Source organism: Rhipicephalus microplus, chromosome 9, assembly GCF_043290135.1.
Source record: "Rhipicephalus microplus isolate Deutch F79 chromosome 9, USDA_Rmic, whole genome shotgun sequence".
In the NCBI taxonomy this organism is placed as follows: Eukaryota; Metazoa; Arthropoda; class Arachnida; order Ixodida; family Ixodidae; genus Rhipicephalus; species Rhipicephalus microplus.
The window spans coordinates 72,529,166-72,601,254 of NC_134708.1; the positions used below are offsets into that span (position 1 = coordinate 72,529,166).

General features: G+C 44.5%; 2 protein-coding genes and 1 long non-coding RNA gene across 6 annotated transcripts; 2 read left to right on the forward strand and 1 right to left on the reverse strand.

Moving 5' to 3' along the window:
- Positions 1–5,098: 5,098 nt before the first annotated feature.
- LOC142771871 (uncharacterized) lies at positions 5,099–7,079 on the forward strand. The gene has a single exon (XM_075873821.1). It carries the CDS (start codon positions 5,400–5,402, stop codon positions 6,723–6,725), a length of 1,326 nt encoding a protein of 441 aa, XP_075729936.1. The 5' UTR covers positions 5,099–5,399; the 3' UTR covers positions 6,726–7,079.
- A 4,149-nt stretch (positions 7,080–11,228) lies between these two features.
- LOC142771872 (zinc finger Y-chromosomal protein-like) lies at positions 11,229–31,437 on the reverse strand. Of its 4 annotated transcripts, XM_075873823.1 has the most exons (5): positions 23,662–31,437; positions 22,925–23,295; positions 19,166–21,784; positions 16,869–17,054; positions 11,229–13,469 (listed from the first exon to the last, which is right to left on the reverse strand). In XM_075873823.1, exons 3-5 carry the CDS (start codon positions 19,194–19,196, stop codon positions 13,129–13,131), a joined length of 558 nt encoding a protein of 185 aa, XP_075729938.1. In that variant the 5' UTR covers positions 19,197–21,784; positions 22,925–23,295; positions 23,662–31,437; the 3' UTR covers positions 11,229–13,128. The 4 variants fall into 4 exon arrangements, 3 of the variants coding, with proteins under 3 accessions (XP_075729938.1, XP_075729939.1, XP_075729937.1); XM_075873824.1 differs by having other exon boundaries at positions 19,943–21,784; positions 22,925–31,437; XM_075873822.1 differs by having other exon boundaries at positions 22,925–31,437.
- Positions 31,438–37,473: 6,036 nt separating this feature from the next.
- LOC142771873 (uncharacterized) lies at positions 37,474–48,601 on the forward strand. The gene is made up of 2 exons (XR_012886192.1): positions 37,474–37,988; positions 39,285–48,601. It is a non-coding gene; the product is annotated as an uncharacterized LOC142771873 (long non-coding RNA).
- The last annotated feature ends 23,488 nt before the right edge of the window (positions 48,602–72,089 follow it).

Genomic DNA, 72,089 nt, shown 5'->3' on the forward strand with positions numbered 1-72,089 from the left:
AACCCACAGCAAAACCCGCTCATATCATCGCTTGCCGAAGTCGCGAATATTCGCACTATACGCGGTGTTTCACTGTAACCAGATAATTTTGTAGGGCTCTACGTTTGCAAAACATGACCAACAGGCAGTCGCTCGATTCCGACGATCTAGGCATAAAACTCACGTTTAAAGGGCGTTCGTGAACCTACGGTGTCGACATAACGAATTAACGCGAGAAGAAACGAACACCAAGAGAAAGGCCGTAGCGGAACGCCACCAACTAACTTTGAGAACGCTTACGTGGACTTCGCCGCGGTACCACACTGCGCGGAAATTACAACGCACGACGGCTATCACAGCTCCACGCGCCTAATTCCGCCTATTTTAATCTTCCACGGGCACGCTCGCGACGTCGAAAACGGTAGCAACCATGATGCATGTGCACTGTAGCGATGCAACGACGCCCGCGTTTTTCTCGGAGGATCGAAGTCAACCCTTCTAAATGCAACAACTGCAAAATGTGTCGCAATTCACTCGGCACTTACCCGTAACGATCGTCCGTCGCTGCAACCGACGAGGGCAGCTGGCGCCTATGTCACGTGCACATTGCTTACCTGGCTACCACGTTTCGTCGGGTGCACGCCGTCAGCATGCGCGCCAAAACTCGCGTGTGCGGTCCGTAGCCGGCACAGCGCCCGCAAGATGGCATTCGTCTCCCCGGCGTGCGCGTTGCACGCCTCTGATTCTCGGACAGCGCCCGCGGGAACTTGCTCAATCTCGCCTGCAGTGTCTCGCAGAATTTTAGACACTACCACACGGATCGACATTAAGAATTCTGCAGGAGATCAGTGATCGGAACCTTGCAATCAGCATGCCATTGTTACGCCAACGTGAAAAACGACCACGTGCACGTCTGCCAGACAATGAGCAATCAAAGAGAATAAATTCTTGATACGCACACGGTACACCGCTGAATGAGCGAACCTCGACATGTGCCCTTAATTGAACTCAATGTGAAAGACCCTGCGATCGAGATCCTTCAACATCGGCAACGAGTGCACGGGTCATGTTGAGGTTGGCTTTTCGGCAGCCGCACACTTCAAGCACGCTTGGGAAAAAAAATCAAATCTAACAAACTACAGTGCGAAAAGTGCAGCAGAATTGACAGGCCACAACTATAGGATCGCATGCAAACTCCACCACGATATCGTAGCAGAATCCGCCGGCTGTCAACGGTTGGAATCGTCCGCACAGCACCACTGACCACCACCAAACAAAGGGGCCACCAGCCACACTGCTAGTCAGCAATTCGAAATTTTGCCGTTATGCTTTCTGCGCACGCGCCAAAGGCGGGCGCAAGGCAGTATGGGAAGCCGAAGTGCAAGCCGCTGCGGCCGCCGAAGTTTCGTCTGCTCGACTTGTGCCCTCGCTTGCAGCACGTGGGAGAGTAACGCGCTCTTGCAGCACGAGGATTTCAAGCCCCCGCGATCTCCGACGACAGCGTAGCTTATATAGCACACTGTAGCGTAGCTCCCGCCGACTGGTTCGCCCTCTACGGTCTCCTGCCGTCGTGAAGCTCTCGCCGAGTGGCGCCCCGTCCTTGGGCTTTTTCGACCAGCTCCCCACTCTCCCGTCTTTTTCTTTTTTTCCGTCGCTTGCCTTCTCTATCTCTTCACCTGATTTCTCCTATTCTCGATTCCATTGATCACAGGATGCAGAATATTTGGTTGCTTTGGTTCCTAACTGAGTGTTCAAAAACTCTTTAAACGGGAATAGATCTGCAGTTGGGCTGGGTCGTCCGGTGCTTCCTTGGTAATTTTTCATGGCTCGTTTCGCAGAACTTGCGGTATCGGTGCGGTGTCGGCATGAAAGAAAAAGCAGCGTTGGCTGTCAGTGAAAATTCGAAGTAATTGATTCGAATAACGTTGATTTGAAGTGGGTGCCGGACAGGCAGATGTGGTCGAGTGCCACTTTTTGCTCTGTAAACAGTAGCGACAAAGATTTTTTTTTTTTTTTTTTCGGGGGCGGCGGTAAGAACGGCAGATGCTCGTTGTGCCACTCCCTGACCGCGCCACTGATTCATTGTAGGCACAGAATTATATATCATACATTTGTTAGACGAGGCCCTTATTCATCACTAAGTAGCCTTCATTTGGCCCTCATCTAGCTGCTTTAGCTAAAACCCGCGTATTTGGAAACGAATTTCCCGCTGTTTCACTTGCAGAAGTAGCAGACGACGCTCCTTCACCAATCCCAAATAATGTCCCTGACGCCACCCCTCACCACTGGTACCACGCGCGCTCACCCAACTGACAGTATTTAATAACGTTTCTCTAACCAAGGAAAACGAGAATAAAATTGATGGAATTAGGAGGGGTAAATTGTAACATTGTAAGGAAGGAAATGAGGAAGACTAGTGAGGACGAGAACAAAAGGCGGGAAATTTAAGAAAAGTTTGGGTGAGGAGTAGCGATGATTGATAGATACGTGGGGTTTGATTGATTGATATGTGAGGTTTAACATCCCAAAACCACCATATATCTATGAGAGACGCCGTAGTGGAGGGCTCCGGAGATTTCGTTCACCTGGGGTTCTTTGACGTGCACCCAAATCTGAACACACGGGCCTACAAAATTTTCTCCTCCATCGAAAATGCAGCCGCCAAAGCCGAAATTCGATCCCGCGACCTGGGGGTCAGCAGCCGAGTACCTTAGCCACTAGACCACCGCGGCGGGGCGTGAGGAGTAGTGATGTGAAGGAGATGAGAAAAGGAGGAGAGGAGCACAAGCATATAGCGCAGCCATTTATAATGTATTAAGGAAGTTGGCAAAATAAATGAGGGCGAGGAGAGAGGGTAATGCATAACAGATCCCCATGCAGTACAGTATGGCAAGAAAAAAGGGGATAAGGAAAATCAGCTCACGGACATGCATAGTGGAGAAGCGAGGAGAAAAGAAGGTTGTGTCAGGACGGGATAGCCAAAGCACACCCGCGGCATGCAGTGTAGAGCATATATAGTAAAAGGTGGGAAAGTCAAGTGACAGTCGGGAGGAAAGGAAGGCAAGAGACGCAATTGAATGGGCGCTCGCATGTATGTATCATTTGGTGTCTCAGCGGGACAGACTTGTTTCTTGCAATAAAGCCTCACACACGGCACTTGAGCGCGCGCACTTTCGTGGGAAAACCCAGATGAGGTAGCCAGCCAGGGCAGTGACGTACAGCTGCCCGCGGTCTGCATGATGTAAATTGATGAGTTTTTAGCAAAACGACAAAAACGTTATTAAATATTAGCTAGTACTACTACTCTACACTAGTTTTACAGGACAGTGAAAAGCTAGGAAAGATAGAATAAGTATGACAAGAATCTTCACATAGATGTCTGAAAAAGAAAATGCACTACTCTTCTAAACTGCACTGCAGTCCAGGTGTGAGAAAGAGAAGTAGGGATGTACCTGAATTTCTTTATACAAGGTGTGTTCAAATGTAAAGGTACGAAACACCATAACATTACTGTTAACAACGATACCTATGCCGCTATAGGAGAACGTAGCGAGACATCTAGGAATGCGATTGGAGTTTCTGCCATAGATTGGAGCACGTGGGGGAACCTGCGTGCACATGAGAGGGCAGAGGCTCTGATAGAAAGCGTCATCCAATGTCAATGGCAGTGCATGTCAGGACAGGATGGTGTTCAGAATGTAAAATTTCACAATTGGGGAGCAGCGAGCCGTTTTCTTATTTACGACAGCGGAAAGTGTCAAACCGACCACCACTCATCTTCTGTGATTTTCACGTGTTTGGTCTCCTGAAACAACATCTGGAAGGGAGGCACCTCGATTCTGAAAATGAATCAACGACAAACTAGGTCTGGTTACGACCACGAATATTCCGGTAGCAAGGAATCCTTCGAATTGTTCATAAATGAGATCATTGTGATCAGGCATATAGGGTATACTTTCAGTAAGGTCTTCATTTGTTCCACGGCAACATAAATTCTGGTAACAAGAAATCCTTCGGATTGTTCATCAATGGAATCATTGGGTACACTTTCAATAAGGTCTCCAATTGTTCCTGCAGCGTGATTTCCTACCATTTCATTTGAACACTCCTTGTATGTACCTACGCAAGTGTATCGCAATCATCTCTATTGATGGAGGCAATTATGAGGTATTCAGTATGGTTACCACTGTATCTTTGCCCACTATTTTTAAGGCAGCTATACAGGATGTTCACAGACCGTCTCATTTATGCCAGGTTTCTTAATAGCCGCTCACACAGAGCACACACCAGCAAATGAAGGTTGGCACAACAACCCAAGGGGTTAGGCTAAGAGGTATGGGATGAAGTGCTTATCTGCAACTGATATGTAACTGTTCTGTGGCCTTTAGGGAAGCGAAATACAAAGTAAAAATGTAGTTGGTGTTTATATTGAACAATTCTTCGAACAAGCTAGCACTTATTTCCACAATTTGCAGTGACACATGAGGCACAGTGATTCAAACACAATACGATCCAAAGAAGGGCAAGCTCACATCTCCCACTTGATCCCAACAATGTGTCTTGTTGAGGCTTGGTCTGCTTTGAGCATTCTCCACAATTCACAGCCCATTATGCTTTACGAAGGCATTCAAGACACATGCCTTGGAGAAAACGAAAAATAAAGCACAGTTAGAACCTGTTAATGATTAAACCAATCGGTCAGACAAAGAAAGCCAGCCTAGTATTTTTTTGTTTGTATATTTGCCTACCTGGTTGAATAGTAAGGTAAGCTGTAAAAAAAAGTGATTCCCATTTGCTGGGGAAAACATGTCACAGCTTATGAGAAGACCACCATAGAAGGAGGTTGCTACACCAAACACACGAGTAATAAAAACCACCGATTCACTCTCTAATACTGTTTGCACCAATGTTTAATTCAGAATTGCCAAGCACTCAAAATTTCTAAAGTTGCTCACGTCAATTTCTAATTAACAGTGACATAAATAAGCCAACAACCAAAACAAAATGAAGCACCATGTCTGTATAATTTGTTATATCTGAAAATTGATTATGAAGATTTATTTCTAGTGCTATATGTATTGCGCGACTATTTTTAATTACTTTGTTATAACCTGTTGCGAACTGAACTCTCCTACTTCTACGTCCCCCCCTTTCCCCCCTTCGTGTTTCTGTCGATGGCTGAAGCGATAGCCATTCCCGCCCCCCCTTTTCCCCCTCTCCCTGCTTCGTAGATGAAGCTACAAAAGAAGCTTGCGCGAAACAATAAACGTTCACTCGTTGCCCTAGTCTGCGGTTGTCTGCGTATGCTTGCCGTGGCTGCCCGGCTAGCTATGTAACAGTGGCGACGAAGTCGGTTTTCGCTACCCACGGTACCTGACGGACTACGAGTCCTGGCGTCAGACGAACGAGGACCGACCACGATGGCCTCCCTGCAGTTGCCGGATTACGACGAAACGAAAGATAAGTGGAAGCCTTACCTCGTCAGAGCAGAAGCGTATTTCGAGGCGAACAGTGTAACGGACCCGGCTAAGAAGCGAGCACTACTAGTTTCGGCGTTGTCTAGTAAGACGGTCGAGGTGCTAGCCGGCAGAGTAGCCCCGCGTGCACCAAATGAACTGACATACAAGGAAGTCGTTCAGAGCTTGAATGAGTATTATGACCCTAAGAAGCACGAGATAACGGAAAGCTACAAGTTCTTCAATCGCTCACAACTTCCAGGCGAAAGCGTTAGCGCATTTCTCGTTGCTATTCGCCGAATAGCAGACAACTGCAATTTCGGCACGTCTCTTGACCGCATGCTTCGGGATCGCATTGTCTGCGGCGTACGCTCCGTGGCACTGAGGAAACAGATGTTGGCAAAAAAGGATTTAACGCTAGAAGAAGCCGAAGCATTGGCACTGTCTGTCGAAGCAGCTGAAAATGGTGCCGAAAGCATGACCTCAGAAGCTACGCCCTTGCTTAAGCTACGCGCGTCCGAGGCCAACACTGTTAAAACATCTCCGACTCGGCACGCGGCACAGCATTGTGATAGATGCGGAAGCAGCAAACACGACGGCAACAGCTGTCGTTGGATTAGAGCAAGGTGTTATCGCTGCGGACGTCATGGGCATCTCGCAAAGATGTGCCGCACAACCGCCAGTAAGAGCCGCGTCGCAACGCATGCAGTGGAGGGAAGAGCTTTGACTCTCGAAGAAGCCGTAACTGAAGACGACGATAAGGACGAGACACATATATGGACCTTACTTTCTGCACGAAAAAGCCGCCTCGAGCCGCCGATAAGGCGCAGTTTTTCATGGAATGGCGTACAACTTACAATGGAAGTAGATACTGGCTCGCCTGTCTGCGTAATTTCCAAAAACGTGTTTGACAAGCATCGCGAACAGTGGCCAGCGCTTAAACCTTCTCAGGTGAAGTTGTCATGCTACGTTGGACCACTCCCAGTGATGGGGGAATTGCAACTTTGTGTGCAATACAGGGCCGTCTCAGTTTACTGCCGTCTTATTGTACTGAACTGCTCGGGACCTAACCTAGTGTGGCCGGGATCTGATTTCCTTGCTCCACAGAGCGGGGGTTCCAGTTTTGCAGCCGTCGGCACAAGACTTGCTACACTCAACGCCAGAACCCGCTGGGGCAGTTCACAACATTGTCGACGACTACCACGACGTCTTCTCCAAGGATCTTGGCCTGATCAAGGGGCCTCCAGCCACATTGCAGCTGAAAGAGGGAGCGGTGCCGAAATTCTGTAAGGCAAGATCCATACCTTACGCTCTAAGGGACAGGGTGACGCAAGAACTGGACAGGCTGGTAGCCATCGGTGTACTTTCACCAGTCCAACATTCCGATTGGGCCACTCCCATCGTGCCGGTACTTAAGAAAGACGGAACTGTTAGAATTTGTGGTGACTTCAAAGCCACCCTAAATCCAGCCTGTACAGTTGAGCAGTACCCTCTCCCAGTGATTGAAGACATGTTTGCATCTCTAAACGGCGGGGAGTATTTTAGCATTCTTGATTTGCGAGATGCCTATAATCAAGTTCCTTTGGATGAAGCCGCAAGGAAGCTCTGCGTCATTAACACGCACAGAGGCTTGTTTTCGTATAATAGGCTTCCCTTCGGAATATCCTCTGCTCCGGCTATTTTTCAAAGAAAAATGGATGCAATACTGTCAGGTTTGCCAGGGGTTCAGGCTTACCTTGATGATGTACTGGTTTCGGAGGCTCGTGGCGATGGGAGTGAACGCCTGAAGAGTGTGTTGCAACGGTTCCGTGAACACGGAGTTAAGCTAAGGTCTGATAAGTGCAGCTTTAGACAGCCTTCTGTCACATATCTCGGCCATCGGATAGACAGAGAGGGTCTTCATCCCACAGAGAAAAATTTGGAAGCGATCGCTCAGGCACCTCGCCCACAGAACGTGGCGGAGCTGCGTTCCTTTTTAGGAATGCTGACGTTTTATGCCAAATTTCTTCCAAATATGTCCACTCTACTTTCTCCGCTCAACAAACTTTTGGAGAAGGGCGCAGTATGGCAGTGGGGGCGGCAACAAGAAGCTGCCTTTGAGAAAGCAAAAGACAGCCTAATGCAAGCTCAGGTTCTTGTTCAATTTGACCCGTTGAAAGAGTTGAAGCTCGAATGTGATGCTTCCCCTTACGGTGTGGGCGCGGCGCTTTTTCACACGAGTAACGGCATGCCAAAACCCATTGGGTTCCGGTCCCGTACACTGACGGCCGCCGAGAAAAATTACTCTCAGCTGGAAAGAGAGGCCCTGGCTTTAGTGTTTGGCGTCACTAAGTTTCGTGATTACCTTTTAGGTCGCCAATTCACTCTCGTGACGGACCACCAGCCCCTCTTGAGCTTGTTGCAATCCGACCGCCCGACGCCACCCCTGGCTGCAGCACGTATCCAGCGCTGGGCACTGTACTTGGGTGGCTACCGCTACAAGCTGCAATACACGCCGGGAAAACAGTTGCTCAACGCGGACGCCCTGAGCAGGCTGCCACTGCGGTCTACGGAGGCTGATGACGTGGGTGAGCCACCGGAATATGTCCTCGCTCTGGATAATTTTGACGATGGCGTTATCACAACACGGGAGCTACAGCAGCTATCGGCCACAGACCCCGCAGTAACGGCGGTAAAGAATTGTATATTACATGGCTGGCCCAAAAGTGCAAAACAGCTGGAGGAAACGATGCGGCCGTTTTTCGACCGCAAACTAGAACTGTCCGTAGCCCATGGTCTAGTGTATTGGGGGCATCGCGTAGTGATACCGGAAAAAGCGCGGGACCGTCTTTTGAAACTGTTGCACGAGACCCACCAAGGCTCGTCAGGAATGAAAGCAGTGGCAAGGTCAAAATTTTGGTGGCCCCGACTAGACCGCGATATTGAAGCGCTTTCAGCCGGCTGCACGAACTGTGCCCAAAACATGCCAATGCCGGCAGCGGCACCACCAGTAAACTGGCCGAAAACCAATGAAAAATGGTCGCGGCTACATGTCGATTTTGCCGGACCCATAGCAGGCAAGATGATTCTAGTTGCAGTAGATGCCCATACCAAGTGGATAGAAGCCGTGCCAGTAAAGCATGCCACCACAACAAGCACAATCACCTGTCTGCGCGCCATGTTCAGTCGATTCGGCGTCCCGCGAACCATTGTTTCGGATAATGGGACACAGTTTTCTAGCCAGGATTTTGCTACGTTCATGGCAAAGAACAACATAATGCATCTGAAAACGGCGCCCTTTCATCCACAGTCTAATGGAGCGGCAGAACGAGCAGTGCGTACAATAAAGGATGGACTTCGGAAGATGAGGGAGGGTAATTTGGAGGACAACCTTGTGCGGCTCCTGTTCAACTACAGGAGAACACCACAGAAGACGGGAAAATCTCCGTCAGAATTGCTGCTAGGGTTCCAGTTACGTTCACGATTGGATGCGTGTTTTCCCTCAACTGTTGCAGACTCGCCGCCGGCATCAGATGACTGGGTGGTCCCCATAGAAAGCAACGTGTACGTGCGGAACTACGGTGTCGGAGAAAAGTGGACACCAGGGCGTGTGCAGTCCACTGCAGGATCCCGAATGGTGACCGTCCAAACTCCTCATTCTGTAGTCAGACGCCACGTTGACCAAGTGCGCCCTCGACAAGCATCGCAGTCCCCATCGCCGGGCTCTGCATCCTTATCAGAGTCTAATATGTCCATGCTGCCGAAACGATCGCCGGGGCCCTCAACTACAAGCTCCACCGTGCTGCCTCCAGAAGCGCTCACTACCGCAAGCCCCCACGACCATCCAGTACCAACCATGCCACAGGCCGGTCCTACACAAGCGGCGACCCCAAGCGCGGAACCAGTGCTTCGGCGTTCTACCAGACAACGCAAGCCAGTACAACGGTTCCATTTTTAAGAAGAGAGAAGTGTTGCGAACTGAACTCTCCTACTTCTACGTCCCCCCCTTTCCCCCCTTCGTGTTTCTGTCGATGGCTGAAGCGATAGCCATTCCCGCCCCCCCTTTTCCCCCTCTCCCTGCTTCGTAGATGAAGCTACAAAAGAAGCTTGCGCGAAACAATAAACGTTCACTCGTTGCCCTAGTCTGCGGTTGTCTGCGTATGCTTGCCGTGGCTGCCCGGCTAGCTATGTAACATAACCAATATTTCATTATATCCGGTTTCATTATATTGAGCTTTGAGTGTATATCCACCGACGCTTTGGCACTACACCATAGACAACGACTAAAGCACTTGACGCATACTTGCTTTGGCAATGGGCTATTCACCGACACTTCCTGCCAACTAGTCAAAAGCATGCGGGAATGTGCTCTTCTATCCAAACAAAGAAATGGAGTAGAATTTCAACAATGAACGAGAAAGTGTGCATATAAAGAAGCTGCAAGATAACAAAAAAGGAGCCACGTGTAATTCGGATACTCGGATTAGTCATCGAAGCTAATAGCACCAACGGCGAGACTATCGGCGCTAAATTCCAAAGTCACGAATGCAATGGCACTCATTTGCAGGGTCACAAACGAACTCCGAGGCTTAAGGAAGCCCACCTGATTCGTCCAATACAGGCCTTTGTCGTAAGTCACATAATGTATGTAGTAGCATACCACAACTGGCAAAAAGCTGAAACCAACAAAATAAATGCATTCATTTGGAAGGCCTATGAACAAGTGATAGGAATACCAGATTTGCAAGCACAGACCTACTTCTTCAGCTAGGAATACATGATACACTTGAAGAGATAGTAGATACTGAGCGTATATCTCAGCTTGAACTGCTCACTACAACCAGAACTGGGAGAAATATAATGAACAATCAGGAATCACGTACCATCTACAACATGGAATGAAACATGACATTCCAAATACAGTCAGAGCTAAGATTGTCGCTAACCTGATACCAAAAAACATGACATCCATCATCAATGCAGACCACAGATGACACACAACTAAAGCACTGCTCTAAGCACACGGCACAAACAGTAATCTCTTTTCATAGATGCTAGCCAATACCCTGAACACAAGGCCCACACATCTGTCGTGATCGAAATGTCGGGCATGTGTGTTAATGCATGGACTATCACAACAAACAAGATTGAGGAGGCGGAGAAGGTAGCCACAGCCATGGCTATCAATTCCAACAAACACCCATTGATACTGAGCAACTTGCAAGTAGTCATCAGAAAGTTCACGCAAGGACGGATTTCGCAAAACACCGTCGAAATCCTTGTTGGTAGTCAAGAACTACACAAAGTATATGCACCCAAATACCTAAGATAGTTCCCGGCACACACAGAGACTGATACCTCCAATCCAAACGAGATGGCTCACAAGTTGTCATGAGAATGAACCCGCTGGGCAACCCGAACAGGCCCCTCAGTGATCATTCCTGGCACCACTGTGCCACACAAAGACTTGTTTACATGCTACACAGAATACTCACAACAAGCAAGGTGAGTCTTCCCTGAACCTCACCCGAGTTTAGACAGCCTACAAGCATCGAAATACTGACAACTAAAAACTCCTACTCAAACCCTGAGCACCATTGCAGGAGCTACCCACACCTATACCCAGACAACAAATGTAAACTGTGCACAATAGAAAGGGTTTATTATAAATATATACTGTGGGAATGTCCCAAATTATCAACAAGTTCTGAGGCCCTTCGGAAGCAGTGGCAGCTAGTGCTGTTGAGCTAGGAGGTCCAAGACCAAAAGTGGGCTGTCTAACAGGCCAGGGAGGCTGTACGAAGACAAGGCCTCCCGGTGCCTACCTGTGGGGTTTAGCCCAAACGACAAACATGTCGGATCTTGCAACAAAGTTTATTCCCTCACTCATAACAAAATGCGTTCCACTTAGCTCAGCACAAAGCATTTTATGATGAGCTAAAGAGAAGCTCTATTCACCAAAAAATGGACACACTTCATCTTAGCACAAAACCAGGAGACATTTGAAACCAAGGAAAAAGACACCATGCATGTGACATGGAATATAGCACTTCATACTCAAAAACTAACTGACACCTAATAATATACATCCTCCATGACTCTAATAAGAAAAGCTGCATTGACAGTCGTCTGTAGTAATGGTCAATCCATAAAATAAAAAGCACCCTGGCGTCACACACGAAACATCCTAGAAGCCGCTCAGCTGAGCAGAAGAAAGTCCATAGCAGCACTTGTCCGCTCGGTAAGAACATAATAGGAAATCTTACTACTATAAGTACGGAATCACACAAATACAGAGCCTTTATATTAAGAGGTAAATGTTAGGGCTAGACCACCGAACTGAACTGACATCACTAAAAAAAACAAATGCCCCCATTTCCCCAAAGGGAATCGTGAAGAAATGCGAATGCATTGTGTACTGTCCATAACGGTGTTTCGCACGTGAGAACCCAGCATTAAAAGAATAATGTTTTTTTTTATTACACCATGCAGCCAATAGCGCCGTTGACCGCACATGGCGTTTCCCTGTCACAAGAAACGTGGTATGTGTCTCCAGCTCTAGTAGCTAGCATGCACGGCTAAAAAATAATATGAAGTGAAGAAAACAAACGTCATTTTCAGCTTAGCGTTAGCGTTTCACAGCGGCGTCCCGAGCGCATAATTCTGGATGTTTTTGAGAGGTGTCCAGCCAGCCAACGGTCGGTAGTGAGGCGCGAGAGGACGAGAAAGTGGAGGGCAGGAAGGAGAGAGAGCGAACAAAAAGAAAAAAAAGTGGCAAAGCACTGCACCTGTCATTGTACCTGATGGCCAAAATGTCGGCGTCTTATCAACACAAACGCTGCACAAATGCTACTGTGGCAAAGCCTTCGAACAGTGGGCCGTCCTCTCCAGTGCCTTCTCGTGGGTCGCCCTTTTCATAAAAAGAAGAGCAGCTCATGCAGAGTCAGTCCCTGCGACTGTCGCTGTCGTGGATCATCGACGAGTTCGCCAATAAACGTCTTAACACTACAAACAAGTTCCAAACGCACTGCATTGAGGTGGTGGCAAGTCACAGTCAAGTCAAGGAGGTGGGGGCTCCATTTGCTATGGGCGAGAACAAGCCCACGCGCCCGCAGCTGTTACTGACAGCTGCCGACGTGGAAGCATGACGTGGTGGGACCTCCGGTTTCTAGGGACGCACGCGCCAGCAGCTATTGCTATGGGAGAGGGCAGTGGACAGATCCCGACGGACACTTGACATAGCCCGACTAAGAAATGAATTCGCATTTCGAACAACAGGCATTTGCTTTTGCAAAAAAGAAATACAATGTGCCTTATTCTCAAACCATAGTAATGACATTCCTGAACAGCAACAAACAAATGCTTCACAGATTACTTGATGCATTACAGCTTTGCAGAAAGCATTACAGCTTTCCAGTATGCATAAAGGCACAGATAAAAGCACATATTCACTTGGGTATGCCACACACTCCGTCCAATGTGCACCTATGGGAGCAAGTCTTCAACACTTGTAATAACATCCAATAAGTTTGGTGCACTGCTTGTACATGTCCCAGAGTCATGTGTACTCTTTATGCCATTGAAGCCGTGCATTTGCATATTTCATTTGGACATCAACAAGGTAGCCTTGACGTTAGTACATTTGGCACAGCACTCGAAGCCACAGAACGAGACATGCACAACAGGTCTCCTCAGCTATTCGAAAGTTTATGGTTCACGTATGTGCATCTTCAGGCGCATGTTTTCTGTGCTTGTGAACTTCCAAGTGGCGCATAAGCTCTTTCTTCCATGCAGAATTCCAGGGACAGAGGTGGCACTGGTAAGGTCTCTCGCCAGTATGGGTGTGAATGTGCGAGACCAAATTGCACCTCTGAGAGAAGGCTCTGCTGCAGTAGTCGCACTTGTGTGGACGCTCACCTGTATGTACCATTTCGTGTCTATGCACATCACGTTTTCTTATAGCAGAGTAGTCACACACTTGACACTTGAACACACGCATTTTTCTCTCAGGTCCCGGATGAACTGGCGGGCCATGGTGAAGTATAGCAGCAAGTTCTGCACAATGCAAAATAGTAAACCTTTAGTAAATGACTAAGTTGTCATTGATGGGTAGTATAGGGAAGACAGCTAGCATAATTATTCCACACTTGGGTTAAAGGGTAGCGAGAGCGAACAGTGATCAAGGATAGAACTGGTGAGAACGTTCACATAAATCCTTGAAGAAACAAATCTATGACGACCTTTGTTGCAATGCACATGTGAGAAAGAACTACGTGGGGCACCTAGATTGACTTATATATGTCGACACAAGTGTACCACAATAATTACCGAGAATGACCAGACCAGAGACCTTTGGATCTGAAAGTGACAGGTTCGGTTCCTGCTGGTGGCAAGCTGTGTTTTCATTGACTTCATTTTTTCCATGTCTTATCGCAAATACTTCAGCAGGAATAAAACAGTGCAATTAGCATCCCCGATACCTTTTGTGGATTATTTTTTTGCTGGTTTTCATTATGATTGTTTCAAACAAAGAAATGAGTCCTCAAAATGACTTACTTTAAAAGACCAATGTGGTTTTCAACACAGCGTTTTTTGCTAATACTCGAGGTGATGAAGTTGTTAAGGTTAAGCAGGGGCATCAAGCAAATCACCTCATAGGGCACTTATCTAACAATAAGAGAGAGATCTGAGCAGTTAAGATGCAACGAAATCTGAACAATTTGCAACGAAGCATGAAGCGTAATGATTGAAACAGAACACAATACAAACAGAGGCATCATGTCTGCCGCTTCATACCGTGTCAGAATCCTGCGTTTTGTTGCACCAAGTTTTCATTCGGCCTTTTTCACAATGCAAGGCACAATGAAAAATGCCTTTAAAGTGCATTTAGGTTTTGTCCCTTAAACTAAATGAATGAACCCACCACATCTATTAATGGCTCAATCTCTCAGTCAAAGAGCGTGACATAAATGTAAAAAAAAAGCCTCATAATTCTACGGATATTTTTCTGAAAGAAGACATTGCCACACCAAAAAAGAGTGATTACCGACTCACTCCCAAACATTGTTTGTGCAAATTTAAAAATTCACAATTGTTATACTTCGAAAATCTGTACAGATTCAGAAGTCAATCTTTGATGACTTGCAAAATAATACAGCCAATTAATGAAAGCAAAATAAAAACTCAATGGCATAGACTCTCTTATATTACCAGAGGTTTTGTAATGAAAGGCACACTGAAACGTGAAGAAGGTAGCACTTGGGGGTAATTCTCTATGCTCCACACCTCATAATAACGAAGTCCCACCTGCCATAAAAATACTTTGTTATACCCGAAAATTCGTTATAAACATAAATTTGTAGCACCATAGCCATGCCATAGCTATTAATAATGCATAATTCACTTTACCAAGGTTCTTTACATCAAGGTTTGAGTGTATATCCACTCTGCTTTCACAATTACTCATGTTCGTTTTGTGATGATCTATTGCTCAAACAGTTCTTGCCAACAAGCCGAAAGTAACGAGAAATGTGTGCTTCTCTCCAAGCAGACAAACCGAGGAGGGCATTTGCAACGATGAATGAGGAAGAGCACATGTAAGAGGACCTAGGCTAGATGCATAATGAAAGCAAAAATGGAGCACAGTGTCACAATATAATGGTTGCACTGGCTTCTGTGCACCACATTTAAGTGCGGAGCACTTTAGGAGGCACGGCTGTCGCCTGCTGTAATACGTTTTAGTATGCTGTCATCACTTGGCATAATGCTCTGTGCGTAGCATATTGAGTGTGCCCTCATTCTAAAGAGGAGGCTGCTTCCTCTTGTTTTTAACGTACCTCAATGATGATCACTTATGATTCTAGACTGCTATTAATATTCCTCTAGGGATAGAGGAATATTAGAAAGAAAAACAGACAGATTAGAAAAGACACACGAATAAGCAGAATAAAAAAACAGCAAGAAGTAAATAGAATTAAAGTAAGAAAGACAAATGGGGATGGGAAAGGAGAAAAAGAAGAACAGGAGGAAAGAAGGAAAGAAACAAATAAGAGTGCCCATCTCTGCACTTTCTTCAAGCTTGGCCCAGCTAAAGCGAAAATGCCCTGATTTTTTTTTTTCCATGATGATGTGGGGAGTACCTCTGTTCTCCACAGTAAAATGCATGCTGTCAAGATATTTCAGGAAGCCTCAAAGGTATAATTTTATTAATGCATGAGCAGTTCAAACTACAATGACATTTTCGACGATAACAATTTTCACAGCTAGCTTAGCCTGCCACAAGTGGAACATGGGTGGGCAACATGAGGAATGTAGACACTTTTTAATCGATACACAACACCCGGTGGCACTCCGAATCCAGGAAAGAGACGGCAAGTGCGCGACATGGAATATAGCGACTGGTACAGAAGAATGGACACATAATCAAATATGTCCCCTCTGGATCCGTTCAAAGATAGATGTGTTGGTAGTATCCTGCAGTAACAGTAGGCCCATGGAGCATTCTTGTCGAGAAAAGAGAGGAGCTGGCATCACACGAGCAATCCAAGACAATTTGGAATGACGATAGCTATAGCACCAGAACAAAACGACGACACAAAGACAAGAAGGACACGAAAGACACGAGTCTCTGTGTTGTCGTTTTGTTCTGGCGCTATAGCTATCGTCATGCCATATCAACTAGCCCAAGCTGCCACACAATTTGGAAGTTCACTCAGCTTAGCTGAAGAAAGTCAGTAACAATATCCGTCCACTCCTTAAGCACATCATATGAATCTAAATACCGCAAGTAAAGAATTGTGTAAATACAAAGGGTTTCTGTATTCAAATAAATTTTAATGCCAGACTATCTAACAGAACAGGAAAAAGAATAGGCATTCACTTTTGGAATTTAAAAAAAAACCACAAAGTGGCTCATTCTTGAAGCACAGTAATGACGCAATCCTAAACATAAAAAAATAGCTGTTGACAAATTACTGCATACATTGTAACTCTGCAATATGCATAAACACATAGGTCAGAGCACATAATCACTTGCACATCCCACACACTCAGTTCAATGTGTGCCTGCTGGAGCAAGTCTTAAATATTCATCACAACATCCAATAAGCTTGGTTTACTGCTTGTACACGTGCTGTAGCGACGGGTGCTCATTATGCCGTTGAAGCAGCGCACTTGCGGGTTTCACCGGGGCACGGACAAAGTAGTCTTCTCGACCATAATGCTTGTAGCACAAAAATTGAAGCCAGAGAAGGAGACACACGCACCACGTACATCCTCAGCCTCTTCTTCTACAGTTCACCGACATGCACGATCGGGCGAAACGTCGGCTGTGCTCGTGAATTTCCAAGTGGCACTTAAGCTCACCACTATAGGCAGAATTCCAGGGACAGAGGTGGCACTGGTAAGGTCTCTCGCCGGTGTGGATGTGAATGTACTTGAGCAAGTTGCACTCACGATTGAAGGCTCTGCTGCAGTAGTCGTACTTGAATAGGCGCTCGCCCGTATACATCATATGGTGTCTCTGTGTAGCCGATTTGTGCCTTGCAGTGTAGCCACACACAGGACACCTGAACAGAAACTTTCTTATGAGAGATCCTATGTGACGTGGCTGGTGAAGGCGATGAGGCAGAGCAGCCAAGTCTGCGTGATGGAAGATGGCAAATCATTAGGAAATGACAAAGTCGTTATTGAAAGGAAGCTAGCTAGGACAACTACCCTATACTGGAGTTAAAAGACAACGCCAGTGAAAAGTGAGGAAAGAACATTCATGCAGCCGCTTGGAAAAACACAACTCTTACAACCTGTGTCGCAGTCTACACGTCAGAAAGAACACTGGCGTGCACCCAAATTTCCATATATATGCCCAAGCGAGCGCACCATAATGATTTCCATCGATGGAGTCAATTGGGTATGTTGCCCAAGTTCCACCTTCATGCCAGGTTTCTCAACAGCCACTCACCAAGATTTCATCCAGCAAATCAGAGTAGGCATAACTGCTTAAAGCATTAAGCTGTGGGTATGGCATGAAGCGCTCATCTTCTACCGATATGTGCCTGCTCTGTGACCTTTAGTACATTTAAATACACAATGGAAGTGTAGGCGGTGTTTACTGAACAGTTTGCGAGATCTAGAGCTAGAGCCTCTCTTGTGAATAATTGATTGCAAGGCTGCAAATGCCCCAAATGCAAGTACCCTTTTTTTGTTTTTGATTTTAAAGCAAAAAAATAACAATGTGTTCTTCTTATAAGGAGTCTCTTTACTAATACTGGAGTTCACGTGACGCCATTAAGGCACAGCAGGCGAATTAAACAGAGCTTGTCATTATATAGTGCATTCAATCAACAACCAAAGAAACACCTGAGCACTTCAAATATGGTAGAAAGCCAGCAATTTCGGGTGAAACATGAAGCACGATGATTGCTGCACAATGCAATAACAGAGGCAAGCTTACATCTGCCGCTTCTGCCTAGGTCCGAACACCGTGTCTGGCTATGACAAGTTTTCCATTCAGCATTTCCCACACTACGCATCAAATTATGCCTTACAAATATATTTCATACCCTTGCTTTAAAGCACATCAATAAAACACAGTCAGCATCTATTAATCATTCAACCAATCAGTCAAAGAGCATAACATAACTGAGAAAACGAGTCCTGCCTTATTTATGTTTTTTTTATTTTCCTGCCTCAATCGTTAGCCTGTCAGGTAATAAAAAAATGACACTTCCTTTTCAGTTATGAATAGCTTCTTAGGGCTTCTGAGCAGACAATTGTAGGAAGACAATGCCATGCCACAAACAAGTAATAAAACCCACTGACTTTCTTTGTGGCATTAATTTTGCCAATCTTTAATTTAGAACTGAAGAGCCAATTGAGCAAAGCAAAACAGAAATCTTGTCTATGACATAGAAATTACTGCATTACCAAAGGTTCGCCAATGAGCGACACTCTGAAACATCAGGAAAGTAGCACTCGGGGGGTAATTCTCTACGCCCACTCCCAATTAAGCCGTTGACGCATTATTGTCTGCTTTTACGATGAGCTATCATACCGAAATTTCTTGCCAACCAGTCAAAGGTAAGTATAAATGTGCACTTGTCTCTAAAGAATGAAGCAGGATTGCAATGGTGAATGGGAAAGTACGCATCTAAAGAAGCAGCAAAATAACCAAACAAAAATGGAGCAAAGTGCCAAAAAGAAAAGTGGTTTCTTCACAGGGCATTCCATCATGCACTCAGAAGTACCTCTGTTCTCCACTCTAAATGAATGGCACCAAGATACTTAAGGAAGCATCAAGGAAAACATTTTAATGCCCAACAAGCCCTCACTATTTCAACTCTCCTTGTAGAGTTCCTTTGAAAAAATTATCACTGAAATTTTATTTTACACCTAATTTTTTTTTATAAAAGATTAGTTATACTGGCTAATTATGTAAACTTGGCATACCCTTATTTTCACATGTAAAAATAGCAGTAACTGCTTCTCTGTCATTATCTGGCAAGCTTATTACCTTCACTGAGGCACCAAATTCAATGTTTCAAATATGATAAAGTGGGCACTACAGAGTTTAAATAGTAGTGACTTCCTCGAAACACAACACTCAGCGCTAGCTTAGCCTGCGTAAAGTGGAACATGCCAAGGCTTACCGAAAATGCCCACACTCTAACACTAAACCAGGTGGTGCTTCTTATCCAACAAAGAGATAGCATGCATGTGACATCCAGTATAGCAACTGATGCACAAAACTTAACACATCGTGAGATAAGTCCTCTTGGGCTCCATTCAACAAATCGTGTGTTGACAGTCGCCTTTAGAAGTGGTATGCCCAATGAGAATCTCTATCGAATAATTTAGATGAGCCTGCCATCAAACAAGAAAACATCCTGTATGCCACTCAGTTGAGCATGTGTTCGTACATAAGAAAATCAGAAATTTCACTGCTACAAGTAAGCGATCTGCAAAACTACAGAAGCTTTCTGTCTTGACATAAATCTTAAGGCTAGATCATCACACCGAACACATATCAGTAAACACTATAAGCATATGCTTTTGCAAAAAAAAAACACAGTGGTTTATTCAAAAGCCACAGTAATGACTCAACATAAATATCAACTTCACAAATTACAAATACTGAGGCTTTCTGTCTTTAAATAAATCTTAAGGCTAGATCATCACACAGGACACATATCAGTAAAAACTGTAGGCATATGCTTTTGAAAAAAAAGACAGTTTATTCAAAAGCCACAGTAATGACTCAACATAATTATCATTAAACCAATACTTCACAAATTTCAAACACTAAGGCTTTCTGCCTTGAAATAAATCTTAAGGCTAAATTATCACACAGAACACATATCAGTAAAAACTGTAAGCATATGCTTTTGCAAAAAAAAAAAAAAAACACAGTCGTTTATTCTAAAGCCACGGTAATGACTCAACATAATTATCATTAAAGGGACTGTCTACCGTCTTTCATCGATATTCTGTTTTGTGTCGCAATAAAAAGCGTACCATGAGAATTGTCTAACCTTGCAGCGGTTTCTCTGGAAAATGCGTAAAAATTTTCAGAACAGAATTTTTCTCTCCACGATATGTCTACTTCCATCGGTGGGATGAATGCTAGCTACAATGGTGGGTGCCGGCGAAAATTGAAAACCGCAACCGCGTGCACTTTTCGCAGGCTTCATCAAGTGTGGTTAGTGATAAAACAATCGCATCAGGGGGCATTTTAGGCACGCACTCAATTTTTTGTTCTTCTCGTGAGCGGCGGCGGACGCCAAGGTCGAGTTTCTTCGCCGTTTGCAGGCAAGCGAACACACCGCCGGCAGCGCCACCAAATGCCTATTTAAACGCGTGAAAAAAAAAAAAAGGTCTTTGGTGCAAAACAAGGCTGCTTCAAGTGCATAAAATACAAATTAAAGTTAAACGTGTTTGTTTTTAAGCAAAACAATTCTACCTGTGACGATTTCTGGTCCTATATAGATTGTCAAGACTGACCACATTCGCTGTTGGGTGACGCTAGTGGTCACTTTTTATAGACATTAAACATCAAGTTAAACTTATGATTCCTTTTTCAGGCATGAAAACATGCTTGTTGCCACCAATGTGATGAACGATCTTTTCATTTGCGCCACAATCAGAAAAAATTTTCCAAGCAGTAGACAGTCCTTTTAAACCAATACTTAACAAAATACAAATACTATGGCTTTATGTCCTGAAATCAATCTTAAGTCTAGATCATCACAAAGAACACATATCAGTAAAAACTATAGGCATATGCTTTTGCAAAAGACACAGTGGCTTATTCAAAAGCGACAGTAATGACTCAATGTAAATATCAACAAACCAGTGATTCACAAATTACAAATACTGATGATTTCTGTCTTGAAATAAATCTTAAGACTAGATCATCACACAGATCACATATCAGTAAAAACTATAGGCATATGCTTTTGAAGAAAACACAGTGGCTTATTCAAAAGCCACAGTAATGACTCAACGTAAATATCAATAAACCAGTACTTCACAAATTATAAACACTAAGTCTTTTTGTCTTGAAATAAATCTTAAGGCTAGATCATCACACAAAACACATATCAGTAAAAACTATAGCAATATGTTTTTGCAAAATAACACAGTGGCTTATTCTAAAATCACAGTAATGACTTAACGTAACTATGAACAAACCAGTACAGCACGAATTACTTAATGCATTACAACTTTGTAGTATGCATAAACACAGAGACAAGAGCACCTAATCAGTTGCGTGTGCCACACATACAGTCCAATGTGGTCCCACAGCAGCACGTCTTCAACGTTCATCTAAACATCCCATAAGTTTGGCGCACTGCTTGTACATGTCCCAGCATCATGCATGCTCTTTAGGCCACTGAAGAAGCACAGTTGCAAACTTCACTGGGGCATGGACAAAGTAAACCAGACCTTGGTACTTTTGGCACAGAACTTGATGCCGCAGAATGAGACGCATGCATCATGTGCCACCTCAGCCTTTCCAAAATTTTTATCGTTTACATGCGGCCACCCGGATACAAATGTTGCCTACAATTGTGGGCTTCCAAGTGTTCCCAAAGCTTACTCCTTTGTGAAGAATTCTAGGGAAAGAAGTGGCACTGGTAGGCTCTCTCGCAGGTGTGGACCCGCATGTGCAAGGCCAAGTGGCTTTTGCGATTGAACGCTTCGTTGCAGTATTTGCATTTGAATGGCCGCTCGCCTGTGCGTATCATTTGGTGTCTGTGCATATTAAATTTTCTTCTTGCAGTATAGCCACACTTGACACTTCAACACCGGCTTCTTTGTTGGAGATTCTAGACGAGGGGGCCAGCCATGTTGACAACGCACAGCAGCCAAGCCTGCACAGTGCAAAATGATCATTCTTCAGCAAACAACTAGGTTGTTTTATAAGGACAAGATAGGGTGCCTATCTCTACAATCACTGAATACTGGGGTTAAATTTCAGTGCCAGTGAAAAGCGAGAAAAGGAAGAATTGAACAGAACATTCATATAAATGCTTGAAAAAACAACTCTTATAACCTGTGTTGCAGTCTACATTAGAGAAAGGAAAATGGCAGTGCACCCAGATTTACTTTTACATACCTGCCCAAGCGTACCATAATCATTTCTAGCAGGGACCATACCTGAAACCTTCAGATTTGAATGTTGCATGTTTGAAGGTTGCAGGTTTAATTACTGCTGCCGCCAAGTTGTCTTTTTGCCTGCTTAACCTCTTTCACACCAATATACAATACTACGATACACTAAGAATAGTACAATTAGTGTATCCTAGGCCTACAGTGGCTTCTTGATTTGTAGTGCGTTATGATTGTTTCAAACAAACAAGTCTTTAGAATGCCTCCTTTCAAAAGAATGTAGCGTTCTTTTTGACAGTCTCTTTTTTTGCTAATGCTGGAGATGATGTGAAGAAGTCAAGGTGAAGCCGGGGCATCAAGCAAATTCCATTATATGGCACTTATCTAACAAAAGGGAGAGATCTGAGTACTTCAGACGCAGTGGAAACTCAATTTGCAAGGAAGCATGAAGCACAATGATTCAAACACAACGCAATACAAACACAGGCAATATGATGCCTGCTACGTAGTCCCATATTGCAATTCTGTGTCTCATCACCCCTCTTTTTCTTTCAAGGACCATTAGTCTTTTCTTAGAACACTTCGACCCAAAAATGTTGGTCTGCCTGTCAATCGATTCAGCCCCCTGGCTACAGTTTGGACCCTAGCTCAACACCCACCACACACAGATGAGGGTACATAATCATTTGCACATGCCACACACTCATTCGAATGTCTGCTTTCAGAAGCAAGCTTTCAACAATTATCATAGCATCTAATAATATTTTGTACTGCTTGTACTAGTCCTGCAGTTATGTATGTTTTGTAGGCCATTGAAACAGCACAGTTGTAAATTTTCCTGGGGCATGACCAAAGTGGTCTTGACTTTAGCAAAGCGCTTGAAGTTACAGAACGAAACCTACACCACATTACTCTTCAGCCTCTTGATTTGTGGCTCAGATACGAGCACCCCCAGGCACTTGTCTCCTCTTGTGAGTTTTCAGGTGGCGTGACAGCTCACCCCTCCATGCAAAATTCCAGGGACAGAGGTGGCACTGGTAAGGCCTCTCGCCAGTGTGTAAGCTATTGTGCTTGACCAGGCTGCACTTGTGTTTGAAGGTCTTGCCACAGTAGTCGCATCTGAACGGACGCTCGCCTGTATGAACAATTTGGTGGCTCTTTTCAGCAGATCTGCTCTTTGCAACATAGTCACAAACAGGACACATGAACACAAGTTTTTTTGTAGATCCCAGATGACGTGGCCGGAAAGGGGGACGGCATTCAGCAGCCAAGTCTGCATGATGAAACATAATGAATATTATGAAAGGACAGAGCTGTTAGTGAAGGAAGGCTAGCTAGTACAACTACTCTACACTAGGGTTAAAAGGTAGTGACAGCAAAAAGTGAGGAAACACACAATTATGACAAGAAGAAGATTCATATAACTGCTTGAAAAAACACAACTTTCATAACCTGTGTTGCCGTCTACATGTGAGAAAGAACACTGGAGGAGCACATGAATTTCCATACGTGTGCCTAAACAAGTTCAAAGAAATCATTTCCATTGATGGAGTCAATTTGAAAGTATTCAGTACATTTAACATTGCGTCTTGGCAGGCTACTGTTTCGGCAGCTATACAGTATGTAGACCAGGTCTCACCTTTATGTCATGCTTCTCAATAACCACTCAGAAAGAGGTCACACTAGCAAATGAGAGTTGGCACGACAACCCAAAGTATTAGGCTACAGGTATGTGATGATAAAAAAAATGGCAGCATATCCATGAAGTGAATGATGGAGAGTGGGGCGAAGAATTCGTCCATTCATTCGTTCTTGCTTCCGTCCGTCCATGCGTCCGTCAGTGTGACCATCCATGCGTCCATCAGCCCGTTCGTGCGTGCGTCCGTCCCTGCGTTCGTCCATGCAGCCGTCCCTGCGTCCATCCATGCATCTGTCTATGTGTCCGTTCGTCCATCTATTCAACACTCCAAGTACCACCACCTCGCATCTTTTCATCATATATTCCCCATATAGAAGCACCGCCATCCAGCGGACATTCCAAGGACTAAACGAGAGGTGGCACACGCACACTTTCTTACGGCTTGCGCTTTGGGTCCACTTCCCACCTTTAACCACCTCGAGTTCATGGTATATACTAGTTTACTGCATTTGTGGCACTGCGGCCGAATGCTCGCTAAACCTTTCGAAAACCAAGGAGGTTACGCCCAGCGAGTATGACGTAGCAAACTTTTTCAGTCAGATAGTACCCATTGTACATGCCAATGGCTGCAAATGGGAAATGAGAGGCGAAAAATTCGGCTTTTACTTTCTTACGGCTTGCGCTTCGTATCTACTTCCCATTTTTAACCACCTCGAGTTCATTGATGGTATATACAAGTTCATTGTATTCATGGCACTGCGGCTCAAGGCTTGCTAAAACTTTCTAAAGCTAAGGAGGTTACACCCAGCGAGTATAACGTAGCAACCCTTTCTTGTCAGATAGTGCTCAATGTACATGCCAATGGCTACTAATGGTGATCACAGCCTGCGCGTTAACTAAAAGCCGAATGCTACTGTCTCTCATTCCTCATTAGCAGCCATTGACATGTACATTGAGCACTATTTTTTTTTGTTCAACAACGCACAGAAGAAGTCTCTCACCGGCACCACCTTGGAGGTCAAAATGTTATACTTGTTACATACTACGGGGGACGAACAGGTGCCGCTATAAGGAGCTTCGCCCCTAAAAAAAATTTGTTAAAAGCAGTTGTGTGCTCGAGCCGAGCTTTCTACAAGTCCACTGGTTCAAACGTTGGCTTTTGCAAACAAACCCTGCTTACGGATTTTTTTCATTGCAAGCTTTGATATTCCCCTTCCTGATTTTTATAGGTATGGCATGAGGCTCTTATCTACTGCTTATGCGTGCCTACTTTGCGACATTTAGGGAAGCAAAACAATACACAATTAAAATGTAGCAGTGTAGGCAGACTAAACAATGCGAGAGAGTCCTTATGAATAATCTTCAGGCTGCACATGCATCAGCATAAAAACCCTTTTCTTTGTTTGCGATCTTAAAGCTAGAAAATGCTATAATGTGCCTCTTGATCGAAAGTTTGTTTACTAGTACTGCAGCTCACATTGTGAAGTGTTTAAGATGCAGCAGGGGAATGGCATATTCATCCAGAAATGACAGAAAAAAGTGAGAACTTGAGATGCAGTGTCAAGTGAATTAATTGCAACGAAACATAAGGCACAATGACTCCCACACAACACAAAAATAAGACAGAGGTAAACTCATGTCTTTCGTTTCGTCCCATGTCACACCACTATGTCTTGTCACCGGTTTTCTATTCAGCATTTGCCACTCTAGAGAACATCGAGAAACAAGTGAGAGAGCACATCAAAACACAAAAAAAGTCTTACAATTATTTGTTTGTGTATTTCCCTGCCGTATTTGCTAGCATATTGAACAACAAAAATGTCATTTCCATATATTGTGAACAGGGTACAAGTTACAGGTTTCAAGTAGACTACCACCAAAAGACATTGCCATGGCAAGAAAGAGAAGTGAAAACCACTGACTCATTCCCAAACATCGTTTCTATCAATGGCAATTTGACACGTGCTACATTATTAATGTATGTGCAGCTCCTTAAGCCAAGTTGTGTGTGGGGCTTAATGTCCCAAAACCACCATATGATTATGAGAGATGTCGTAGTGGAGGGCTCTGAAAATGTTGACCACCTGAGGCTCTTTAACGTTCCCCAAATCTGAGCACATAGGCCTACAGCATTTTCTCCTCTATCGAAAATGCAGCTTCCGCAGCCGGAATTCGATCCCGCGACCTACGGGTTAGCAGCCGCATACCTTAGCTACTAGATTACCGCGGCAGGGCTTAAGCCAAATTTTGATGAGTTGTAAAATATCACAGCCAGTTAACCTAACCAAAATTAAAAACTTGTATGCATCATAGAATTTTTTCAGTTACTTGAGGTTGTGGAACAAGGGGTTTTCTGACAGGTCAAGAAGGTAGCACTCAGGAATAATTTACTATATCCACCTCTACTTCGACACCTGACTTATTGTGGTCGCTTTTGTGATGATCTGTTATCTCCACACTTCTTGCCAACTAGCTGAAATTAAGTGAATATGTGCACTTCTCTTCAAGTAGACAAACGGGGCTAGGAGGAGACTTGTAAAGATGAATGACAAAGAACGCACATCAGAAGACATGCGTAAGACACGCGATGAAAACAGAAAGCAAACACAGTGTCATAATAAAATAGGTGCACTGGGTTCATTGCATAACTTTTTTTGATAAACTGAGGAGCGATTTCGTTCTTCACATTAAAATAAATGTAGAAGCCTCAGAGGTATATCAACGCATAAGCACATGGTAATCTTAACGATATCATAGGAAATAACAGAAGCAGCAGCCCAAGTCGACTTAGTCCTAAAACGAATACAGGGAACTCTGACGCTGCAATCGTTCAGCGACCATGGGAATGATGGGTAGTACATAGATTTGCCTAGTCTTCGTTCTTGCAGGCTTTGAATCCAGTTGTGGCTTCTTTTATTGTAAGGGTTTTGGTTTTGTATGTATCATTTGCATGTATCATTTGGCGAGTTGAAATATAAGAGTGGCAACTTGTAGTACAGACACACTCGGGACACTTCCACAAGTGTCCTACCCTCTGAGGGCGCAGACAAGCTGGCTTGACCAAGCGACGGCGCACCAAGTCTGCAAATATCAGAACAATGCATTTTCAACAAAATGACAGAGTTAATTTTGGCGGACAAAGTAGGTGAGCTAGGAAGTACGACTACTGAGCACTGGGTTGAGCATGTGGCCACAGTGAAAAATGATAATATGCAGGAAAGTCTAGAGCAACAAAATTGAACAAGGAAGACAACAACTTGACATCAAACTAACACCTTTAACTAAAAGCACACATGAAACCTATGATGGCAATGTACGAATAGAAGGTGGGCCTTCAAAACATTGTATAAATGCCTCACATGAAGTCTTCCGGTGAGCTCAATTATAAAACATTTGGTATGATTAACATTCCTGGAATGATACTGCAAGGCATTCGACTGTACGTTTGCAACAAAAGTGCTGGTATGCACCAAAAACATGAGCATCCACACGCTAGTATATAGGCGTACTGCATACAATACCGCTTCATCTTGCCTGCTAGAGTGCTTACAAAGAACTCACGAGAATTTTTCTGATGGAGTAAATGAAATACAACAATTGTTGGTGAGCGCAAAGAGAATGAGATATCAACATAAAACAAGACATTTTGTACAAAAGTTGCAAACTTTTTCTCATGCACAATTCACAGGTTATTATTTTCTCGACAGTGTTACATCAAATAAAGCTCAGTGTAATCCAGATCCTCACAAACACGAAAAAAGAATGGTCACAAGAGGGCCATAAAAAAAAGAAACTAATGGCATGATAAAACAAAGCCTGAAATATCCATTCCATAATTTTGCCGGTTCGTGATGTGGCAGACTATTAAGAAACTACCCCCTCCCTTTCTATTACACAAGGGTTTCACTTATCAATTCAGCACTCATCATACACGGCATTCTCAGAAAAGATCTGTTACACAAGTCCACTTCAGACTGTAGAAACCAAGAGAAATTTGTGTCATGCAAGAGATTGGGACTAGAAATTAAGTCCTGCTGCCACTGTGGCCTGATATTCAGAGACATTTAGACCACCACACTGCAAATTAACAGTAAAGAAATAGCACAAGTCATTAGCACAAGTCATGCTGCACAAAGTTCAAACAGGCAACTCATAATTAGAAGCAGTGACTAAACAATTGCTCGTTCAAACGTCCAACGGTGTGTTCTAACATGTTTGTTCTCTGAATAAAACAGTTGCCTGAAAAAATAAGAAACGAAAACCACATTAGTTTCCTGGCAAGGATAATACTACTATCTGTACAGCATGGTACAGTTAAATAGGCAGAGACAGATCCTGTACAACCCAGTACTTGCCCAACTGTATCATTGTGCTAGAACATTACATGTTGCCCCTCTTGCTTGTCATCAAACACATTCTGTATGTAATAGCAACATATCTAAATGTCCACATTCAAGGAAAGGGCAAGGGTACATATAACATAAGGTGTTACAAAACCATGTCATGATTTACACACTGACAAAATTTTACTGCCAACTGTATTTCGTGCATTGGTATAGTAGTTGTGCATGGCATTCCAGTCCAACTGTGCTATATTTATGTGAGTGCCCTTTTTCGACGCCTGGGCCATAAAGCGTGCAAGGCCCAGAAGGTTTTTAGAGAACTGAAATATGGCAATCTTCTCTGTTGATGTTCTCCGTAATGCTTCTACACTTGTGACCATATCATCCCCAACACGACGCCAAGATTTCACAGATGTGCTCAAGTTTCAGCATATCAGAGAAAATGTAATATGAGACAGCAGGGTGAACTGCAGTGTAGCAATCTCAATAAACGTGTTCAGTAAAATATCAAGATCTAAAGATACTTTCAGCATTGATTGGCCCTGCTCCTTTGATGCTTTCCTCCATGCAGTGGCTGGCAGAATGGCCGAAGCAACTGTAATGAATGAGAGAGGACACGGCATAAATCTTTCAGCTGAATAAAACTGCAGTGGAAAGGTGTAAAACCCGCATGACAAATATAAAGCAGACTTGATGCAATAAAGCTTCAAGCACACCACTAAAGCCTGCAACTAATCCTCTCTTCAAACTGACAAACCTACAATCACCACTACGCTATTGCTTAGTACAAGGTCTGGAGTTCAAGGCTGGTCATATCCTAGTAGGTTGAAAAGCCAAAGGTGCTTGTGTATTTAGACTTATTTACATGTTAATAAGAAAATCCCACATTTTTAAAAACTAATCTACTGCCTTTGCTTCCCCCTTGACGTATTAGACACGTTAAATCCCTTTAATATGTTGTTGCCACAGATCTCAGGGGCACAGCCATAGATCGAGAGGACGCTGGGAGGCACAGAAAACATGATTTACTTACAAACAGAAAAAGAAACAAGAGAAAAACTGAACACTTGATAAACAAACAACAAACACTGAAATGTTTCAGAAAATGTACAAAAGAAATCTAAAAAGAGCACTAATTACAACTACGAAAATTGTCACTCTTCGGGATAGCCAACTACGATCTCTACCTAGCGTCTGGCCCCTTTGACCTTGCCATCGGGTTAAGGTAGCTAGAAAAAAGAGGTGCGACGAGCACAGCGCTTTCTGCTTGCCGGACAGTGTCTCTCAGCACGCCAATGTTGCTAGGGGCGCTGATGGCAGTGGTGTGGGTAGTGAGCGGCCCACTGCACTGGGTTTACGTAAGGTGCATTGTGATTTTCTTCGCAAGCAGTCGCTGCATTGCTAATACGTCATCAGCTGGTGCTTGCAATGGGTTTCCCTCAAATGCCGAACGAGAAAGACCCAGAATTGGTGCATTGTGCCTGCGTGCAACACTTCGTGCCCCAGCTTCTGAATTCTAGCTATGAAACCCTCAGCTTCTGTATATAGACGCCTCAGCATCTATAGCCGGGCAGAGAGTCCCAAGGGCGGCAAAGTTGCTCATGAAATGGTTGAGTTTCTTTTGTCCCTGGAAGAAGTGCTGCATGAGACAGAATATGACGAGAAAGACAACAAAGGACTTTTAAATGATGCACTGAGTCAATATATAGCACATGCACTGTTTACTGCTGAGCAAAGCAAAGGCTTGCATATGTTATTTTGGAGGCTGTGTTGCCAGAAAGCTGGTAATTGTAGTAAGTGTGATGGGTGCAAGAACGCCAATCTTGTTTCTAGTGTTGGCAGTTACACGTTACAAGTAACAGCCTTACCGACAGCCCGTTACTTTTTTGGTAATTGAAAAATATAATTGTTACCATTTCAAAATAGAGCTCTTGCTTAAATTCTACAAGTTGTAGGCAGCAAACTGGCTCTGCGGCATGGTAGCACTGTCTATCAGTCCCGATTTCAAAATTAAAGTTACTTCTACCTCCTGTTTACTATAGGTATACGTTTCTGGTTGTTGAATACCTGGGCAAGCAAGGCTCGCATACCTTGACCACCTTCGTATAAACCTTTGCAATTTTAGTGGCACTTATGTAAGTTAAAGAGGCAAAATTCATTTATGCTACAAATATATTTTTCTGTGGAATTAAATCAATTAGGTATGGCTTTATTAGTACAAAATTTGTGCATATGTTTTGCACTCTAGTAAATGCACGCCATCACACTTACTGTAACTTTGTTCATAGAGATGTCAAGTTTTTAATTTTTCTTTTTGGAGAGCATTGATAATATCTCATTTCATGCTCTCTGGCACTTTCAGAATAGGATTTATCATGTTAACATTAGGCCTCAAATAATAGACATCTTGTGCAAAGTTTTCTAGTTATAAAATCTCTTTATGACGAACTCAAAGGGACCATGATCTTCATCTTATCAAATGTTTGGCATATGAGAGGTGTCCCCCAAAACTAAATGCTAATATTTCAAGTGCACCCAAATATGTCGCTCGAAAACACTGAATGGAGTATACTTACGATGGGCAGGAAAGGAACAAGAAAAGCATTCATTCGTCTCAGCTTGAAAAAAACTATGCTTCTAAGTAGAGTATTTGCACTAATATAATGAGTACTCTATTTTTCAAGCTCATAATAAATATGCTTATGAATAAATTGCTACCACATTTTAACAATTAAACTCTAGCGTGATCATATTTTGATGATTAGAAAAAGATAAAAAGGAAGAGACAAGTCCAATTTTATTTTAAAGAATGGAAACTTTCTTCTTCTGGCTGTTCACCTTCTGAGAGGCTGTTTTACTCTCCTGGCTGTCACTTTTAGATACACCTCCATTGCACACCATTACCTTGACAAAGTCATCATCTTAAGCCTAACTACACCCACTGCAGGGCAAAGGCCTCTCCCATGATCTGCCAATCAAAACATTGACAAAGCCAACAACCACGTTGCTTATGAAAGTCCACAAGCTTTTATTTTAGGTTTGGATATTTTCTTAATATGTGCAGCTGAGCATCTCCATTTATGCTACTCACGATCAGAAGCCTCGGGCACACAAAAAAGACATGTCGCAATTTGCTTTCGATTTCCTTTGAGTCTTTGCGCCAGAAAGCTTTTTTTTTTTTTCATTTCACTTTCTCTTGTTCACCAGAATGCCCCCACCAAGATTAAAATGTCCATTGCGCAGAATGCCCGTCGTTGTGCAAGCGTTCGTCTTAACAGAAGAGGCCTGTTACCTGGTTTGTCTTGAGCAATATTTTTTTTTTTTTATTGGGGCTATGGGTTGTTCGTCTTAAGCAAAAGTTCGCCTTAGCAGAGTTCGTATAAACGGGAGTTTACTTATATCCGTAATTCAACTAAAATAGTTGTTTTGGTTAGAGGCTGTGAAATATAAATACAAAGTTGATTAAATTATTATGCTTGTTCCTACAGCTAGGACGCACTGATTCAGGCTTCTAATGCAGTAGTAACAGCAGACGCGCCCAGCATTACTTTTCTCTCGGTAACAGTAACGTCTTACGTTTTTTGTAGGTAACTTAGGGTGGGAACAAAGGTGAATATTTGGTAGAAGTCTGCCTTGCTTGAATTTTTGTCAGCGTAACAAGTGACGTATTTAGTTACTTTTAACCAGTAACGCATGTAATGCTGATTCTTTCTAAATAAAATGCACCAAGAACACCAAGAGAGCTCCCAGCACAGACAAGCAAGCAGTGGTATCTCAGCAGACTGTTGTATCCGTCAAATTCCCTTGACAACCTCATTCTGAGCCCAGCGAATGAAATCACTTATTTCTTGAGCACATCACATATTCACCCAAAATCGGCCTTGGAGGTGTCGAAGAGGATAGGTGATATGCAACAGATTGGCTGTCCAAAACATGGTACTGCTTTGACCTAAAGAGTAGTGCGATATTATTGCCCCACATGCGTGTCATTCCACCCCTCTTTTTTTTTAACGACATGAACAAAACAGACAATAAAAAAAAAGGTGGAAGAGTAAAGCTATCAGGGCTGTAGTGCATGAACACCTTGGCATACACGAAAATACAGTTTTCTTGTAAAAACTGTCTGCTCAATGTCTGCTGCTGAGGGCAACTTATTGAGCTGTTAATGCATGGCTCACCCAAATCATAGAGCAACCGTAGGCCACTAGAACTGTTGCATTTGGAAACCTATAATTGAACGCTAAGTGATAACTCAAGCAGTGGTTTGCGCATGATTATGCATTCAGAAGAGTGAGTGGTGAGAATTTATTAGAAGGCAGAGAGGTCGGCCTGAGCTAGTTCGCTCAAGCCTGCTACTCTACACAGGGGATAAGGGAAAGGGGAAGGAAAGAGGGATGAAGGGTGATAATGGAGACAGGAAGAGGTGGTGCGTATGTACAGTAGCCACTTAGTATAGTACCCTACAGTTTAGTATCTAGTCCAGTGCTTTTTACAAAGTCTAGAACAGCCTTTGTAGCAGTTTTTGACACTGTTTGGTCATTCATTGCTGACAATATGTGGCTTTCACTTAATGGTGTTCGTCCGATGCTTCCCAGTTAGCATTTTTCTTTGTGCCACGTATAATGCACAGTCACAAAATATGTGAGCTATCGTTTCGTGCACTTGGCAGCGTTCACAATTCGGGCTGTCCGCACGGCCGATTAGAAGAGCAAAACAAGGCTCTAGTACCAAAGTTTCTGCTCGTGGTTGAAAGAATTTCGCGTGCTCAAATTATCATGAAGCATTCCAAGTAATTTGATGTCTCTTAACACACCTGCAGCTCTGGCGCAAATAACCGCAAAACCAGTAAGTCTGCAGAGTTTCGCAAAATTAACTGGAGGGGACTCTGGAGCTGCGATCACTCAGCCGCCATGGAGATGATCATTAGTAGACAAATTTGCGTAGTCGACCTGCTTGCAGGCTTCGAACGCACTAGTGGTTTTGTTTATTGATGTGTTTTGGTTTTGTCTCAGACAAAATAACTAGCGTGAACTTCGTGACCTGATTTGAATTGGTAAGCCTCCAAAACAGCTGTGCGAAGTTGCTGATCTCGAAGAACTCTCGATTGGCACGCCCTCATGGTTCGCAGACAAAAAACGTTAAGCAGGTGACGTAATTACAGTGTTAGTCTTGAGCACTACCTAGCGCCGTCTGTTCGAAACTCGAGGCATGCTGGTTCCGCTGAGAGCTCGAGCCACTCCTTAGGCATCTAGCAAAGGAGGCAATGCTTTACCGCACCTGTGAGTGCAGTGCCACAAGGGGCATCGGTGCCCTTTGGGGACTGGTTTAGACCATGACCTACTGTACTCCTGACCTGCCCAGGTGTACCCTTTCCACCACCAACATCTAGTTCATACTTTCTACTGCTAAGGATGTACACCTACGAGCAGCGTTGCACAAGTCAGCATCTGTTCGCTGACGTCAGCTTCAACGTTTGTGGTCATATTTCGACCAACAAAGCGCATACATTGTGTATTCATTATGCTTAAATGCAATATAATTTGGAAATAAATATACTAAATGTGATTCAGAAATTTCTTGCGATTTAATGAACGTTGTACCACATTGGCTGTCCTACACTGTATGAAAGTTTACGGCTGCCCACGTTAGTCAACGAGCATGCAATAAATACTCAACCGTACTGAACAGCTTACTTTAACAGCATTCCAAGTAACAGCCACACATAAGTCTGCAGTACCAGACGAACAGATTATAGGTAGCGCCGCTAACGGCGAGTGGTTGAACGAGAGCAGAGACACACACTCCCATAAGAACTCTACTATCTAGACAGGTCCGGAGTACAGTAGGTCGTGGTTTTGATCGTGGCCACCTTTCACACCTCCCCATTTTGGCCACCTTAGTCAGGTCGTAGCCCGAATGAAACGTTCTTACTTGCGTTCGCTGATAAAAGGTCCAAACTCGGTAGCGCTGCATCCACGTCCAACGTTGTTGACTATCTTGTTAAAATAGTGATTCGAATGTGTGACGACCAGCCAAGCTGCCATAAGCCTTTACCCGGTTGTCGTCGGTGACGTGGCAGTCTCTTTTCGTCGATTAGACCTAAGGAGGAACTCGACCCTGGGTTGAAGTGACGTCCTAGGGACTGCTGCGGATGCGTCCGGAACTGCCGAACAACCTTGCAGCAGCTCCGAGGGACACCCGAACGTCGCCGAGATCAGCGTCCGCACCACGAAGTGCCAGCATCACGACCTCCTGAACCGAACATGTGCTAGCTGCTTCCCGCCGACAGTACGAAGCTGGCGATGTGACCTTCTGCCGTAGCCACGCAAAGAATGGCAGCTCATCAAACTGGAGTCTTCCATTACGGCTTGTGTCATGCGCGTCAAGACATGCACCTGCTTGTTTCAAGTGGCTTTCCTTCTTCTTCATCGTCATCTTCCATACACCATCTCCTTACTCACGACAGTTGTGACCAATTATAAAATAAATTCTTAAACTTATTTTTAAAGTTTGAAAGCAGTTGTACGCCATATGCGATGTCATCATTCAAAAAGCGTGCCACAGGAAGAGCTTGTCTTCCTTAATTGTCTGAAGTTGAAGTATTACACAAACTTGCTTTGAAGACAGTACATGCAAATCAAACACGCAACAAAAAATAAGTGTAAAACAGGCAGTATTTGTGAGGCTTCAATGTGTAGCTGTCAAAATTAGCTGTGGCAAGTAATGGTTGGCGTTAAAGTGCGGTTAGACCGCTTTACCTTGCTCCTTTTGCAACCCTCAAAACACAACACATAATTTCCCAATTTCGCTGCTACTGCAGAATCCCTCCTCCTCCCCCTGCCTTACAAAACAATCTTGGCACCACTCCTGCCTATTTATGATTCTGGCAGCCCACAAAGCAGGCTGCACAGGATACTGCCGGCACTTTGCCTCCATTGGCTGGCTGCAGTCACATGACCAAACTGCCAGTAGTTCTGCCTTAGTGGGGTAGTGCCAGCACATTAGACCACGGGCAAATTTGCTGGAATCACGCACTGTAGACCGCATGTGTATTAGAACATGTGTATTAGCATTGATTAATTCACAGGATTTTATGTTATATTGGCATTCCAGGTTTACAGTAGTTGACTGTATACTTTTTGCAATGCTATTTACTAAGCAATGCACGTAAAGATTTCCCTTACAAATATTCAGCAAACAACCAAGAAAAATTTAACTGTTTCATCTTTATGATAATAGTATGTAGTGAAAACATTAAAACAAAGGCCGATTGCTTTTTTTGGCTAAGTCTGATGTGCATTTGGGCTCACTTCCTGTTCCCAACAGATCCAGCACATGCACAACATGTGTTCTATCCTGTGATTGCTTTGAAGTTAATGCATCGTAATTCCCAATGTCTCCAAGATCCATACTACACAGTACTTCTAGTAAAAATTCAATAGAAAATAGGTCGCACTTCATTAACACTCACACGCAAAGTATAAAAACAGGGTACATATAGTGGAATAATGCTTCTAGCTGCTTCCTCAGATGTATACATGGTCGACACAACTCGTCGACAAAAGACCACACAATTGTCTTGCACACATAACATATTGCTTCGTGCATGTGAAAGAGGAAGACGCTATACATACATACATACATACATATATATATATATATATATATATATATATATATATATATATATATATATGATTGATTGATTTGTGGGGTTTAACGTCCCAAAACGACCTTATGATTATGAGAGACGCCGTAGTGGAGGGCTCCGGAGATTTCGACCACCTGGGATTTTTTGCACCCAAATCTGAGCACACGGGCCTACGACATTTCCGCCTCCATCGGAAATGCAGCCGCCGCAGCCGGGATTTGAACCCGCGACCTGCGGGTCAGCAGCCGAGTACCTTAACCACTAGACCACCGCGGCGGGGCAGATATATATATATATATATATATATATATATATATATATATATATATATATATATATATATATATATATATATATATATATATATATATATATATATATATATATATATATATATATATATATATATATCGGTTTTGTATATATCTGAGGAAGCAGCTAAAAGAGCTGTGATAAACCAAGTGTTTAGGAGTATATGTACCCGGTTTATATATATGTACCCGGTTTAGGGTATATGTACCCGGTTTATATATTTTGTGTGAAAGTTAATGAAGCAGAACCACCTATCTTCTATTGAATTTTTACTTAAAATACTGAGTGGTGTGGATTTTAGGACATGAGAAACAGTATTAGGACATGAAAAACATCAAATTCGACAGAATTTTAAGGCAGAACACAAGTTGAGATTGTGCCGAATCTGTTGTGAATAGGAAGTGAGCGCAAATGCACATCACGTTAGACTTAGCCACAACAAGTGATCCCCCTGTGTTGTGAATAGGAAGTGAGCCCAAATGCACATCACGTTAGACTTAGCCACAACAAGTGATCCCCCTCTGTTCTACGTTTGCACTACATACTATTACCTTGAATATGAAACAGTTAAATTTCTCTTGGTTGCTTGCAGCGTTTTTGTAAGATCAATATTTCTTCATGTTGCTTAGTAAATAGCATTGAAAAAAGCACACAGTGATGTACTTTGTGAACCTAGAATGTCGATATAGAATAAAAACTTGTGAATTAATCGGTGCTAACACCTGTTCTCAAAAGTGCATTTGCCAGCTGCCGGCAAACATCCCCGTGGTTTACTGTGCCGTCACTACCCCACTAAAGCAGAAATACCTGCCGTATGGTCACGTGACTGCAGCCAGCCAATGGAGACGAAGTGCCGGCAGTAAACCGTGGAGCCTGCTCTGCCGGCATTATGGAGAATTTCCAACTATAACTGGATCAGAATTATTCACCACGATCAACAACGGTCACCGCTTAATCGAAATCACGACATGCTAGCCACAACGCGATCAAAATCGCCCGCGTGAAGCCGGCATGACCAACGCGCGCACCTCATTTCGTCGCATCCCAGTTCGCGCGCACACCACGACAGCGTTTGAGTTGCTTCATAAAACTACAAAACACATCTCATAGAGAGACTTTCTGAGCAGCAGGCACGAGAAAGGGGAACTTCTACGCAGCACACCTGAGTGCGATGCACTAAACGACAAGCCAGTTCAACATGTCCTCAACCACTCGGTGATTTAGTTGTCCAGAGGGGTTTCGCTGTCTTCCTCAAAATCGAAAGAAAGCTGAACGCACGACCGCGTATCTAAAAACGTTAGCGTAGTTAGCATGCTGTCTTCATCACTTCTTTTGACCCACGTAATGCTTGACCAGATAGAAACAACAATCGAAGGCTGTCTCGCCGACTGTACACACACGAAATCAACACTCGCACGTAATAAACACACGGTAATGCTTTAAAGGAGCAGCACGTGTTATCATTTGAACGAGTGCTTGTTTCCCTCCTTACCTGCCAAACTTATTTTTGCTGCTGCTGATAACGATGGAGCTACGGCGGTTCGTCAGAGGTGGCCTTGGCCGCTTTGGCAAGCATGGCTTCCTCCCTCCGTGCATGGAGGCAAGCATGGAGGGGAGCAAGCAGTCGTTTGAAATAGTTTGAAAGATGACACATTCTGCTCGATCTGTGCAGTCCCTATTGTAGTTTACTTACGTGCGAGTGTGTGTGTTTCGTGTGCCTACAGTCGGCTAGACAGCCTTCGATTGCTGTTTGTAGCCAGGCTTCACGGGGTGAAAAGGAGTGACGATTCGAAGACTGCGACCTAACTACGCCGCGCGCTCGTGTGCTCAGCTTTCTTTCGAGTTTTCAGGAAGGCAACGAAAGCTCACCGAATCGTCGAGGACATGTTGAATGAGCTCTATTGACTGGCTGCAGCTTTGAAGTTGTCCTGTGTGCTGTGGTCTGACAGAGCGCTTGCTGTATCGTGTGTGGACGTCGTTGCCACTTGCGTGTTGATTTCCGCTCAGTGCATCGCACTTGGGTGCGCTGTGTAGAACTCGCCTTTCTCGCGACTGTCTGTGTTTCACGAAATTGGTATTCGGTTCCGTTTTGTGGAGCGACTCAAACGCAGTCGTCGGGTGTGCGATCTGACAAGATGCCGTGCGCGCGTTAGTTATGCCGGTGTCACACAGGGGATTTTGATCGCGATTTGATCCTACAGCGTTATTTAGTAGGGTTGAGAGCTGGGCTAGTTGGTGAGACATCATTTAACCATATGGTGTAGTAGCGCAAAATTCACGGGGACAAAGAGGACAAGGAAACACGACACTCGCTCGAGTGTCGTGTTTTCTTGTCCTCTTTGTCCCCGTGAATTTTGCGCTACTACACCATAGCGTTATTTGGATCAAGCAGTGACCATTGTTTAATTGCGATGATTAATTCTGCTTTGGTAATAGTTGAAGCAGCGGCGGCGCCAAGACTTGTTCTTAAGGAGGGGGTACCGGAGTAGCCGCGTTGTGTTTTGGAAGTTTGCACTTAGGGGAACAAAGTGAGAAATATTTGAGTGGGCCGAAGCCCCCTTAAAATTCAGAACATTGTATGAAGAGGTAAGACGCGGCCTTATCTCGCAGCTAAATTCTCAGAAAAAAAAATATATATACATACTGCACGGTAAACCTGATGAATAGATACACTGCACTGAGCTAATTTTGGCTGCATTTGGTTTCGGCTCCACAAATTCTGCCTGTTTGATCATTCCTGTTTTACACTTATTTCTTGTTGTATGTTTATATACAGGTGATTTGCTTGTCAGTGAAGGACAGTGTTTTTTTACTAAGCAAGTTTCGATAATACTTCAGGCGTTTCAAGAAGAGACTCTGTGTACTGCACAATTTTTTTTACACTGACATTGCATTTAAGCCTACTACTAATGTTAAGCTTTAAGCCTTTGACATTATTTTGGAAAGGGCGGTAACATATTACTGAGATTTAACATGACTAGTATGCCACTGGTTTATCAAAAGCAGTAGATTAAGTTTAAAAATGTGGGATTCCCCTTACAAGTACGTAAGTCTGAATGCTCAAAAATCTTTGAGTTGTCATCCCATAGAGATATGACCAGCCATGAATTCCATACCTTGTGTGGAGCAGCAGAGAACCATATCTACCATTGCAAGTTTCGCAGTTCAGAGAGATGATTTGATGCAAGCTTTATTGATATGCTAGATGTGATAGCTCTTAACACATACTTTATCTTTGTCATGAGTGTTCTCTATCTTTCCGTTATAGGTTTATTCATCTGAAATCTTTACGACATGCCCTCTCTCATTCATTACAGGTGGCTCTGCCATTCTGCCAGCCAGTGCATGGAAGAGAGAATCAGAGGAGTTGAGCCAACAAATGCAGAGAATAGCTTTATATTTCGATATCTTACTGAACAAGTCGGCTGACATTGCAGCTCTGCAGTTCCTTTCACAGACTCGATATTAACGTTTTCGTCGAGACGCTGAAATGTGTTGTGCTGAAATGTGTAGATCTAGTCTGGGAAATCTAGGCATTTTGCTAGGGACAAGTATGTCCACGAGTATAGGTGCCTTACAGAGAACATCAACGCAGAGAGAGAGAGATAAAGATACAAGGAAAGGCAGGGAGGTTAACCAGACGCACATCCGGTTTGCTACCCTGCACTGGGGAAGGGATAAAGGGGAGAAAAGAGGTTGCAGAAAGATGAGAAGGTACACACAATCACGAGCACACTCGGGGAGCACACACAGTTTACAGGCGGTCGCTCAGGTTTGTTGACTTAAGGTAAAGTAGCAGTGCTTTAGTTGCTTTCTGCGCAACTGAGGCAGATGCCCAAGGTCCTAGTATCTTCTGCACACAAAATGGTCCGGGGTCAAGTCGATTCAAAACCATCCGTAGCTGGCATCGCTGTGTGTCGTAGCAAGCGCAGCTGCACAGGACGTGTTCGATGGTCTCTTCATCTCCGCAGTAGTCGCATGTAGGAGTGTCTGCCATACCAATGCGAAAGGAGTACACCTTTGTGAATGCAACACCCAACCAAAGGCGGCATAACAGTGTCGCATCGGAGCGGGAAAGTTGTGATGGTAGCTTTAGCTTGAGCGAAGGATCCAGTTCATAAAATTGACACCTTTGGAAGCTGGTAGACGACCAGAACGTGCGTGTGAGATCTCGAGCCAGCAGGTAAAGTTGTCTTGCTGCATCATTCCTTGATAGAGGAATCGGGACTACACGGGTTTCTTCATGGGCTGAGCGGGCTGCATCATCGGCTAATTGATTTCCGGTAATACCGATATGTCCAGGCAGCCATTGATATATAATATCATGCCCTCGTGCTAGAGTTTCATGATGGCAATGTCTTATTTCTTGTACTAGTTGGTCATGGCTCCTCCTACGCATGGCAGACTGCAAACTCTGAAGCGCTGCCTTCGAATCACAGAATATGACCCATTTTCCTGGACGTTCTTGAACGAGATATTGTAAAGCGGCCCTTATAGCAGCGAGCTCTGATGCCGTAGATGTAGTCATATGCGACAACTTAAAGAAGATTGCCATATTCCAGCCCTCTGAATACCTTTCTGTAGTTGCCCGTCTTGTGGCCCTGTAACATGTACTACGTGGATTGTACTGTTCTACCCAATTGCCAGGCAGAACTACTTTTGTAATTCACGACATACTAATGGCAGTAAGCTTGTGTTAGCGTGCAGGTCGCGGCACAGTTTTGTCAGCACTTGTGTTCTATTCGCTCTTGCTCTTTCCTCGAATGCAAACATTACGATATGTTTTGGACAACATGGCCTACTTTACAGCTTGGAATCTTTTGGATGAAAAGCTAGATGGGCAACATGGGGGGGGGGGGGGGGGGGTGCAGTGTTACGGCACAGATATGCAGTTAGACAAGTGAGGGGATGTTTGTGTACTTTCTTTACATGAATCGACTATTGTGTTCCATGATGTACATATCGTTGTGTATCTCGAACAGCCCAAAAGAGGTACTGGGATCGATACCCAGCACCTCCACCAAAATGTTGCGAATGTATTTACTACTTTAGAGTAGAAAAGTACTCCAGCAGTCAAGATGGCAGCCGTTGTGTATCTCGAACAGCCCAAAAACGTCGTCGTCTTCTTCTTCGCACCGCCCGCATAGCTGCATAGCCGCGAACCCGCAACAATATAATCATCTTTGCAGGGCGTCTAAACTGGTCAGTATTATTTTTAGCAAATGACACTGTTTTATTCAAACAAAACATGTCAAAGCACACCATCTTTTGAACTAGCAACTGCTTACAGCCACTGTTTCTGATAATGAGCGCGTAGTTTAACATTGGGTTGTGTCACCATTCCAGTTTCTTTTGATGTTGGTTTACAGTGTGGTTATAGAAGTATTGTTAAACACTTGGCCTCACTTGTAACAGTACTTGGTCTCTGTTTGTCACATTTTCTCGCATGAAGTGAACTTTCCTTGGTTTGCCGTAGTTTGAAAGGGACATGTGCAACAGATCTTTACTGGGAATGCCATGTATGATGATTGCTGAGTCGATCAGTGCTAGTCTCTTATGCACCGAGCATTTCGTTTATGCTCTGCCACGTCATGTACAGGCGTAATCGTGGAATGGATGTTTTGGTGGTTGTTTTTTATACATGAAGTTATTTCATTTTACTGTAATTTTGCATTTTGTGATTGCTTCTTTTTTTTTGTCATGCTTTTGAGGTTCTGTTCACCAAGCTTTAATCGATTTAACACTTTCAACAGGAAATAATAGCCTGTAAATAGTGTTTGAGGAAGGGTCGGCAACTTTTGTGGAAAGATATGGTACCATGTCGATTTCTATGGGCACAGTAACATCTGAAAAAAATCTTTCTCTCATGCAAGCCAATAAGCATTAGGCTTAATTTACTCCTTGTAAAAAATTTCCGTCAGTTTATTGTGAGCAATCTCGTAGGTTAAATGAAGGGATATAGTTTTCTCCATGCCTCCATACTGGCACGTGTGGGCTTTTGTTAATTTAAGAGTGTTGAAAAGCTCGTTCTGTGAAAATTTCACGAACAATGTTGGTATGGGCAACGAGCGTCGTCTTGAGCGAAACACTATCATCATGTACGTGACCGAAAAGTCAGGAAAGGTGCAAATAAAGTAAATAATTAAAAATTATACGTGCCCGAGTCAGGATTGAACCCAGGTCATTTGCACGGCAAGCAGCTATTCTACAGCAAAGCCACAATATTGGATAAAACAGTTGTAGAAAAATACTATACGAGCGTTATGTAGTGGAACTCATCATATATTGCGTGGCAAAAGCATAGATTTGTGCGAGGCGTGAAAACATGCGAAATGAGCAAGGTGTTCCAAAGACCCGCTTATTACAAAGCGCTCATACATACGTAATCATCAGCAGCAGCTGAATCGGACAATGTGAACATCTGCATGCACATCCGCGTGCTGTCTATGGACACATAGCGAGGCCTCTGCTGATTCTTAAAAGCAGTAATTATGATGGCTTAGCGAGCACTTAACAAGTGTTCTTGCAAATAGGAATGCTATGATACCTTAGACAACAATCTCCCCAATGCTATTTACCACGTGCTTACATGAGGTTTTCAGAACCCTAGAATGGGAACAGTTAGGGGTAAGAGATAATGGAGAGTACCTTAGTAACCTGCACTTCGTCGATGACATTGCATTGCTGAGTAACTCAGGCGACGGATTGCAGCTCATGATTACGGAGTTAGACAAGGAGAGCAAAAAGGTGGATCTTAAAATTAAATCTTCAGAAAACGAAAGTAATGTACAACAACCTCGGAAGAGAGCAGCACTTCGAGATAAGTAATAGTGCACTTCAAGTTGTAAAAGACTATGTCTACTTAAGGCAGGTAATAACCGCAGAGCCGAACCACGAGATTGAAGTAACTAGAAGAATAAGAATGTGGTGGAGCACATTTGGCAAGCACTCTCAAATTATGACAGGTAGATTGCCACTATCCCTTAAGAGGAAGGTATATAACTGCTGTATCTTGCCGGTACTTAGCTACGGAGCAGAAACCTGGAGACTTACAAAGAGGGTTCAGCTTAAATTGAGGACGACGCAGCGAGCAATGGAAAGAAAAATGGTAGGTGTAACCTTAAGAGACAAGAAGAGGGCAGAGTGGATTAGGGAACAAGCGGGGGTTAAGGATATCATAGTTGAATTCAAGAAGAGAAAATGGGCATGGGTTGGGCATGTAGCGCGTAGGCAGGATAACCGCTCATCAATAAGGGTAACTAACTGGATTCCCAGAGAAAGCAAGCGAGTTAGGGGGAGACAGAAGTTTAGGTGGGCAGATGAGATAAGAAGTTTGCGGGTATAAATTGGCAGCAGCAAGCACAGGACCGGGTTAACTGGCGAAACATGGGAGAGGCCTTTCAATAAATGAGCCCTATGAACATTGTAACCCGGATGGCGTCTGCACAATGCGCAAAGCGTAAGAATACGAATGCATGTGAAGCACTGCAATTAGCACTAGAAATTGAAAAAGAAAACACACGCACATTCGGTTTGTGGGCCACTCGTGGCATAATCACTGGAATGGCCGCAAGCTTTTGCCGAATACACTTTGGAATTTGCAAAGTGTCCTTCAGTTCTCTCATTTTTCACTGTAGGCATACTCTCACCCACTGTGCAGTAGTTGTACTTTCTAGGTTGCCTTCCAGGAATAACTCTGTCCTTTTGCTGAAAATGCATCGTTTTCACTTTTTGCAGTTTTGGTGCGTTGTCGTCGGTACCAGCCATCACATCTAGGCTCTCGGAGAGCAAAAGTCATGTGGATGTGTTCTGTTTGTGGCTATGCTACAAGCGTGCGCTCTAATATGTCGAAACACCTAATAACACACACCGGCGAGCATCCATTCAAATGTGACCACTGCGACAAGGCCTTCAATCAGAAGTGCAACTTGCTCAAGCACATTCGCATCCACACCGGCGAGAGACCTTTCAAGTGCCACCTCTGTCCCTGGAATTCTGCATGGAGGAGCGAGCTGACACGCCACTTGAAAACTCACTGGCACAGCCAACACTCGCCTCAGGGTGACCACATATGAACCATAAAAGAAAAGGCTGAGAAGGCACATAGTGTGTGCATCTTGTTCTGTGGCTTCAAGTGCATCGCCAGAAGTGCTAAGGTGAAGACTACATTGTTAATGTCTCGGGAAAATCTGAAACCGTGCTGCTTGAACAGCATAAAAGACAGGCGTAACTCCAGGACACGTGCCAGCAATATGCAAAAGTTTGTGGATGTTATGATAAATGTTGAAGACTTGTTTCAGTAGGTGTGCATTGGACTGTGTTTGTCGCACGTGCAAGTTATGTGCTCTTATCCGTGTGTTTGTGCATACTGCGAAGTTGTATTGCATTAAAGGGACCCTCAGACCGTTTGTTGAAGTTTTGTCAGCGTTTAGGCTGCAGCATCATCAAATCATTCGCCCCACAAGTTTAGGGACGCACTGTGTACCAAGGCCGCTATGGACAATTATATCGTACCCTCCTTCCCAGTGATGCCATGCCTCCTCAACTCGTGAAACATGCTGGCATAGCAGGCGATTGCAGAGCTCTCATGAGTGCGCTCAACCGTTCGAGCTTCACCAACTCTCGACCACCGAGATTGCACGCCAACAGGTTGCGCGCAATTTCGGAGGTCGTCACACACTGCACCCGACCGACAAGAAGCGCACCGTCTCGCAACTGCGATCGCGGAGTGGTCGGTATTTTAGAGTGAAAGAATTGAAAACTTGTGTGCAGCTTTGAGTCCTTGAAAAAACCTTTCACAGGTCTTGGAAAGTTCTGAAGTTTTGCTTTGAAGACCTGTACAAACCCTGGTTCTGGCGTAGCAATGTCTCTTTATGGTGGTCTTCTCGAAAGCTGTGACATGCTATTCGTTGCAAATGTATATGTCTTTCTTCACTGCCTAATACACTAACAAACCAGGCAAGCAAGTGCAGGCACGCGAAAAATGCTAGGCTGGTTTTGTCATATGTCCTCAGGTCTGACTGATTGTTTAAACCATTAATATGTTAAGTCTGCATTCCTTTTGTTCTTCCCTAGGAAAGAGGCCTAAACACATCTGTAAGGCGCGATTCATTATGCATTGCAGTGTGAAAAATAACGTATCGAAAATCAAAGACGAGACACAGTTTTGTCATATTGAATGAAGCCACATACACGAGGCTGTCTGTGTTTATATTTTGTTACGTTCAATCATTGTACTTCATTGAATCATTGTACTTCATATTTTGCTGCTAATTGTTCACTTTCTACTGCACCCAAAGTCCTCAAGTTCTTTCTGTATAAATGTGCTATTACGAGTTATATTCGATCTTTCTACTGCCCCTTAACGACTTCACAACATGAGCTTGTTAGTCGAAGGACTTGAAATGAATTGAAATTTCATTTGCCCTGAAAAAACTTGCAGGAGCTGAGACTGAAGGCTATACAGCCTCACAAAGGGCCTCTGCTCTTAAATACAGTTTGGCATGCAGTTTATTGAGCATCTTCATATCTAACAAATATTTTTGATATATTACTGCATAAAAATACAACAAACATTTGCATAGTCCTATTATGCAGTCTGAATTAAACACAAAAGAAATTTATCACGAAGTAACATTTCAACAGAACTTCATTGTTACACACTGTGAAAGTACAACATGAGATCCTCATAGCATATTGCAAAGTTATAAACAAGATATTAGAAATGAAACAAACTTTAGGTAGCGTACTCAATATCATGATGTATAAGGATGGTTTTAATAATGGTGTTAGAAGGTACGGAATTGAAATCTACAAGACCTTGTAGATGATTTAGCATTGTAGGTAACTGGTATTGAATGTGTTGTTTGCCATTTGTTTCTAGTGCTGAGATTTTTGTTTGTTGCTGACGCACGTGGTAATTAATACTTCCAGGTGTGTTCTGAAGACATTGGGTCTTATTTTGCTTAACCCATTGCAAAAGTCTGAAGTGATACAGCTGTGTTACCTTTAACACTTCATATTTTTAAAAGGGTGGTTTAGCTTTCAAGTCTCTGATAAGGCCGTGGTATTGCTCAAATACTCGTAAGACACTGTTCTGGAAAACTAGTCATTTTTTATAGTTTGTCTGTATGGTAGTTCCCCATACTAAGATACAGTAGGTCACTTTAGATTAGAACAGTGCACAATATAATTCTACTTGTAACCATTGTACTAAAAACCACATCGCAGTAATTTTTCACTCTGTAATTGCACTCAATGAAAAGCGTACTTGACAAATATCCATTAGAAAGGTGCAAGCTTGCAGACCTCTTGCAACTGTTCAATAAACACCAACTAAATTATCAAAGTATATTAGAATACGTTAGAGGTTACTGAAGAAGCACATATCAGTTGCAGATGAGAGCCTCATCTTATGGCAGTCGCTTAGTACCTTGGGCATGAGCTCTGTGTAAGTGGCTATTGAGAAACCACGCATAAATGACAGTCTGTCAACATCTTCTGTGGCTGCCGTAATAATAGTGAACAAAAATACAATGTTAAAGGGACCCTAAAGTAAAAAAAACAATTGAAGCTCAATGTATAACAACTTATAAAACGACAATATTGTGAACAGCAGTGCCCTACTTACCAGATATTCAGGTGAATATAGAGAATACATGCTCCACGATTGAACATTTGCAAAATGATCCTGATTACGTCAGAGGTACCACCTACAATTTATCACTAGCTGCGCTAAATAAAGAACCTTCTCAGCATCAGGAGGAGTAATAAAATGCTGCTTGTTCGTGTCTGATTCATGGAAAAATGAACTGCCGGGCGTTACTATGGTGAATTGCACGAGCGGTTCAAAAGTTCAATTCTCGCTTGGTTAAACTGGAGAGGTCCTGCTGTCTAGTGGGGCCCAGTTGAACCAATCATGTCTGCCACCTCGCTGGCCATGGCAGAACATTGTTGTTGCTGCTGTTGTTGCTGTTGTACCGTTGTTGCTGCTGTATCTCCGGTGACAAAAGTAACATTGCGAGGTTTCTGGGCCGCTATTTCAACAAACAATGTTGACTTAATAGTTTCCTTGGTGTCCTTTTAATCATATAATAATAATTGACGGGGTGTAACGTCCGAAAACCAAGTTTTGAGAGACACCTTAGTGGAGGGCTCTGAAAATTTCGTCCACCTGGGGGTTCTTTAATGTGCACCTAAGCACACGGGCATCAAGCATTTCTGCCTTCATCGAAAATTCAGTCGTAGGTGCCAGAATTTGATGCAATGTTAATCGTACTGAATACTTCAGAATTGACAAGGCAGATAATTGGGATACGCTTGTTTAGCCATATATCGGGAAGTTCTGGCGCATTCAATTTGTTCTTTGTCACATATGAACTTAAATGTGGGTTAAAAGAGTTGCATATATTTCAAACATTTATGTGCACATTTTCGTCATAATTCTGTCTTTCCTCATTTCGCACTCTTGCTACCCTTTAACAGTAGTGTAAAGTAATTTTACTAGCCAGCCTCCTTATCTTTCCCTTGAATCATAACTGTGTTGTTTACTGCAGATTGATCATTTTGAACATTGCAGGCCTTGCTGCTGTACGTCATCACCCTGACCAGCCGGTTCGTCTGGGATCTCCCAAGAAAAAGATCGCATTCATGTGTACTGTGTGTGGCTATATTGCAAGGCACAAATCAGTTGCACAGAGACATCAAATAACACATACAAGCGAGCGCCCATTCAAATGCGAATACTGCACCAAAGCCTTCAATCGTAAGGGCAACTTGGACTTGCACACGCGCATCCACACTGGGGAGAGACCTCACCAGTGCTACCTCTGTCCCTGGAAATTTTCATGGAAGAAAGATCTTATGCGCCACTTGGAATCTCACAAGCGCAGGAATCCTTCAACCGAGAGTGCACCCATGTGAACTGTGAAAAAAGAGGCTGAGGAGGCATGTGGTGTGTGCATATCATGCTCTGGCTTCAAGTGCCAGAAGTACCAAGGTCGGCCATACTTGCACCCCAGTGAAGTTTGCAACTATGTTGCTTGAATGGCATGAAGAACATGCATGACTCCAGGACACGTATAAGGAGTGCACTTATTGGATGTTATGATAAATGTTGAAGACTTGCTCCTGTAGGTACACACTGGACTGAGTGCGTGGAACATGGAAGTAACTGTGTGCTCTCATCCATGTGTTTATGCATACTGTGGTGTTGCATTGCATCCAGTATTAGGTGAAGTACCTGGTTGTTGTTGTTTAGCAATGACTCATTACTATGGTTTAATGAGAAGGCACTGTGTTTCTCTTTGAAAGCGAATGCCAATTGTTTTTCACTGTTATGTGTTTGGTGTGACGGCCTTAATGTTACCCTCAAAACAGAAATGCTTTGCAGTTCTGCGATTTCTTACTTGTAGCAGTGAGATCTCCTTAACGAGCAAGCATGTGCTGTTGTTAACTTTCTTCTGCTCAGCTGAGCCGCTTGATACAGGCATGATACTTGCACAGCCATAGGCAAGGCACGAGCTTTAGGTTTCTAACGAAGTTGAGCATTTAGCACTGTGTGTGTTGGGTGCAAGTGATTTACTTACATTCATTTGTTTATGTTCTAATAAACGAACTTTGTTGTGAAACACTATTTACTGATGTGATGTGTTTTACTGATGTGTTTTTAGAAGCCATTGTTGTCAGCTTGTCAGTAAGTTTATTGATTATCATACAGCAAAAATATCTTTGCCGTTCACGAAGGACTCTGGCATGAAAATGCCGCGGATTCTCTGCCGTAGGAAATGTTGTTCTCCTTGTCCCAGCTACATTAGTATTCACATGAAACTTGCTTCCGCATCTCTGCATATATTCAGAAATGTGATGATTCTCAATTTAAAAGTGGCATAAGCGAAGTCAGAGCCAGTCAATGTTTTTTCATTTTTATTTATTTATTTGCATGTTTATGTTCAGAACATATACAGTGGTTGTTTGACAAGCTGTGCTTATCAATAACCTTTTATATACTGTGAAATTCTTGCTTTTTTCTGCTGCTGAACATGCTAGCAAGCATGAAATAGAAACACGTTCATAATTTCTTGCACGAAAGGTAATTTATCTAAAAAGAGACATCTAAACAAAATAAACTACGCAGATTTTCTCAGTTATGTCACACTTTTTTATTGGACAGTTCAGTGAACTAAAGTCACGAGACGTCTTCTTTCCATTTTTTTTATGTGCTTTGGCATGTTTGAAAAGCACAGTTTGTGTATTATGAAAAAATGCTGCATGAGGAACTGGAAAGAACAGTGCAATTCATAAATGTCTTGTGTTTACAAAATTTTAGATGTGTTTAATTGACAATAACTTCAATTCATGATCTGTCTAACTAATGTGTGGCAATTCACATTAAAAAAACACAACATTGTGCCCGCAGTGCATCGACACCTCGAGATTGTATAGCACCATACATGCTACTCATGTCACTGTGCACTCATACGCATAGCCTCAGATTTGTAACAGAAAGAAAATGTTGGCTACTCTGGTCAACCTAAGTGCGAGTTAGGCTCGTTATATCTGCTAGTTGTATTTATTGATTTCAACATACTGTTGGCCTTCAGGCCATAACAGAGGTGTGTTACAATTGTTATAGCCTACAATAAATACCAAACTCAACAACCTTTCAAGTACATTAAGTATGACATGTCGAAATGCAGTATTCAAGTAATACAATGCAGCAAAATAGAATATGAAACAATAGAGTATAATACAATACAGCTGCCCAGTTACTTCCTGCTTTCCTCATGACATTAGTATAGCAAGAGTGACAAAATAGCAGTGTTAACATAGCAAAGTCAATATGTCAATCATTTAGTTCAGGCTGATTGAAATATTGCTTGAGTCAACCCTTGAAATTTTCCACTGAGGTACATCAGAAAAGCGATGAAGGTAGTGGATTCTATTGTATAGTATTTCAGGAAGAATGAATTTGCATATATATTGAGGCGTTTCTGAGGTACTTCATATATATATTCAGTAATTCTTCTCAGAATTCTTACTCTATATGGCATTAAGTAGTAATCTATATTTATATTTAGTTTAGTTTTGTTGGCAGGTAGAAAAAAGAATTTCGGTTAGCTTGTTTTTGATGATCTGCTTGAGTAGGAGGTTCCAGAACACGTACGACTTCTGTTATTGGTTCTTTTGAGAAGTATTTTGAAAGGATGAACCGAGCGACTCTCCTATATTCTTTCTAGCATTTTTATTAGTCCAACGTGTGAGGGGTGCCATATATGATATTTGCATATTTCAGAGTATTTAGCTTACTATAACTGATAGTTCACTATATTATAAATTATAATGAGGTTCAACTGCACATTGTTAAGGATGCAATCATGAGAGCACCCAGACTTAGGTGGCTAGATAAAACACTAGTCAGAGGTAGTCACCTTTGGTTTGCAATCAAATGCTCTGCACTTAAAATAGTTAAGTTCTGAACAATGACATAATGCAATCAAACAGCACTGGTCCTAACTGGAGCCTGGTGGGATGACAGCCAGACTTGGCGGTAATGCGGAAATCCATCAAGTTTCCCATGGTCGGATTGAATGGTTGTGAGGGCGTCCTGAGAAATTTTGAACTGTATAGGTTACAAGCCCTGCTGAGGTTCAACTTTTGCAGTCTTGATCAATGTCTTGAAGTTTTGCAACTAAAATAGGAAACCTAGGAATCAGTGCAGCTGCACGCTAGCTGTGCAGTGACTGAGGAGACGGTGGATCTCGCGCTCTCTCCATCCGATCGTCTTCACCCTCACTTCTCTTTCCCTCTTCACACTGTACTATACGATGCGCGAGTAAGCTTTGCCCTTTTTCCTTCTCACACAACCTTCTTTTCCCACACCCGCATGTTCTGTGATGATTTCCCTTATCCCTTGTTTCCTTGACAAGCAGTATTATATTGGGCCATGTATTACTCTTTCTCCTTTCCCTCACTTTTTGTTCCCACTCCCTTAATTCACCATAATATACATGACTATGCTATGTATGCTTTATCCTCTCTCTTCTCGTCATCACCTTCACATCACTATACACACTCCCGCCTTTTTCAAAAGCGGCTTCCTAGGTGCCGCCATAGTGCATTCTGGACTGCACAAATCGGACTGCACAAAATGCACTGCTGAGGCTTTGACTTCAGCCGTTGTACTCTCACGCGCAGCCCAACATGGCGGCGTTTTTGTTTTTTTTTTTCCTCCCGTGAAAAGGGTATTGCTCACTTATTGTATAGTGTACTAGAATATTCCAGTACACTATACTTACGGTTTTGCATGCGCTATGCTTTACAATCCCCCCCCCCCCTCCAATATATACCAATATATAGAAATATATATATTTCTATATATTTTACAGTCACTTTCCTTTATTTCATGCTTCCGTGCACATACGCCGAGTTTCGAGCGGGCGCTGGCCGCTGTCGGAAGTCGGAAGTGACTGAACGAACTCCGCAATTAAAAAAAAATTAAAAGGAATATTTTTTTTTATCATAGTTTGACCAACATCATCACCGCTTTGTGTGAGACGGAGGTGCAGGTGATAATGGTCGTGTTCGAAATCTTTGTTCTTTAGTGTCATAAAGTTGTGAAGAGTGAAATATTCCCCATTTCTTGTCGAGAACCACCTCTATCGAACCTTCATTAGCTCCATCGCTATCAGCAGCAGCAAGAATTGGTTACTCCATAGGTGTTTATTTTAGTTTGGCAGGCATGGAGGGAAAGGAGTGGCAGTTTGAAAGATAGACACATGCTGTTCATTTAAATCATTAACATGCATTCTTTGCAGTTGTTTATAACCTGCGAGTGTTGTTTTCTTGTGCATACAGTTGGCGGGACAGTTTTCGATTGTTGCTATGTGGCCAAGCTTCACGGGGGTGAAAAGCAGTGGTGACTCGGAGACTGCAACCTTTCATTCACGATGACAACGAAAACAACTCTCCGAACGGTTGATGACATGTTGAGTGAACTTGTGTGGCTGCAGCTTAGAATTTGCCCCGTGGGTTGTGACCTGACAGAGCGCTTACTGTACCGTGTGCTGTCATTTCCACTTGCGTGTCGATTCCCTTTTAGTGCATCGCACTTGGTTGCGCTGCATAGGAACTGCCCGTTCTCGCGACTGCTGCGTTTCAGAATTTCGTGTTTGGTTCCGTTTTGTGGAGCGTCTTTACAGCAGTCATCGGGTGTGCGTACAGACTGCGATGTGACAAGATGATTGATTGATTGATATGTGGGGTTTAACGTCCCAAAACCACCATATGATTATGAGAGACGCCGTAGTGGAGGGGATGTGACAAGATGTCGTGCGCGCGTTGGTTATGCCGGCGTCGGACGGGGGAGTTCAATCGCGATTTGACAATGTTTGGACTTCGGAGAGCAAACTGAGGAAATATGGAGTGAGCTATAGAGCCCCCTCGAAATGCAGAGGATGAAGAGCTAAAAGGTGGCCTCATCTCTCAACTTAGTTTTCAGGAGAAGACACAGAACTTGAAGGCTGCTGAATAGATACACTGCGCTGAGCTGATTTGGGCAGCTGCATCTGATTTCAGCCCCGCAAATCCTGCCTGTTTAATCGTACCTATTTTACATTTTATTGTTGTGCGTTTTCGTGCTTGTGATTTGTATGTGTGTAAAGGAATGTTTTTTACTGGGCTAGTTTTTGTTATACTTCAGACAGTTAAGGGAAAGAAACTGTGCAGCACGATTCCTTTTTTTTTTTTCACAGTAACATTGCATGTAAGCATACGACAAATGTCACACTTTAGAAGTGTGACGTTATTGGGGAAAGGGCCGTAATTTATTACTGGGATATAATGTGACTACTACGTCACTGGTTTATCAGAGCCCGTAGAATAAGTGCGGAAATGTGGGATTCTTCTGACGTGTACTTAAGTTTAAATGCATAAGCATTTTTTAGCTTGTATCCCATAGAGTTGTGACTAGCCATGAACTCTTGACCTTGTGCTGAGCAGCAGGGAACCATAGCTGCCATTGCAGGTTTGGCAGTTTTGAGAGAGGATTAGATGCAAGCTTTAATAATATGCATGGTGTGTTAGCTCGTAAAGCATGCTTTACTTTTAACATCCATGTTTTCCACCTTTCCTTTGCAGTTTTATACAGCTGAAAGCTTTATGCTGCGCCCTGTCTGATTCATTACGGATGCCTCAGCCACTCTGCTGGCCAGTGCATGGAAGAGAACATAAAAGGAGCAGGGCCAACAAATGCTGGAAACAGCTTTAGACCTTGAAATCTTCCTGAACAAGTCTGCTGACATTGCGACAGTGCAGCTACTCCTGTGGCCTCACTGTACATTTTTGCTAAAATTTGTGCACGTTGATCTAGTCTGTGAAATGTAGGATCTTGTTGGTGATGAATGTGTTTACAAGGATACGAGGTGCCTTACGGAGAACATCCACGCAGAATATTGCCATATTCCAGCTCTCTGAATACCTTCCTGTAGTTGCATGTTTTATGGCCCTATAACACCTCTTACCTGGATTTTGAAAAACTGCACTTATGTAAAAATAGTTGTACAGTTTGACCATACTGCCAGCCACAATTACTTTTACAGTAATGAAATACTAATGGTGGTAAAATTTTGTAGGCATATAAGTTGCGGGACAATTTTATCAAACTTGGCATTCTTTTCACCCTTGGCCTTTCCTTGAATACAGAACTTGATATATGTTGCTACAACATGGCTTACTTCAGTTTAAAATGTTTTCGTTGAAAAACAAGACAAGCAACATGCAGTGTTATGGCACAGAAATTCAGCTCGACAAGTGAGAAAGTGTACATGTTTTTGTTTACGTATTCAACTGTTGTGATCTATGATGTACAGATAGTTATTACCTCTGCAAAGCATCTAAAGTAGTCATTTCTTTAAGGAAATGACACTGTTTTATACAAAAACAATGCAGTGCGTCAGAGTGCACCAGCATTCAAACTAGCAAATGGTTATGGCCACGGTTTATAATAACGAGTGTGAATATTGACACGTGCGGTTCTTTTGGTTTACGAAGAAAGCCGCTATCACTTTCCAGTGACACGCGCGCTCGTTGTGATTGTTTGCGGGGAGCATTGTTATCACTTGCTGTTAAGCGCAACGCAGGCCGCGTTTATCTTGCATGCCACTCTGGAACCGTGTGGATCATTCTTGAAACTTTGCATGCTTGACGCGCACATTTTAGTAACTTCTGGAGCTCCAGAAATAAATCGAGAACGCGATATGACGCGTGTATAAAAAGCCGGCGCAGTGCGCCACTAGTCAGTCTTTTCCCGTCGACCGACGACTGTTCACGCCGCTGCTGCTGTGAGTTGTGTTTGGCCTTGTTTTGCTGGGCACAAGTTCGCCCAATAAACAGTTCGCCCTGACTCCTGTGTGCTTCCTCTCAAGTGCTGCGTGTGTCACAACCGCGTGACATCTGGTGGAGGTGCTTCTCGGTCCATGTACCGTACGCCCCCGTCCAGCCGTGAGCCAAGCCCAAGCCGCCAAGAGGACGACGCCGACCCGGTCGTTCGAGTGAGCCGAAGACAACAAGGACTACCGCCCGAATACCTGCCGCTCCCCGACAAGGACAAGAAAACAAAGGCTGCTACGAAGCCGGCATCCACGATGACGGAAGCAAGGTCTTCGGCAACCGTGGTCGTCAACCAGCCCAGAGAGCCGCCTACCTTCCGCGGATCGACCTACGAAGACCCGGAAAACTGGCTTGACATTTACGACCGCGTCGCAGCCCTCAATAAGTGGGACCCGGACGACAAGCTGCGTCACGTGTATTTTTACCTGAAAGACGCCGCAGGGACTTGGTTCGAGAATCGCGAGTCAACGCTTCGAACCTGGGACGACTTCCGCGTTGCTTTTCTGCGCACCTTTGCAAGCGTCGTGCGGAAGGAAAGAGCCGCATCACTGCTTGAAACCCGGGTGCAGCTCCCCAACGAAAACGTAACGATCTTCACGGAGGAGATGACGCGACTTTTCCGCCACGCCGACGCCGACATGTCTGAGGACAAGAAGGTTCGCCTGCTTATGCGAGGAGTGAAGCAGGAGCTCTTCGCCGGACTGATTAGAAACCCGCCAAAGACGGTACAAGAATTCCTCTCCGAGGCTACCACCATCGAGAAGACTCTTGAAATGCGGACCCGCCAATACGATCGGCGCATGTCGCCAGACGTCGCAGAAGTCCGAGGACTCTGCCCCGACGACCTGCGCGAGACCATACGCGCTATTGTTCGTGAAGAACTGCGCCGCACGCGGTTGTGACATTATACCAAGATGTCACGCGGTTGTCACGCGTGACATGTCACGCAATATTTAGTATTGTTTTGTATGCCCATTCTAGTTTTCTTGTTGTTTATGTACAGTGTGGTTATCTAAATGTTTCTAAATGCCTGGCATCGTTTGCAACTGTGCTTGGTCACTGCTTGTAACATTCTCTAGCATGAAGCAAATTTCCTTTGATTGGATTCTATAGTTTCAAGTGGACATGTGCAACAATTCCTTACTCAGAATGCCATGTACAATGAGTGCTGAATTGATGAACACAAGACTCGTGTGCACAAGGCGTTCTGTGTGTGCTCTGCCACATTATGAATATGCCAAATAGTGAAATGGATATTTGGGCCGTTTTCTGTACGTGCAGTTCTTTTCTTTTAGGGCCATTTTGTGACTGCTTTTTTAAACTTTTTTGTCATGACCTTTTGAAGTTCTGTACTACACCAAGCCGTCTTCGATGAAACACTTTCAGCAGGAAATAATAGCGTGTGAATAGTGTATGAGGAAGGGTTGGCAACGTTTGTACATGATTCCCCGAAACAGTTAAAAAAAACACCATATGAATATTATTCAAGGGATGTAGACTTTTTGGAGGGTACCGACACTAAATTTTTCACTCACGGTTTTTTTTTTGCATCAAATGATTGGCCATGTCCTCAAAAGCACTGGAAATGTACGGGTATGCGTGAGTGCACCCTGATAAATTAATTACAGCGTTCCTTCAAAAGCTAGTTTCGGTTCCTACTGTACTCTGATGTCAGGACATGGTATGAGCAGCACAACCAGCAGTAGGTTTTGATTGTCTACTGTGTGCCTCATGTAGTGTAAGTGTTGCAGCAGGGGGGCACAATATTGAATGGCATCACTTTCAAAGGGGCCCTGAAACACTTTTTTATGCAACCATGGAATGAATTCACTGTAAAAGCTTATTCCTGATGAATTCAACACCGCAAAAATTTTAAAACTTCGTCTAGTGCGAGTGGAGTTACAAAGATTTGTCACGTGCTGCAATAGCATTTCCTCTTTTCTTGTCCCGACAAAAGTGCTGGAAGCCAAACAGAAAGAGATGGTAGGGGGCAAAAAAAAAAAAAAAACATCAAGCACACTTCATCACTTTGAGCACTCTTTTTTTTTTTCTTCAAATACGCGGATTTTTCAGTGTGATCGAGTGCACTTGCGTAGACACGTCGAGGCCTCCCGCGGTGATCTCTAACGACCAAGCGCGCCATGTACAAATCAGCCAATGGCTGTTAAGTGGGCTTTCTCTAGGAGTGATTTTTGAGAGTCTTTCGTCATTTCTCTAATGAAGAAAAAGCAACCTTTAGCTGACTTTGATAACCTATTGTGAATTCCAGGCCGCGTGCTGCGTTCAAATATTTCATTCGCGTGTTGGTTGTCGGAAGCCTTTACTACCGATTGGCAGTGTTTTCTGACCACGCTCAAAAAGTGTTTCAGGGCCCCTTTAAGGCACAGGTTCTTCATAGCCAATCTGAAGTCAATCAGCGAGTGCAGGTTGCTTGTGTAAACATTCGGAGTGAGATGCAACGAACAGAGTAAACACCGCTTGGTTGGCGTCCAGTCCCCACCTCGGCCGCTACGCACGATGTCACCCACGCTTGTATCGAACGAGAATCGGTGGAACTCGCGCTCATTGGCCCCCTTTTCAAGACTTCATGGGGCAAAAAATTAGTACCACGACGACAAATTCGAAATTCAACGAATCCTTCTTCCTCTGATAAGTGTATATCTTTTATTCAGATGCACATACACTATTCCAGGCTCCGCTTGTTCGCTTCGCAGATACACTTGATGGCAGTGACCGCACGGGACGAGCAGGCGATTGAGAAGGCGAAGTGCACGCTGTCATTATTTGTGTTTTGTTGCTTGACGTCATCACAACTAGTCGGACTGCTGCGTGAAGTTGTCGGGAGTAGTACTGTAGCCTGACGTCAAGTTAGTGTCGATGTCTGAAGGTGTGCCCCGAGAAAATTGACATTAATATCACAATGAAATATCGGCATTTTCTGAGCCTCGCACTTGCTCAGAGCCGTCTCTGCATACAGGAGATTTGCATGGCAGAGTAAACTCTCCTCCCCAAAAAGATGTCAGTACCTTTTCAATACATCATATATTGCATGGCTGAGGCATAAAATCGTGCCAAGCATCAAATGATATGAATTGAGCAACAAGTAGGTGTTTTAAAGACTCGCACATTACGAAGTGCTGCAACATATTTTATCATTGTCAGCCGTGAAACCATCAATAATGTGATCATCTGGGCAGATTCGCGTGCTGGCTTACAGAAACAAAGTGAGGTTTTCGCTGATTTGCAAAGTAAATAGTACTGGGAACTCTACAAGTGTGCTTGCAATAGGCATTCAATAGCACTTTGAAACGGCCGATGCTAGGTGCACAGTCATTAGTTTCCTTATGTTATAGGCTGAGGCATGCACCGATAATTGAAGAAGGCGAACAATATAAAAGGCATTGTGAACGAGGACCGATTATGCTATCTCGATAGACTCTTGATGGCGAAGCTCAAGCGTGGTCCAAATTTTTATTTGTGGGGTTGGGGGTTGGAGGTCATACTGGCATCGGCACTGTTGTTCCAAATGCCTGGTAGTGTCATATGGAATGTTAGCCGTGCTAAACGTTTTAGAATTTATTCATGGGGGATCCCATGTTCAGGTATTTATGGAAAGCTTTAAATGCATTCATACTGCTCTTGCACGCACATACTTTGCCATTATAGTTTATAAGTGCTGTGCTTCGTCTTCCTGGACTCGGTTCCATGTTTAGTACCTATCGTCCTTGTTGTGTAATTTGTGGCACTAGATGTTGCTGTGTTTTAAGGCAAAAGTTTTTAACGTCTCGTACTCGTCATATCTCGTCTCCTGGCACGGCTATGGCGTCTCCCCCTGAAGCGTGGCCATTCCACTGGGAGTGCAAAAGACAGACATGGCAGAGTCAGTCGAACGGCCACAGGCTTTTACAAAACACACTTGGCCATTCAAAATTTTCTCATTTTTCACAGTAGCGATACTCTTACACCACTTTGCTTTAGTTGTACTTTTTGTCTTGCCAAGACTAACTCTGTCCTTTTGCTGAAAATGCATAGTTCTGACTTTTCCAGACATGTTGTGCTGTTGTTCAGGCCAGCCAGCTCATCTGGGCTCTCGGAAGGTAAAACACACGTGGAAGTGTTCCGAGTGTGGCTATACTACAAGTAGACACGGTCATATGGCAGAACACCGAATGACACACACAGGTGTGCGTCCATACAAATGCGAGTACTGTGGAAAAACCTTCAATAAGAAATGCAACTTGGGCACGCATATTCGCATCCACACAGGTGAGAGACCTTACCAGTGCCACCTCTGTCCCTGGAGTTTTTCGTGGAAGACAGACCTTAGGCGCCACTTGGAATCTCACACGCACAGCCCACATTTGCCTCAGGGTCCATGCGAACTGAACCTCAACTGAAAAGGCTGAGGAGATACGTGGTGCATACGTCTTGTTCTGGGGCTTCAAGTTAATTGCCAGAAGTGCTGAGCGTGGGGCTACTTTGCCCATGCCCCAATGAAATCTTCAACTGCACAGCTTCAACAGCATAATGAATAGACATGACTTGAGGCCATGTAGAAGCAGTTCACCAAATTTATTGAATGTGACGAATCTGGAAGGCTTGCTCATGCAGGTGTGCATTGGACTGTATGTGTGGTGCGTGCAAATCATCGTGTACTTTCATTCGTGTGTTTATGTATACTGCAAAGTTGTGATGCATCAAGTATTTGTGAAGTACTGGTTTGATGAGGTTTAGCATTGAGTCATTCCCTTGTATTGAGAATAAGCCACTTTGTGTGCTGTTTTTTAGCGATAGTGAATGCTTATTGTTTTTCACTAACCTGCGTTGCGTACGACCGTTCGGGTTTAACATTTATTTCAAAAATGAAAACCTCTGTATTTATATGATTCCTTTTGTTGCAGCAGTGAGATTGAGTCTCTTCTGGTCAGATGTGTGGCTTCTGAGATGTTTTCATGTCTGATGGCAACTCCTGTGTCTTAAAAAAAAAATGCTTGTTGGGCCTACTATTACAACAAACCTTTCGTTAAACGGAGCCGAAGAGGATGTCTTTTATGATGTGTTAATTTTTGTGCTCCAGTTGCTATGTTCTACGCCACATACACATACTGTATTGTGCTGTCTTTGAAGCACCACCTTTTAGTTTTGTATTGACATTAAAAGTGAGGACATTTTTTCACGAGCTTTGGCAAGTTCCATTTATTGCAGACTATGTGAACTTAGACGTCTGCTGCTGTTATTTCTTGCGATATCATGAAAGGGCCAGTAGACAACTCCAAGGTCCAAAAATTGTTATGAAGAGAAATATGTGCACTTTTACTTCGTGAGCATGCTGCCTCAAGAACTTTGCGAATATATGCTATATTAAGGAAGTTACAGGGACTAGAACATTTCTTTCAGCCGTTAAAAATTTTCGCATGGCCTCGCCACCCTTCTTCAAAGAGAGGGGAAGGCATAGCTGGTCGTCGTGACTCCGGCCATTTTGGCAACGTGACAAGACGTCAGCGATTGACGTCATCGACAAACTCAATCACTCACAACGCACTTTCGCTTGCTGCAATGCCTGGTTATTTACTGTTTACCCGGTGCTGATGCTTCTCCGCAGCCCAGTCGCTCAATTTACAGCCGGCAACAATTTCTAGCAGAACTGCGTTCCAAAACCCAGAAGTTGGCCCAATTTTTCGGGAGCAGACTGTAGTGGCATGTGGGTGCAGCAATACAAAACACAAATAATGTGTTTAATACTGGTGTTGCTGATCAACGGGTGGCCCAAGAATATGCTCACTCCCAAAAACTGGGCCAGTGATGTGTCCAGATGTTGATACATGGAGCCTATGGAAAGTTTCACTACTTGTATGATTAAATAGCACTGTCGTAGCTGTGTGTGGGAACAGGAACTGTCGTTAACCTCACTACTGTTTGTTGAGATTTGGTTTGGACCCAACCGACGAGCTGCGTCACATCGCTGGGTTTGAGTCACGTCGCTGAGTTTGCGTCACTGCGCATGGAAGGAGCATCGGTCAGGCATAGAGAAGGAGTGCGGGAATCGTTCTTCGAAATGGAGGTTCTGTGCGGTGTGCAGCTCATTAATATTCAGAAAACGTGATTACTGCGGTCTACTCTACAAATTTTTGTGCTTGTTTGGGGGGTGTAAAATAAAAGCCGGAGCCTGTAGACAGGCCCTTTAACATTAACAAGTGCTCATGTGTTTATAAAGCTATACCTCTGAAGATTTTTAACGTACCTTGATAGCATAAAACTTAATGTGAATAATGAAATGGCTCCTCAGTTTATCAGAAAAAGTTATGCACAGAAGCCAGTGCACCTATTTTATTATAACACTGTGCTCACTTTCTGTTATAACACGATAACGTTAAAGAGCTCGGTTTGTGGAAATTCTGGCATCAGCATCATTGGCTCTGAGCGAAAAATGATCATCTTATGCTTGACCGAAAAATCGAGAACAATGTAAATAAAATAAAAGTAAATGATAAAAAATTCTCGTGTAAAATGGGGACCAAACCGGGGTTGTTTGAGTCCAAGTGGGGATTGAACGCAAGTTGTTTGTGTGGCAAGTGTACACTCTACCACATGGCCACGCCCCTTATTGTGAAAGCAGTGAAAAGAAGTTCCTCTGTGTGAAAATTTAGTGAAAGTAGCTTTCATGCTTCACAAACACACAGGTCGTATTGCCGCGAACTATGCCTTCTCGTCTGTGTTTCGTGGCGAACATCTGGCTGCGCCCGATCGTGCTATCTGTTGTGGGCCGCACCCATACTGTGCCGCAAGCGAAGTGCATGTTTTCCTCCTCCCTCGGACTATCTCATTTTGATAGGGAGAGCGTTTCGCGGTGGGCCGTTCCTTCACCACCTGGATTTATCATTCTTTGGCATTCATTTTCAGAGCACAGGTTCGCTCTAATAAAAAACTAGTTTTCCCAAGAACTCTGCGTCGTTCCTGGCTACGTGACATCTGGTGGAGGTGCTGGGTACATGAACCCTGAACCCCTGACAGGTCGTCGGGCAAGTCCAACTCGCGCCAGCCGCCGACAGCTCGGACTTCAGCCGGAGTTTGGACTGCTTCCGGAAAACGTAAAGAAAGAAGACGTCGTGACCACCACCATGAACAACGCTGCTACTATGACGAACCCTGCAAACCCCCCTGTAGTCCTCCAGCAACCCAAGGAGCCGCCACCATTCCACGGGTCTCCTTCGGAGGATCCCGAAGACTGGTTGGAGCAAGTTGAACGGGTCAGGCTCTTTAACCGCTGGGACGACGAAGAGACGCTGAGGCACGTGTTCTTCTACCTTGCCGACTCAGCTCAAACGTGGTTTGAAAATCACGAGAGCACACTTGGATCGTGGCAGGAATTCAAGAGGAAGTTTTTGATGACATTCACCACAGTTGTGCGGAAGGAGCGGGCCGAGGCCATGCTGCAGACGCGCATGCAACACCCTAACGAAGGGGTTGTTGTCTTTGTTGAAGAAATGAAAAGGCTCTTCAAGCGAGCTGATCCGGAAATGTCCGAAGAAAAAAAGTTACGGCTGTTAATGCGCAGTGTGAAGGAAGAACTGTTTGCTGGGCTTATCCGGAATCCCCCCAAAACCGTCGCCGAATTCGTCGTTGAGGCTAGCACAATTGAGAAGGCCCTCGACATGCGCGCTAGGCAGAGTAACCGCCAGTTTGTCGACGTGGGCAGTTCGAACTGCGTTGACGGGACACGTATCCCGACGGATACACTACGTGAGACAATTCGCGCCGTAGTAAGGGAGGAGTTGCGGAAACTTTTTCCAGCGGTGCCGCAACCACAAGTGGCTTCCTTAAGCGACGTCATCCGTGAGGAGGTGCAACAAGCACTGGGCACCTTTACGCTTCCGGAAGCACCACGCGAGCTACAGGCGATGTCCTACGCCGCTGCAATTGGCACCAGTCGCCCGCTGGTAACTCGTCGCCAAGAGTCGCCGCGACGCCACTACTCGTCGCCCGCCCGACTACCTACGGCTCAACCTCCGACGCCAAGGAAGACCGATGTATGGCGAGCCCCCGACCGTCGTCCGCTGTGTTACCACTGCGGAGAAGCCGGCCATGTCTATCGTCGCTGCCCCTACAGACAACTCGGCTTGCCAGGTTTCTCAGTCGACGCACCACGCCCCGTACCCGGCCAACGACCGAGGGAGATCAACGAGTACCTCTCTCGCACTAGCCAGGAACCAGCTCGCTTCAGCCGGTCACCGTCGCCCCACCCCTACGGATCAACAAGCCGCAGTAGCCACTCTAACTCCACACGCGGAAGGTCCCCCAGCCCAGGAAGGGGAAACTAAGAGCTGCAGCTTCGGGAGGTGAAGTTGCACCACGGCCGCAAAGTAAAAACCCTCCAGCGACGCACCGACGCGCAACGGACGAAGATGCACGATGCGCCCACAGCCCGACGCTCCGTTGTGTCCCCGACATGATTCCCCAGCACGACGACAGCCACATGGCGCCGCCGCTACCCGATGCAACCAAGTCCGCAGTTACCAAGACGACGACGACGACGCCTGTACACCGACCATCAACGCGAACAAGCCGTGAGAGGACGCCCAGACGAACCCGAAACTCGAGAGTGACCACTTCTGATATACAACTGTGCATTGACGGCCTCGACGTAGTTGCACTAATCGACACGGGTGCCGACTATTCAGTGATGAGCGGCCCATTTGCATCGAAACTGAGGAAAGTTGCCACTAGCTGGGACGGTCCACACATACGTACTGCGGGAGGCCACCTCGTCACGCCTTGTGGAACTTGTACGTCACGCGTCACCATAAATGGCACCACTTACCCTGCTGCCTTCGTCATATTGCCCTGCTGCTCCCGCGATGTGATTCTAGGCATGGACTTCTTGACTGAGAATGGTGCTATTATTGATTTTCAAGCCAAGTCGATCAGTTTCTCGGCTGATCGCAGCGCTACAACAAAAGGAAGTGCGAAACAGCATACCGCTTTGAGGATTGCCGATGACCACGTCACCCTGCCTCCCCGTGCAAGCCTGATGATCGCCGTTTACTCTCAGGGCACCACTCCGGACACGGACGCCATCGTGGAGAACGACCACAGTTTACTTTTGGACCGCGGTGTCTCCGTCGCAAGAAGTATTATACGGTTGGTCGAGGGAAAGTCGCACGTTCTAGTCACGAATTTCACTGAAGAATATCAGCACCTCAACAAGGGCACTTCCATCGCGTTGCTCGAAGAAATTCCGGAGGAAAGGGACGTGATTGCCGTCGCCAACCTTGAACGCCAATCGGATGACATCAAGTCTGCTCATCTCTTCGACGTGAATCCGGCGCTACCGCAAGAAAAACGAGAACAGATACGCGCTCTGTTACGCCACTACAGCGAGTGTTTCTCGTCGACTTCGACGCTACGTCAGACACCCCTTGCAAAGCACCGCATAATCACCGAAGAGGACGCCCGACCATTGCGGCAGTCGCCTTACCGTGTTTCTGCCCACGAGCGCGAAGTTATTCGGAGCCAAGTTGACGACATGCTCGCCGCCGATGTGATACAACCATCCAAAAGTCCTTGGGCTGCCCCAGTTGTGCTCGTCAAGAAAAAAGATGGCACTCTAAGGTTCTGCGTCGACTACCGGCGACTGAACAAAATCACGAAAAAAGACGTATATCCACTCCCTCGAATCGACGACGCCCTCGACCATCTTTGCCATGCCAAGTACTTCTCTCATATGGATCTGACAACCGGATATTGGCAAATCGAAGTCGACGAAAGGGACCGTGAGAAGACAGCATTTATAACGCCGGATGGACTATACGAGTTCAAGGTAATGCCTTTTGGGCTATGCACGGCACCGGCCACATTCCAAAGAGTCATGGACACCGTACTAGCCGGCCTGAAATGGCACACCTGCCTCGTTTACCTTGACGACGTCGTCGTATTTGCGCGGAATTTCGACGAACACCTGGCGAGGCTAGAGTCTGTGCTCGAAGCCATTCGTGCGTCGGGACTAACGCTGAAATCTGAGAAGTGCCATTTCGCATACGACCAACTGAAGTTTTTGGGCCACATCGTCAACGCCGCGGGTGTCCTACCTGATCCCGCAAAAACGTCAGCCATAGCAAGTTTCCCGAGGCCGAAAGACAAGAAAGACGTGCGACGATTCCTCGGTCTTTGCGCGTACTACAGACGCTTTGTGCAAAATTTCGCTAAAATCGCCGAACCGCTCACGCGCCTGACGAAAGACAGTGTTCAGTTTCGCTGGGAGGAAGCACAGCAGAACGCGTTCGGTGAACTGCAAAATCGCTTACAGCGGCCACCTGTGCTTGCACATTTCAACGATTCTGCAGAGACAGAAATGCACACAGACGCAAGTGACGTAGGCTTGGGCGCTGTCCTTGTACAAAAACAGAACGGCTGTGAAAAAGTAATCGCTTATGCCAGCCGTGGCCTTTCCAAAGAAGAAAGGAACTATTCGGCCTCTGAAAAAGAGTGCCTTGCGATAATATGGGCCATTTCAAAGTTTCGTCCATACGTCTACGGCAGGCCGTTTAAGGTAGTAACCGACCACCATGCGCTGTGCTGGCTCGCAAACTTGAAGGACCCTTCAGGCCGCCTTGGGCGATGGAACCTGCGCCTGCAGGAATACGACGTCTCCATCGTTTACAAATCCGGCAGGAAACATTCGGACGCCGACTGCCTATCACGGGCTCCCGTCGAGGAGCCGCCACAGGACCCCGAGGATGACGTCCCGTTTTTTGGTATTGTGACAGACAGTGACCTTGCCACTCAACAACGTGCCGATCCCGAGCTGCGCGCCCTAATCGAACATCTCGAAGGACACAACGCCGCAGTGCCAAGGGTTTTTAAGCGCAACTACACCACCTTCGCTTTGAAAAGTTCGGTGCTCGTGAAGAAGAACTTTGACCCTACAACGAGAACAAAGTACCTTCTCGTCATCCCCGCTGGTCTCCGTGACGAAATCTTGGCAGCGTGTCACGACGACCCGACATCGGGGCACCTCGGCACGGCCCGCACGCTGGGAAAGATAAAGGCAAAATACTACTGGCCGCGTCTCACGTCCAACGTCACCCACTACGTCAGGAGCTGCCGCGACTGCCAGCGCCGAAAAACGCCGCCGACCAGACCCGCCGGCTTCCTACAGCCGGTTGCAGTACCATCGAGGGCCTTCCAACAGATTGGCATGGATCTTCTCGGACCGTTCCCCACGTCACGGGCCGGGAACAAGTGGATTGTAGTAGCCACGGACTACTTGACGCGCTACGCAGAGACCGCCGCGCTCCCAAGGGGAACTGCAGAAGAAGTCGCCAAATTTTTCATCCACCAAGTGGTGCTGCGACATGGAGCCCCTGGAGTACTGATCACGGACCGCGGAACGGCATTCACTGCAGAGCTTATGCAACGGGTCTTGCACTACAGCCACACGGATCACCGGAAGACCACGGCGTATCACCCCCAGACCAACGGGCTTACCGAACGCCTGAATAAGACGATCGCGGATATGCTGTCTATGTACGTCGACGTTGAACATAAGACGTGGGATGACGTACTCCCTTTTGTCACGTTCGCGTACAACACAGCTATCCAAGAAACTACTAAATTGCCCCCATTTGAGCTTGTCTATGGGCGACAGCCGACGACAATGCTCGACGCCATGCTTCCACACGTAGAAGATGATGACCTCAACACCGACGTCCAAAGGTACCTACAACGCGCGGAAGAAGCCCGCCAGCTTGCTCGAGTGCGCATAACAGACAAACACCTCGTGGATGCCGGACGCTACAACCTCCGACGCCGCGACGCCGATTATGACCCAGGTGATCTTGTGTGGGTTTGGACCCCTATTCGACGTCGCGGACTCAGTGAGAAGCTCCTGCGTCGGTATTTCGGGCCCTATAAAATTCAGCGACGTGTAGGCCCACTCAGCTACGAGGTTGTCCCCGACAGCGACCATGGCATGTCACGACGACGCACGCGGCCCGAAATTGTCCACGTGGTTAGGCTTAAGCCTTACTACGCCAGATGACTGACTTTTTCTTGACTACTTTTTTTTTTATTAGTAGCATCGGGCCGATGCTCTTTTTTTCGCGGGGGGCAATGCCGCGAACTATGCCTTCTCGTCTGTGTTTCGTGGCGAACATCTGGCTGCGCCCGATCGTGCTATCTGTTGTGGGCCGCACCCATACTGTGCCGCAAGCGAAGTGCATGTTTTCCTCCTCCCTCGGACTATCTCATTTTGATAGGGAGAGCGTTTCGCGGTGGGCCGTTCCTTCACCACCTGGATTTATCATTCTTTGGCATTCATTTTCAGAGCACAGGTTCGCTCTAATAAAAAACTAGTTTTCCCAAGAACTCTGCGTCGTTCCTGGCTACGTGACAGTATATACACGCTTGACATTGCAACATCAAATATTGTAGTAATAATGTGTGGTACAAGTGTACATTGCCCAGGGTCGTCAGAATATGTGGTTATCACAATGGGTCTGTGATCTGAAGCCTGTAATTCACCACAAAAGGTACACACGCTACTGCGGCTATTCCCTTAAGGCCACGTAGTAGGTGCATAGGAAATTCGAAAAGGTTTCATGTACTAAGTGTTTGAAGTATGCACTAGGAACAGGATGTCGCTATCCCCTTCAACTCCTAAAGGCGATGCTTTAAGTTCCTCTAATTTTTCGTTACGTGTCTTACCCATGCCCTCTGACATGTGTTCTTCCTCATTAATTATCACGAGACTACTCCTCCATCTGTCAATTTGGAGAGAAGTGCACATATTCACTTACTTTTAGCTAGTTGGCAAGATGTGTAAGGGTAATAGATCATCACAAATGTGGCCACAATAAGTCGGGTATCGAAGTAGAGGTGGGTATAGCAAATTACTTCTGAGTGCTACCTTCTTGACCTTTCAGAATACCCTTTGTTGCAAAATCTCAAGTAACTGAAAAAGTTCCATGACATATACACGTTTTTCATTTTGCTTATGTTAATTGGTTTTGACACTTTATAACTGATCAGAACTTGGCTTCACGAACTGTACAGATATTAAGAATGTAGCAAGTGTCAAAAATAATATTGGTACAAACAATCTGGGAGTGATTCAGTGGTTTTCACTACTCTTTTTTGCCATGGCAATGTCTTTTTGTGATGGTCTACTTAAAACTTGTAACAACCTGTTCACAATATATGGAAATGACATTCTTCTTTTTTAATATGTTAGCAAGCATGGCAGGGCAATACACAAACAAACAATTTTAAAGCTTTCTGTTTTTCGGTGTTTTGACATGTTCTCTCACTGTTTTCTCGATGCTGTTTAGGTTAGGAAATGCTGAATGGAAAGCCGGTGACAACATGACACATCGGTGTGACATTGGACGAAACGAAGACATGAGCTTCCCTTTGTTTCTTTTTTTGTGTGTTGTGTGGGAGTCATTGTACTTTATGTTTCATTGCAATTGGTTCACTTGACACTGCATCTCGAGTGCTCACATTTTTATGTCAATGCTGGATGAATATGCCATTTTTCTGCTGCACCTTAAACACTTCACAACATAGCTCCAGCACTTGTAAACAGGCTTTTGATAAAAAGCAACACTATAGCATTTTCTAGCTTTAAGATCACAAACAAAGGAAAAGGTTCTTATGTTGGTGCATGTGCAGCTTTAAAATTATCCATAAGGAATCTCTCGCATTGTTCAGTCAACTCCACCTACATTTTCATTATGTATTTTTTTACGGCCCTAAAGGTCACAGAGTAAGCACGTATAAGCAGCAGATAAGAGCCTCATGCCATACCTATAAACATCAGGAAGGGGAAAACGGAAGCTTGCAATGAAAAAAATCCGTAAGCAGGATTTGTTTGCAAAAGCCAACGTTTGAACCAGTGGACTTGTAGAACCCTCTGCTCGAGCACACAACTGCTGTTAACAAATTTTTTTTTTATCATCACATACCTGTAGCTTGACTGGCCCTTGGGTTGTCGTGCCAACTCTCATTTGCTGGTATGACCTCTTTCTGAGTAGTTATTGAAAAGCATGACGTAAAGGTGAGACCTGGTCTACATATGTATAGCTGCCGAAACAGTAGGGTACAATGTTATTGTACTGAATACTTTCAAATTGGCTCCATCAATGGAAATGATCATGGTGCACTTGTTAAAGCACACGTAACTAAGGAAATTTGGGTGCACCACCAGTGTTTTTTCTCGCATGTAGACGGCAACACAGGTTAAGAGAGTTGTGTTTTTTCAAGCAATTATGTGAATTTTCTTGTCATAATTCTATGTTTTCTCACTTTTTGCTGTCACTACCTTTCAACCCCAGTGCAGAGTAGTTGTTCTAGCTAGCCTTCCTTTAGTAACAGGTTTGTCCTTTGCTAAATATTCACTGTTTTTCATCACGCAGGCTTGGCTACTGTATGCCCTCGTCCTGGCTGGCCACATCATGTGGGATCTCCCACAGAAGAGCGTGTGTTCATGTGTCAAGTGTGTGGCTATACTACAAGGAACAGGCGTGATGTACGGAGACACCAAATTATTCATACAGGCGTGCATCCATACCTATGCGAGTACTGTGGAAAAACCTTCAATAAGAAATGCAACTTGGGCACGCATATTCGCATCCACACAGGTGAGAGACCTTACCAGTGCCACCTCTGTCCCTGGAGTTTTTCGTGGAAGACAGACCTTAGGCGCCACTTGGAATCTCACAAGCGCAGCCCACATTTGCCTCAAGGTCCACGCGAACTGAACCTCAAATGAAAAGGCTGAGGAGATACGTGGTGCATACGTCTTGTTCTGGGGCTTCAAGTTAATTGCCAGAAGTGCTGAGCGTGGGGCTACTTTGCCCATGCCCCAATGAAATCTTCAACTGCACAGCTTCAACAGCATAATGAATACACATGACTTTAGGCCATGTAGAAGCAGTTCACCAAATTTCTTGAATGTTGTGACGAATCTGTAAGGCTTGCTCATGCAGGTGTGCATTGGACTGTATGTGTGGTGCGTGCAAATCATCGTGTACTTTCATTCGTGTGTTTATGTATACTGCAAAGTTGTGATGCATCAAGTATTTGTGAAGTACTGGTTTGATGAGGTTTAGCATTGAGTCATTCCCTTGTATTGAGAATAAGCCACTTCGTGTGCTGTTTTTTTTTTGTGATAGTGAATGCTTATTGTTTTTCACTAACCTGCGTTCTGTACGACCGTTTGGGCTTAATGTTTATTTAAAGACAGAAACCTTTTGTATTTATAGGATTCCTTTGTTGCAGCAGTAAAATTTTATATGATGTTCTTAAAAGTGGACACATAATGTTATTGACTCTTGTCTGGTTAGCTGTGTGGCTTTTGAGATGTTTTCATGTCTGGTGGCAGCTCCTGTCCTTAAAAAAAATGCTTCTTGGGCCTACTATTACTACAAGCGACCGCCTACAAGCCTTTTGTTAATCAAAGCCAAAGGAGATGTACTTCATGATGTGTTAATTTTGAGCACCATGTTCCATGTCACACACAATACTGTTTTTTTGCTGGCTTTGAAGCACCACCTCATTTTGTGTTGACAAAATAAAAGTGAAAACATTTTCCATGATCTTTGGTAAGTTCCATTTATTTCAGACTACATAAGTGAACTTGGATTGCTGCTGCTGTTATTTCCTGTGATATCGTTAAGATTGCCATGTGCTTATGCGTTGATAAAGTTATACCTCGGCTGCTTAACGTACCTCGATAGCGTGTATTTTAATGTGAAGAACGAAATTGCTCCTCAGTTTATCAGAAAAAGTTATGCACGGGAGCCAGTGCACCTATTTTATTATGACACTGTGCTGTCTCTCTGTTTTGATTGCGTGTCTTAAGTATATCCTCTGAAATGTGTTCTTCTTCGTTCATTGTAGCAAGTCTGCTCCTCCATTTGTCTGCTTGGAGAGAAGTGCATGTTTCCACTTTCGGCTAGTAGGCAAGATGTGTAAGGGTAATAGATCGTCACTAAAGTGACTGTCACACCTGTCCCGTTTATTAGGGAGGCGATCGCCGGGCTAATTCCAAGAGCCGAAGTATCGGCCCCCCGAACCGCACCACGAAAGCGTGGACAATTTAGAAGTGGTCCTTATTGGTGCGCCAGCGGACGCCGGCTGTGGCCCAAAGAACAAGACAGAGCCGAGAGTTGATAAACAAACAAAATTATATTCTCATTAACGGCAGATCAAAAACAATACACACGTATGCACACTCCACAATAGTTACATACAATACGTCACCAAACAGGCAATGTACTACACAGTACAATCAACCACACTTGAAACAACGGACACAGACAACAATACGCACTACAATGCAGTCGCATGCATTGAACAACCAAGACACTTAAAGACTAAAGAGATATAAAACCTATTCAGTCCAAAGTCCTTGGAACAAAAGTCTGAATGATACTCTTCCGAGAATCACTCACTCAAAGTCCAGCGTTGTTGTCGTTCCGCAGCTCTCGAAGTTCTCTTCCAGGAAACCTCCCGTCTTCAATTGGCCACTCTTCAAACTTCAACTTCTTCGCCCGAACACGTCGGCTTCACACACGCAGCTGTTGCCACGCGTCCTCGCTCGATAGCGGTAAACACACACTCTTGCCTGTAGCTCGAGCCGTCCCTACGGACCACAAACTTCGCCGACTACACGGCGGACTCTCTACGCACTCTGGCGCTCACTTCCGTCTCCTCCTGATTTCTCGTCTCGGCTGCTCGGTTAAATACCTTGCGCGCGACTTTCCAGATGTTTCTCGTCATTTCGTCGGCGCGATACGCAGCGAAGGCTGGGGAGAGGCACGAGACGGTTCGACTGCCCTCTCCCGAGGATGATTCACTCGGTCTGACCCCGCCTCCTTCGTTCTAGAAAAATCGCGGTCTTGCTGGGCCGCCGATGTGGGGTGAGGAGGATCGTCTGCGAAGCCGTGCTTCTGCGGGGAGAGCGCGCGCCCGGGAGCTCTGGATGTTTGCTTTCTTTTTTTTTCTTTTTACCTCGCGGCGTTTCTGCCGCCCGTTGTCGCAAGGATTTGGCGGCGCGCTCTTGTTTAGCGCTCGTTCTGTGACAGTGACCACAATAAGTCAGGTGTGAAAGCTGCAACCTTTGGATCCAAAGATGGCAGGTTTGGTCCCAGCTGGAAATGATTATGGTTCACTTGTGTGGGTATGTATAAGTAAATTTAGGTTTACCCCCAGCGTTCTTTCCCACATGTAGACTGCAGCACAAGTTCTAAGAATCGTGTCTCTTCAAGCAGTTATATGTCATGTCTGACTACGTCCACTGCAGGACAAAAGTCTCTCCCATGTTCCGCCAGTCAACTCGGTCCCGTGCTAGCTGCTGCCAATTTATACCCACAAACTTCTTAATCTCATCTGCCCACCTAACCTTCTGTCTCCCCCTAACCCGCTTGCTTTCTCTGGGAATCCAGTTAGTTACCCTTAATGACCAGGGGTTATCCTGTCTACGTGCTACATGCCCGGCCCATGCCCATTTCCTCTTCTTGATTTCAACTATGATATCCTTAACCCCCGTTTGTTCCCTAATCCACTCTGCTCTCTTCTTGTCTCTCAAGGTTACAAGTATCACTTTCCTTTCCATTACTCGCTGCGTCGTCCTCAATTTAAGCTGAACTCTCTTTGTAGGTCTCCAAGTTTCTGCTTTGTAGATAAGTACTGGCAAGATGCAGCTGTTATATACCTTCCTCTTGAGGGATAGTGGC

What these genes read in the sequence shown, in the direction of transcription:
- LOC142771871 (XM_075873821.1), top strand. Translation starts at nt 5,400, where the DNA reads ATGGCCTCCCTGCAGTTGCCGGATTACGACGAAACGAAAGATAAGTGG.
- LOC142771872 (XM_075873823.1), bottom strand. Translation starts at nt 19,196, where the DNA reads ATGGAGCCCAAGAGGACTTATCTCACGATGT. An exon ending in GAGGACTTATCTCACGATGT is followed by an intron (nt 17,055 to 19,165) that starts GTTAAGTTTTGT and finishes TCCATCACGCAG; the next exon opens with ACTTGGCTGCTCTGCCTCAT. An exon ending in CTGCAGCAGAGCCTTCAATC is followed by an intron (nt 13,470 to 16,868) that starts GTGAGTGCAACT and finishes TGCATTGTGCAG; the next exon opens with AACTTGCTGCTATACTTCAC.